A 72,089-nucleotide genomic window follows, 5' to 3' on the forward strand; every position below is an offset into this window, starting at 1 on the left:
CCGTGTGGAGACCCAGCCCAGTGGCAAGAAGGAGGGAAAAGCCAAATTGGAGCCCACCCTGGTACCTGGGTATCCACCACTGAGGACGAAGGTGAATTGTTGCAGAAGGCGTCATGGAGCAATGGTCCCAATCAGAGGCTCAGGAGACCTGAATTTCATTCCGTGCCACACCAAAGAATATATAACTTAACGTATCCCCATCTCAGTTTGACCAACTGAAAAATGGGGGTACCCTTTAACTCCACCCACTTTCCAGAAAAGTTATAAGAAACTGATCAGCTCATAAAATATGGGTTTTGAAGCCGTTGAAAAAAGGATGGTAATAGAAAAATCCAGGTTTACTTTTAGGTAATCAGCCCACATGGGCCAGTGTCTGACGGCAACATAGATTTCTTCTGAGACCCGCAAAGAGTCAGCCAGAAGCCTGTGCTGTGATGGGTACGTTCTAGGATACAAACTGTAAGCTACTCACCTCCCATGAGGAGTGACGGGGATGGGCTGAAAGGAAGGATATCTTTTCTAGTGAAAACACCCTCTTCTCTCCACATTTGTGTAAATAAATGTGTCTTGCTCTTATTGGCTTCTTTGAGGATTCTCTGAGTGTCAATTTGAGGACAGTTTGTGACTTAATCTATGTGGCGGGAACAGTTAATGTCTAGGCTCATTAGTGTATTTGTTCTCTCTTCTCCCACTGGGCAAATTTAGCTTGCCTCGCCTAACCACTCAGCATAGTGTATATTCAGGTTAATCTTTCCCAAGCCTTCCTTTCATCCTGCTGTCTCGTGGTTTTCTACCTGCAGAATAAAGTATAACCTCCTCAACTCTTCAGCATTCATAATCTCTTCCCATCCTGCCCCACTCATATCATCTCCCACTTCATTCCCATAGGAACTTTTTATTTCAGGGAATCTTGTCTTCTGAACTATTCACATAGTTGTGCATCCGTCACCACAGTCCATTTTAGAACATTCTCCGTTACCCCAAAAAGAAACCCTACAGACCTCTTATCCACCCCCAACCCCCTGCCATCACAGATCCCTCCATTCCCTCCAGTCCTCAGCAACCACTAATCTACTTTGTGTCTCTATAGATTTGCCTATTCTGGACATTCACATAGATGGAATCATACAACATGAGGTCCTTTGTGACTGGTTTCTTCCACTTAGCATGCGCTTTTCAAAGTTCTTCCATGTTGTGGCGTATATCAGTACTTCATTCATTTTCATCGTCCAATAATATTCTGTTGTATGGAGGCCACATTGGTTTATTCATTTATCAGTTGATGGGCATTTGGCCTGTTTCCACTTTGTGGGTATTATGAATAATGTGGCTTTGAACATTCATGCACAATTTTTTGTGCGGACATGTTTTCATTTCTCTTGGGTATAAACCTAGGAGTGGAATTGCTGGGTCATGTGGTAACTCTATGCTTAATCTTTAGAGGAACTGCCAGACTGTTTGCTAAAGGAGCTGCATGGTTTTACATTCCTGCCAACAGTGTATGAGGGTTCTAATTTCCTCCACATCCTTGCCAACACTAGTTATTATCTGTCCTTTTTATTATAGCCATCCTGGTGGATGTGAAGTAGTATTTCATTGTGGTTTTGATTTGCAATTCCCTGATAACTAATGAACATCTTAGTTTATTGGTCATCTGTTTATCTTCTCTGGAGAAATGTCTGTTTGGATCCTTTGCCCATTTTTAAACTGGGTTATTTGTCTTTTTATTGTTGAGTTGCAAATGTTCTTTACATATTCCAGATAGAAGTCTATTATCACATATATGATTTTCAAATATTTTCTCCCATTTTGTGAGTTTTCACCTTGATAGTTGTCCTTTGAAACACAAAAGCTTTTAATTTTGATGAAGTCCAGTCAATCTGTTTTTTCCTTTTGTTTCTTGTGCTTTTGATGTTATACCTAAGAAGCCATTGTCTAATCCAAGGTCACAAATATTTATGCTTTGTTTTCATTTAACAGTTTTTCAGTTTTAGCTCTTACATTTAGGTCTATTATCCTTCTTTTTAAAATTTATTTATTTATTTTTGGCTACATTGGGTCTTCGTTGCTGTGTGTGGGCTTTCTCTAGTTGTGGCAAGCAGGGGCTACTCTTCATTGCGGTGTGCAGGCTTCTTGTTGCGGTGGCTTCTCTTGTTGTGGAGCATGGGCTCTAGGTGCGTGGGCTTCAGTAGTTGTAGTGTGTGGGCTCAGTAGTTGTGGCTCGCGAGCTCTAGAGCGCAAGGCTCAGTAGTTGTGGCGCACAGGCTTAGTTGCTCTGCGGCATGTGGTATCTTCCCAGACCAGGGCTCGAACCCGTGTCCCCTGCATTGGCAGGCAGATTCTTAACCACTGTGCCACCAGGGAAGTCCCTATTATCCTTTTTGAGTTCCTTTTTTTTTTATAAGATGTGAGGTATGGGTCCACCTTTATCCTTTTGCATGTAGATACCCAGTTGTCCCATCACCACATCGTTTTAAAAGATTATTCTGTTAAAATGTTACTCTTCATTATCTTGGTACTCTTGTCAAGCAACTAGCCATTTCTGCCGTAGTATACCTCTTAGCTATTCTCTCCTCCGTATTGTGGTACCACCCAGACCTGATGGCCTTGCTTACCTATATAGGGCCTTGAAAGGGGCTACTGAGCTTTGGCTTCCAGGTGGAAGTGCGATTCTGATGATGTGGCAAGGAGCCCTCCTCCCCAGTCCCCCCACCCCCTGAGCCAAGGAGAGCAATGTCACTGCACAACATCATACAACTCAGAGATGGGACCAGCCCATGAGGTGAAGGCTTCTGTACTTTTGGAGAGTGGAGAATACCTCCATGGAGAAGCATGTGATTGGGGAGATCTCTGGCTAAAGATTAAACTTCCAAATCTGAGCAGAGTCGAAATTGTATATATGCTGTATAGACTGGATTACGGGTGAGCAAAGATCTCTTTTCTGTCCCACTCACTGTGTGTGAGTTATGTATCTCCACCCAGTTGACATTGGACTTGGGTCTGTGACTTGTTTGATGCATGGGTTGTTAGATATAACGTGAGCAGAGTCCTTAAATATGTTTGTGTTATTGTGTGTCTGCTGTCTGCCCTGAGAAAATGTGCCCTGGTTAGCCACTCATCCAAAGACATTGGGAAATTATTGTGATCCCCTCTCCCAGTGTTTTGTATTTTCAATTTGCTCTTAGTGTGAAGGCTCATTTGGAAGCGAGGAGAACTGGTTCTATCTTGTGTTCTCACACCAACCAGCTGTGTGATGTCACCATCACATGTCTCTGGGTCTTAGTGGGTTTGACTAAATGGTAGCAGATTTGAAACCAGACCGGAGCAAAGCTCGACAATCCCTGGCAAGTGCAGCAGAGCTGCAAAGCAGTAAATTAAGAAAATGAACACGAGGGGTAGTAAGCAGCTGAGTTTGGGGATGCTTTGTTACACAGCACATCTGCAGAAATAAATGACTGATATTCATGCAGAGGTGGAATGCAGAGGCCTCTGAATGGGATACCACAGGTTCCCATGCCTTGATACATGTTGGAGGATTTCCACCTGATAAAAGAATTTTTATCTTGGCAATGGACCATTGTAGCCACTGTAGAAAAAACAAAGGATCACCCAGTGGACATCACAGACCATAGCCCTGAAAAATCTGGGCAAATCCAGACCCCACTGTGCTCTAGAGCACTGGACAGCTAGATGGAGGGCTAGGTGTCAAGCATTAGAGCTTAGTTCCAACTCATCAAACACTTGCTGAGCACCTGCTACCTGCAAGACACTGTGTGGACATTTAAAGGTCTTTGTCTTGTCACTGCTCCTCCAAAACACCATGTGTATTCCTGCCTTAGGACCTTTGCTGTTACTACTCTCTCTGCCTGGAATGATCTTTGCTGGGATCGTCACAATGTTGCCTTGTCATCATTCAAGTCTCAGCTTGAATTTGACCTTCACAGAGAGGCTATTCTGATCACCAGCTAAAGTAGCCACCGCTTGCCCTGATTCATTTACTAGCGCATCGTCCCGGTTTATCTTCATGGCACTTACCACCACCTGGCATGTTGTATGTTTGTTTGTTTGTAGTCTTTCTTCTCCCACTAAAATGTAAGCTCCACAAGAATGGGATATTATCTGTCTTATTCACTATTGTATCCCCAGCTCCTAAAACAGTGCTTTTGTACATTGTAGGCACTCAGTAAATATTCTTTGAATAAATGAGTAAGGTGCTTACACAGGGCGAGAAGGGAAGGGTGAAGAGAAAAAAAAGGTGTGTATCCAGGCCCAAAATTACTGTAGTAAAGGTATGTAATGTCACTTCCTGGAAAGAGTTCAGGTTCTTGAGTCATACTCACTCTACCATTAACTACCCTATAAACTTGGGCAAGTTTTTGTATTAGCTAACATACCATTTTAGCTGATATAACAAAAGGCCACAATAGCAACAACTTAAACAATACAGTCATTTCTTTCTCTCACTTAAAAGTCCGAAGAGGTAATCTGGGGCTGGTGTGGTGACTCTGCAATCATCAGGGACCCAGGCTCCTTCTATCTTATTGCTCTGCCATCCTTAAATGGGGCTTCCGACTTGTGGCCCCAAAAAAGTACTTGGCTCCTCTCATGTCTACATTCAGGCCAACAGAGAGGAGGGATGAGGGGAGAGGAAGACCAGCCCCTCCCTATAAGGGCTGGGCTCAAAAGTTTCACTCATCACCCCCATTCACATCCTGTTGGGTAGAACTTAGTCATATAGCCAATTTGACAGCAAAGGAGTCTGGGAAATTAATTTTTAGCTGGAGAGTAATGTTCCCAGCTAAGAAATTCTATCATTGTAGAAGGAAAAATGCATAAATAGCAGTCTCTGCCCCATTCTTTACCACCACTCCACTCCCAGCCCTCTGCCCTATCCCGTTCCCTCATTTGTAAAACATGTGCCTCACTGTGTTACAGTGAAATGAGATGAGTTATTTGGAAGTACCTTGTAAGCTCCGAAGTTCTATCCAAACATATAAGTTACTGATTGCAAAAGAGTAAAAAACACAAAGGGCGTTGCAATCATAGAACAAGGGGCGATTCATTCTAGCTGAAATGATAGAAGAGTTTATGGAGCAGGTAGCTTTTAAGTTGGGCATTGAAATATTGATCAGTATTTTTAAGGAAGGAAACAAAGGAGGTTGGGGGTGGTATGGAAAGCATCCTAGGTGATAGGAAAAGTAAGATCAAAGGTAGTAAGGTGAGAATTTACATGCCTGTTTGAGATGCTACGTGGGGTACGGTATGGGGAGTACAGGGGCAAAGGAAGGAAGTTGGACCAGAGCAGGCAGAACCCTGTTGCCATGATCAGGAGTTGGAGAGCTTTGGATGGGAAGTGGGAAGCCCATGTCAGCCTCTGAGTAGGGGTAGGATGTGATTTTTCTCCACAGCAGCGCCTGTCCCTGGAGGAAGATGGCCTTGGAGATGGGGAGGCCACTTAGGAGGCTGTTATGAGAGTCCCGATGAGATGGGCAAGGGCCTGAACTAGAGCTGTGAGAATGGAAGGATAGGGATGGATTTGGGAACCATCTCACAGGTAGAATCACCAAACTCGGCAGCAGATCGGATGGAGTGAAGAGTAAGTACTGACCAGGGTTTTACCAGGTATCATTGACCAGGAGGGAGACCCCAGAAAGAGGCGCAAATTCAGGAGGAAGAAAGTAAATTCAGAGTGTCCATTGTGACTCAGAGCACCTCCCAGCAATGGCAAATTTAAGGTGTTTTCATAAAATTGAAGGCAAAGAACTAAAGAAATTACCAAAATGATAAAGACGCTTAATCAACAGTACTGTTGCCTCTTACAGTATGATCTAATGTCTAACAGTTCAGACAGCGCAATTAAAATTCAGTCTTGGGGAATAACTTCTTTCCCTTTCTGGAGCCCGAGCTTTTGTAATTCACTCTTTACACACAAGCAAGGCTGGGCTGTGTCCTTACTTGATACGTGAAGGGCATTTCCAGAAGCCCTGCAGGGTTAGGTGTGCATCTCACCAGAGTCTGGGGAAATATTTGGCCATTTCTTTTCTTTTCCTCCCAAACATCCTCCTTTGGTCTGAAGATATCCAGATCTTAGTCTTCAGTCCAGTTGTGAAAAAACCTTTCCAATTTTTGTGTTCATAGTGTCAGGAAGAGGTTAAAAATATCTTCATGAGCTGCATCGGAGATCAAAATGAAAACTGGACAGTAGATGGTGAGTGAGTTTTTTCCCTTTCAAAATTTTCCATCATTGCATAAAATTGGTTATGCAAAAAGCATAAACTTTTTTTTAAAATTTATTTTTGGCTGTGTTGGGTCTTCGTTTCTGTGTGTGGGCTTTCTCTAGTTGTGGCGAGCGGGGGCCACCCTTCATCGCAGTGCGTGGGCCTCTCACTGTCGCGGCCTCTCTTGTTGTGGAGCACAGGCTCCAGACGCGCAGGCTCAGTAGTTGTGGCTCACGGGCCTAGTTGCTCCGTGGCATGTGGGATCCTCCCAGACCAGTCTCCCCGCATTGGCAGGCAGACTCTCGACCACTGCACCACCGGGGAAGCCCGTAAACTGTTTTTATTTAAAGAACGCCTTGAGAGTTCTCAAGGACAGTGGAAGGTCCCAGACGGAGGTGGAGCCTGGAGATATTTTCTCAGCCATGCATGGTCATTGGCTGCACCATTTCACCCTGTAGAACTTGCAGTGACTGTCACTTGGTTCTGAGGAATTCATCTCATCATGTCATAGATTTGACCTTGAACATCCTGAGCTGGGAGGCAGAATATATCAACCACTCTTGCTATTATTATGATTATTTTCCTATACATTTGGAGACCCATGTGGTCCAGGCTAAGAACAGTGTTACATTCATAATCCAACAAACAGGAGTACATGGTACAGCCCAGTCATAATCTGTAATAATACTGGGTAAACTTCTCTCTTCATACCCCCAGTACTCCCATGTGGTTTTTCTACCTCTCTCTCCCCACCTCCTTAATATGAAATTAGCATGGCCTCTCTGAACATGTAACAATACTTCCTTTTTACGAAGGTAATGAGCAAATTCATGGTTATGAGGCAAATAAAGGAGAAGAAACTTGGGAACAATCACACTTTAATACTTTTTCCCACAGCTCAATTATATATTGTAATTCATTATTTATATTATTAATTAAATTGTATAATAATAGCCAACATTTCTGTAGTGCTTTGCCATTTCCAAAGTGCTTTTATATCCATAACTCCTCTAGTGCTCACAACAAGGAAAGCGTGATAGGTATCACCGTCGTTTCACAGATGAGGAAACGGGAGAGGCTGAACAAATTTCCCCAAGTCACAGAGCCAGGAAAGAGAATCTGGATTCCAGTCCAGGTTCTGTGGCTCCGAGGGCCTCAATAACACAGCTGAGGATCTCCTTGTCCCCACACTGGACCTGGCTTCAGGTCCTCTGCTTCTTGGGGACCTGGGAGTTCTGTCAGTGGGTCTGCAGCGAGCCTGTCACCGGGCTGCAAGGCTGGGACTACGCTTGTTCGAGTCCAGGGTCCTTACACCTTACACTGTTGGCCCCTCACTTGTCTCACCCTAGTGCGACCCCCGCTGGGCTTATCCAGGAAGAAGGAAAATAAACCCAGCCCCTGCACCCTCCTTCCACAACAAGCGCAATTTGCCTCTTACAGCAGAGGGAGAGGAGAGCAGTGCCTCATCCACCTTCACGGACAGGAGGCATCCGTTGGCCATCATGGGCTTCCGCAGCTTCAGGAAGCTGGGGAGGGGGAAGCAGGGATGGCTGACTTCACCGAACATATAATAGGTGTTTGTGGGGCCATTTAAAGTATTTAACAAGCTGTGGGAGCCCACTGGTGGCTGTGCTGCTTTGGTCTCTGTACTTTGCCGAAGGGGAATGTTTCCTGTTCCTAATCTCTCTGGTGCAAGAGACAGATGTCAGGCTTAGTGTTCAAAAAGTGAGTCAGACAGACTGGTTACCGCTAATGTTTTTAAAAGAAAATCACATTCCCCCTCTTTTTTGGCAAATGAGTGAAGGGTGACAAGATGACCCAGGCCACTGGGCCTCAACCACTCTCTCTGTTTCATGGTAGAGAAGGTAGAGAAATACCACCTTGGCCAGAGCAGGGTCCCCAGCATAGGGATGTCTTTGACCTTTAGGGTAAGAAGTGAGTTTCAAGCTTTTAATCCCAAGGGGTGAGGGCTGTGCCCCAGACCAGGTTACAGACCTACTATCTACAGATATACCTCACGTGAAGGTATGTTCGTACGAATGTGTTCAAAATAAGGTACCATATTGTACCAAATCAACCTCAGCCTGGGTTCTAGGCTGCTTCTGCCACGATTGAGTAGTCTGCAGCAAGTCTCTGGGCCTCTGTTATCTCGGTTAATAAAATGAGAGCCTTGGTTGGGAGTGGGGCTGGTCAATAGGCGTTGTCAGTAGCCTTGGAATTCTTTCAGCTGCACTGCTCCAGGCAGCCATGATTAGTCAGTTAGAGCTACGTGTGAATCGACAGCAGTGGTGTGCTGGTAAATGCCTAACAACTGGCTCTCTGTGGAAAAAAAGCCCTGGTTTGTCATGCTTGCCAATTTCTATGGTGTAAACACTCCACTGTGGCTGATTTCAAGTTTCCATGCAAAGTCACTGAACACACTGTTGGGAAGAGATGTACGTCATGATGTACATCCCCAGCACCCGCAGTTGATCTCCAAAGAGCTGTTTGTTTCCCATAGTCTATGATTCTGAATCAAACCTCTCGGAAAGTTGCATTTTGTAAAGTCACTGCTGTTTGAGTTCCCCCCAAAGCAGATAAGTGTCAGGACTTTGTTGGGAAAGTGAGAGTTCAGGGCACAGAAGTGAAGGCTTGTAGAATGGGGAGCAGGGAGGAGGAAAAGGCAAAGCAAGGATGCACCCAGCGGGAGGGCCGCCCCACCCATCGCACTGCCTGAAGAGTCATGTGAAGTACGTCTGGCTGGAGGAAGAAAAGAGGACGCCTGTATCCATTTCGCCTGCCCCCATAGGTCAAGGTTTGTGCCATGGGCATTAACTCTCTGCCTCCAGGCTGTGCTTTCAAGGGCTCCAAGTGCCAATGGAGAAGCCAGAGGGGAGGAGGTGGGAGGCACAGGCTTAATGAGAGGTTGTTAGGTGTCCCCTGTGTGAAGCTGGCTGGAGAAGAACCAGTCATCCCAGGGGTGGTGGGTATAAAAGATCAGTGAACATGAGGGATCTGAGGTAGTGTCTAAAGTGTCTGAGACACCCCCACGGGAGGAGATGCAGTGGCTCAGTTACTTCGTCTTGTCCCTGGTCCTCTGAGCCTCATGAAGATGCTTCCTCTTTATAGTGTGGATTCCAGTGCTGGCTCTGCTACTAACCACCTCTGTGACCTTGGGTGAATCACTTAATCTTGCTGCGCTTCAATTTTCTCATCTGTAAGTTTGACATAAAAATAACACCTAACTTAACAGACTGTTGGGAGGATTAAATGAGGTACCACCAGCAGAGTGCTTAACAGAGTTCCTGACATATAGTACGTACTCAATTAAAGTTAGCTCTTATTAGAGTGTTTCACAATTTTTTAGGAAATTTGCTGTAAGTACCTGTGACAGATTGTATTTCCCAAAAATGGCCACAGTAGTATGTCTGCTCCCCACCCCCATGCTTTTCACACCACGCCAGCCTGCCCACTGAGAGGTGGAGTCTATGTCCCTCCCCTTGAACCTGGGTGGGGACTTGTGACTATTCCGGTCAATGGGCTGTGGCAGGAATGATGCTGTATGATTTCTGGGCTAGGTCATAAAAATGTTACCAAACTCAGGTTCGGCTGTTTGCCCCTTGAAAGTCAGTACTCTAGAAGACAAGTGTTGGTTGGAAAGGAAAGGTTGCTTTATTCAGGAGACTGGCAACCTGGGGAGAAGGCAGACTTGTGCCCAAGAACCAACTCAGAAGATTCTGCTCCACCATGAAAGTTTTTAAAGGGAAAGAGGGGAAGTTAATCACAGTTAATCATTTGGGGAAGGGGGTCAGAGTCTTCCTTATCTTCCACTGTGTGCAGACTTTCTTCTGAGTGGTTGGAGGTGAGATAAAAAAGGGTGGTGTTCCACGATTCTTATGCTCAGCCTGAAGTTACCATCTTCCATGTGGGTGGGGGCCTTAGTTCCTGCAGAAGAACTCAAAGATAAATTGTTATATATATATTCCTTGAGGAGGAACCAGGACCCTGCCCCAAGGCTGCACTTTTGTTTCTTGACTGCTCCTCCTTTGTTTCTGCATTCCCTCCCTTTTCTGATTAGCAACTGTTTGAATCTGTTCTTTGAAACTCAGAGGGAAGGTCAGGGAGGCTGAATGAAGCCTATTTCCTACAAACAAGAAACAGGGGACACTAAAAGATTTACACCCAGGAGGGCTACAAGGGTTTACTCTATGTCAAAAAGAATACAACTTGGATCGTGCATTAATCTCTTTCTTGTTCTCTGCCTCTGTCTCTGTCTCTCTCTCCTCAGGATATTTGTCCTGGCAGGCCAGCTACCATGTTGCGAGGAAGTCCAAGCCACTTGGATAAGCCATAGGTAAGTGTTCTAGCCAATTGCCCGCGCTAAGGTCTCCACCAACAGCCAGCATCAACCTCCAGCCACGTGAGTAAACAACCCTTCAGACGATTCCTGCTACCATCTTTGGAGTTTTCCAGCTGAGGTGCCAGATATCACAAATTAGGAACAAGCTATCCCATTGTGCCCCGCCCAACTTTCAGACACCAACCCCCTCCACAAGAGATAATAAATATTATTGTTTTAAGCCATTCATTTCTGGAGTAGTTTCTCAGCAACAGATAGCTACTAACCCATCATACTTGCATATACAAGTCCGTTTTTAGCCTTTGATTTCCAAATTGAAGAGTCCTCGCTTGTGAAATCTGCCTTCAACCAGGTTAGTACCCCCTTGGAATTCTTGTATCATGTGTTTTGACTTGTGGGGCAAGACTAGTTCTAGCGTAGCCCTTGAGGACCATGGGAACACCCCCCATGTTTGTGGTAAGGCATGGAGTGGGGAGATCTTGGAAAGGAGAAAAAAAAGAAATGAAGGAGGAGGAGAAGAAAGGCATTAGAAAGAGATAAGGAGGAGGCAGGTAATGGAGGAGAGGATATACGGCTGAAGAGGCTGATGGTCCACACCAGGTGACCTCAACAAGATGGCCCAATCCTGTTGACTCACTTCCAGGGAGGCCCTGGATGACCCTTTCTCTGCAGGAATCTGATGAGTCACGCACACAACCAGATAGGGCGTGGGAGGGTGTCTGCCTTCCTACTTCATGGCAGGAGACACCAACTGGATATTGTCAAGTGTAACTTTGATTGAACCACCACTTCCTGTCAGGTTCTGTGCTAGACTCTGGGAATATGAGATACTCCAAGTCCCTGCCCTCAAAGAGTCAAAGACCACTTGAGAAACAGAATTTAAAACAGTTCAGTCACCCGGTATGTTTTCCAAGGGAGGCCTCAGCTAAAATTTGGGAAGAAGTTCTGAAATAGTTAAGTGTGTGAGTGGGGCAGTGGTTGGGTGCGGAAGCAGAGGACGAGAGGAGGAGGAAGCTGACTGCATGGATTTAATTAAAACAAAAACACCGCCATTGATTTTGAAAGCACTTGGCTGGTGTTCATTAACCATCTGGGACTGATTTGATGGTTGACTCTAGAGACTTTGGTAAATAAAATGAAAATAAATATTTCCAAATTGAGTGTACTTTGAGTCTGATGATTGGACTTCGGTTAGAATACTTTTGAAGAGGCTGAAACCAACTCAAACTGGCTTAAGTAATAAAGGGAATTTATTGGCAGATGTAACTGAGGAGTCCAGGTTTGGGTTCAGACACAGATAGATTTCAGGCTGAGACACATTCATTGCGACTCAGTTTCCTCCATCTCTAGACTCCGCCTTCCACCATATTGGTTTCACCTTCATGTTTCCCAAGAAGGTGCTAGCTTCTCCAAGCTCTCCCCTCATTGTGGCAAGGTGGCTGCATGGCTCCAGCCCCTCATCCTCTCAGAGCCACTCTCCTCTAGCCCAGCATGCCTTGCAGATGTCTCTGGTTAGGCCATGTGCCCAACTCTGAAACTTTCACTGCAGCTGTGGTAGGATATAGGCTCAGGCCTATATCATGTGCCTACCCATGGAGCTGGGGTAGTGGAAATGGGGAAACTTGACCCAACCACATGTACTAAGAGGGGAGGTTTGGATTGTCACATAAAAATTGGGGACTTTCATTAGAAAAAAAGGGGAATGAGTGCTGGGGAATAAAATTAAATGGCCCCACAATGGCCCAGAGACAATGAGACAATGGGACGTCTCAGGGGCAGTGGAAGGCAGCTCAGCACATGAGGGGAGTTAGGCCAACGTGGTTCTGAAGTCAAGGTCAAATTGGCCTCATTACTACAGCAGAGAGTCTTACTGGCCACCATATATATACGTGTGTGTGTGTGTGTGTGTGTGTGTGTGTGTGTGTGTATGTGTGTGTTTCCCCTCCCACTGCAGAGTGTGACAGCCATGGAGGTGTGCCATTCTTATCTTCTTTCAAGAAATAACTGCTCCAAACAGCGCAATTAGCTTTGGAGCTAAAACCGTGCTCTCTCAGGGGACCCCCCCCCCCCCCGCCCCTGCAGCTGATGAATGAGCATGGTGGTACTAGAGCTGGCCGTTTCTGCTCAGTGCAAGACTCCTCTAGCAGGCAATCTTTGCTCTGGATCTCCCTGTCAAGTTGGCTGACACTGATCTGCTTTGCAGTCTGAGGCTTGATCCCTGAATCACTCTGTGGAAGGCCTCCCACTGACCAGGAACACCACATTGGACTGTTCAGTCAGCCAAAAAAATGTATTTGGTGGTATCTTTCTGCACTGCAGGCATACTTTCTTATAATTCCTACTCTGGTAAATGCAGATCTTAGAAATGAAAATATTAGAAGTGTTTTTTTGTTTGTTTGATTGTTTTTTAAGAGCTTGGCTGTTGCCTTGGTTTGGACCACTCTAATAGAATACCATAGACTGGGTGAACAAAAATTTATTTCTCACAGTTCTGCAGGCTGGAAGTCCAAGATCAAGGTGCCAGCAGGTTCTATGTCTGGCTCGTTTCCTAGTTCATAGGTGGCTGTCTTCTCGCTGGGTCCTTACGTGGGAAAGGGGGCAAAGGAGGTCTCTGGGTTTTTTTTTTATAAGGGCTCAAATCCCATTCATGAGGGCTCGACACTTGTGACCTAAACCCCTCCCACAAGCCTCACCTCTGAATATCATCACACTGGGGATTGGGCTTCAACGTACGAATTTGCGAGGGGATACAAATATTCGGTCTATGGCAGCTGTCTTTAAATGTTTGTCCTTAACAAAAGCACAAAACAGCTCTTAAAACCCAGCCGTGGTTCAGTGTTTCAAATAACATCTTTATAGAAATATGACACGTTATAGAAAGGTGCACAAAACGTAAATTCCTCGAGATCAATGGATTATTACAAAGCAAGACACACTTGTACTCACCATCCAGGTCAAGGGAAAAATCATTTTCTCACCCTAGATGTCTCCGGCCTGCCCCACCACACAGCCCCTCTCAAGATTCTTACAAGTTTCACATTCTAAGTTTAACAGAGGAAGCAGATTCAACCAACCCCTTTAGTGAATGGAGTGGCAGACGGGAAAAAGTAGAGCGAAACTTCCTTTGGTTTTGTTTGTTGGCTTTAACCTTAAAAAGCAAGTTTTATCTTGATGTTTTCAAGACCCAGAACATTTTCCAGGCACTTGGATAAGGAAACAGGAAGTGGAGAGGCAGAGGTTAACTTTTACTCTATCCTTGTTCAGGAGTCTGATCTTGATAAGCAAAGAATATAATTAAAATGGATTACAGACTATTAACCACAAACAAGACCAAAATGATTGCAGTGTGTGCAAGCCAGTCATTAAAGCTTTAAAAGAGGAAAAAGTCACCATCACTTAAAATGTTTATTTGTCAAGGCTAGTGACAAATATTGACATGAGAGCTTTTTTCTTTTATTTTCTTCTTAGCCTCAGGCTCTCAGCAATTAGTGGTGCATATTCCAGAATCAATATGGCCTCAGGTCTGAAGCACTAAGATCCATACATTTTAAAATGAGTTGGTATAGTAGCAGACTGGCTCCATAAAACAGACTTGCTGGCAGCATATTTCAATTAGTGCTTATTAGAAGACAAACAAACAAGTCAGGAGCAGCATCTCCTTAAATTGGTTTTATCGCAAAGACACTTTTATGGTGACCTTCAGGGAGAGACTTTTTTCGTCCCCTTTTAATTTTTTTAATTTATTTTTTAACCATTTTTAAATTGAAGTATAGTTGATGGACAATATTATATGTTACAGGTGTACAATATAGTGATTCACAATTTTTAAAGGTTAGACTCCATTTATAGTTATTATAAAATATTGGCTGTATTCCCTGTGCTGTACAGTATATCCTTGTAGCTTATTTTATACCTAATAGTTTGTACCTCTTAATCACCTACCCCTATCTTTCCCCTCCCCACTTCCCTCTCCCCACTGGTAACCACCAGTTTGTTCTTCCTACCTGTGAGTCTCCTTCTTTTTTGTTATATTCATTAGTTGGCTGTATTTTTTAGATTCCATAATAAGTGATATCATACAGTATTTGTCTTTCTCTGTCTGACTTATTTCACTTAGCATGATGCCTTCCAAGTCCATCCATGATGGCAAAATTTTGTTCTTTTTTATGGTGGAGTAATATTCCACTGTATATATACCCCACAGCTTCTCAGTTTCCTCATCTGTAAAAAGAATAATAATCATATTTACCTTATAAGGTACTGTAAAGAGTAAATGAGATAATGTATGCAAGGTTCTGGCATGCAGTTCAAGCTCATGATGCGTGAGCTGCTGCATTAGTCAGGATAGGCTGCAAGTTAGTCCCCACATCCCGGCGGTTTTACTCAATGAACTTCATTTCTCACTCAAGCTATGTCCCTACACGGGTCAATGAGGGGAGGGGAGGGAGAGGGCTGTGCTGCACATTAGCCACTCAGGGACCCACACTCCGTAGATACACTAAGTGGAATATCCAACAGTAGCAGAAGAGAAACAGTAGAAACCGACCCCAAAGTGACACGTGTGATTTCTAACATGTCTCGTTGTTCAGAATTTGTCAATTGAGCGTCAAAGAGCCTGGGAAGTATTAAGGACAGGCAGAATGTTTAGTGAGTCTCTGCCATTAGGTTATATTATTATCATTAATGTTGTAGGTTCCATAAGAGTTTTACCGTATGAAATTGGAAGAACACATTTTGATCAGTGATATGGCTGAATCCCTGGAGAATTCAACCATTCAACAGCTGTTCGTTGAATACCTATGATGAGGAGATACCGTTTAAGGCGTGGGATAAACTTGACCAAATAAGGACCCTCGTCCCATGGACGTTAAAATACAAAAATGATGTAACCATATACCAAACCAGCCAATATCTGAGAGCATTGGGTCTTGGCGATGGGGGCCAGTGGTTGGGTGGGTGGTGGGGAGTCGTGTTTGTGCTGAAACCTGAGTGACAAGAAGGAGGCAGCCAGAGGGGGATCCAGAGGATGAACTTTCCAGACAGAGGGAAACCAGTAAGTTTCAAGAGCTGTAAACAAGGACAGTGTGGCTGGAGGACAGAGAGACAGGGAGAGGTGACAGGAGGGGAGGTGACAGAAGGCGGCAGGAGCCAGCTTATGTTCAACATCACAGACCCTGGGAAGTGGTTGTGAATTCAGCTGAGGGGATGTGGGAAGCTGTGGGAGGCCAGAATGGAAGGAGGGTACGAATGGGAGCAGGTGGACCAATCAGGAGGCTCGTGAGGCCACGCAGGGGAGAGAGGGTGGCGGCAATAGAGAGAAGCGGTCAGATTTAGGGTACGTTTTGGAGGCAGAGTCAGCTTCATAAGCACCCTCCCCCATCACCCACTGCCTGATCAGCCATGCTAAGGATCCAGTGAAACATTCCATCCTTGGATGGATCATGGAAACAGACGATACCTCTAAACCCTTTACCTCTCAGAGACCTCCCACGGGTCCCTAGATAAAAATTATAACAAGGTCTTTGCAGATCTCACCACAGTGAAAAACAAATCAGATCAATGCTTGTTGAATGAATAAAGACGCCTCTCATTCTCTCAGGTTTATAGCCGAAAATCCTCCAGTTCCCTTGATGGCACTGCCAGGAGATTTAGCAGTTAGGGCTACGTGTGGATTGGAGTCTTCTCGGGACTTGAGTGCTTCTTGAAGGTTTCCATCCTGTCCAGCCGAGTACGGGTTTTATCAGAGGCGGAGATCAGCGTCCCAGGCAGGGCCCTGACCCTGGAGGCCAGGAGACAGCGGTCTCCCCTCTTACCTGCCATGGGGCTTGGACAGTGCACCTGTCTTCCGTGGGACAGCTCAAGCCACAGATACTTACAAGCAGCAGGCACAGGGCCTATGGAGATGCATAAAACAAAAGTTCTTCACCTCAAGTAGTCTCTGAGGAATTAGTATAAGTGACCCTTCACATTCCTTCTAATTCTAACCCCTATGATTTCCCAAATATAGTGAAACCCCCTTTACCTGGCTTCATAAGAGGTGATGGGTGGAGCCTGGAATGCCTTGCCTACCTGTTTACAGATGTGGATGCTGGCTCTCACACCAGCAATTTGCCCATCCGAGCAGTAAAATACTTGTGGGACCCATGGGTCTGTGAGTTTGAACCCATGCAGGGTTATAAATAAGTTCCTCTCTCCAGGGCTGTCATGAGAATTAATGAGGTTTAATTCTACAAGGTCTTGCCAAGCAGGGGTCAGGCAATCAGGAGTTTCTATGAATGAAGGAACAGATTGTGTTGATCAGGAGTGATCTCCTTGCACCATCAGGACAGGGGGAAGCAGCCTGGTTCTGCCACGAACCAAGAATGCTGAGCTGGTGGTGGCCGAAGCCCAGAGTCACGGGATATGCAGAGGGAGTGTGCTGACCAGGGCTACCTAGGGCTGCTAGTCAGGCCAAGGCCAGGCCCAGAAGGTGGGCTCCGATCCTGGGAGAAGTGAACTGCATTCCAGACCTCTGGAGGGGGTTCTGGTGCAGACCAGCAAGGAAAGTACACTCGGGAGATGGGGGGCAGATCAGGCTCAAAGCAGGGTTTGAAGTGCATCGGAAGGAGAGATCGGTACCATGTGTAAAATGGGGACCATACAACAGTCATCCTAGGGTTCTCATGAGGATTAAACGAATGTTGGCTGCCTCTGGCTACAAACAGCAGAATTTGACTTTATTCATTCAACCAGCATTGGCCTGATTTGCTCTTCACTGTGGGGTGAGATTTGCAAAGACCTTATCACAACTTTTGTCTGAGGACCTACGGGAGGTCTCCGAGAGTAGGAAGGTAAACCCCCTAAAGAGGGATCGTCTGTTTCCATGGCCCACGCAAAGATGCAGAGTATCAATGCATCCTTAGCTTGGAAGATCCAAGCGCTGGGTGTTGAGAGGGACCTTAGTGAAACCAACTCCATTATCACCCTGCTCTGCCTCTAAAATGTACCCCACACCTGACCACTTCCCAAGACAAGTGATTAATCAAGCAGGAGCAGCTATAACCCAGCGCCAAGACGTTCCTGCCTCTGCTCTGGCTGCAGGGAATCTCTGGGAACTGCCGGAGCCACAGGGGTCGACAGCAGTTTCTGGAGAGGAAATCCGCACAGCAAAATCCCTCAGCCCAAACTGTAAGCCAGGCAGTTGGGAGAGGGATGTGACAGGAAAAAGATCCAGGTATGGAATTTTAAAAAAATTTTTTATTGGGGTAGAGTTGCTTTACAATGTTGTGTTAGTTTCAGGTGTACATATACGGAATTTTAATTTCATTCCTCCATTGATGAGTCACCTAAACTGAGGGGGATTAAAGGGGCTGAATTCTGTCTGTAGGCAGCGCTCTGTTTCAGGCACTGGTTCCCCAGTTGCTTGAATTTGAATACCATCACCAGGGCATTTGCCACAGTCCACACCAGTCCCTTACTTCATTGGTCTACCGCAGCTTAAGCTACTGGCCTGTATCCTGAAGTCACTTGGTATGTGACCCTTACCTCATTGGTGGGAGATTGGAGCCAGCTTATACTGACAGATGAGAGCTGATTGCTGTATTTTCAGAAATTTTCCAGACAGTAGACATCCTATTGGTAGCTTGAAAAGAGCCATGGAGGGAATGGTTATACCACAGAAATTGGCAAATGCTACAAATCAGGGCTTTTTCCCCCCTGGGGCAGAAGGCACCCTACCACCTTAAATACTACCCCAAAAACCCCCAACAAAAAAAAACTGAGCACAGGGTTAGGGAGGAAGAAGAAAAAGGAGAGATGCAAAAGTAGACCTGTTTCTTGCATTCAAAGAAATGTTGAATTTAAGTAATTGCAAACTACCTTTGCTTAAAACTGTCCTATAATGCTCTGTACTGAACAACGGAACTCAGCTCTGGTGGCAGCACATTGTAATCACATGCGAGCTTTGAAAAAGCCCTCATGTCTGGGATCTCCTCTCTATAGCTTCTGCTTTAATGGTACTGGCCGGTGGCCTGGCCACCAGAACTTTTGATCAAAAGTTCATCTCCCTAGATGATTCTGCAGTGCACCTGGAGTTAGGAACACATGCCTGACATCTTTATAGCATCAGTTCACAAAGTGTTCTCACAGATCTTCTGCCTTTGTATAATCAGGAAAGACACACTGCTCTAATAAACAGCCCCAATTCTTGGTGATGAACACAATAAGTGTGGCATGTGGTGAGAAAAAGCACAGATTTGGTGCCAGATAACCTTCTGAGCTTATGGTTTCCTCATCTGTAAAATGGGCGTATTATGACAGTCACCATAGGGTTTTCATGAAGATTAAAGGAAGGTAGGATGCTATAAACCATAGAATACCCGAGTAAAAACGGCTTATTATTTAACATGGCTAGACATTCAGGGGTAGGGCAGTTCCAGCATTGGTTCATCAGTTCCACAATATCATCAAAAGCTCAGGCTCTTTCCACATTTCTGCTCTGACATCCCTGGGGTCTTTTGACTTTGTGTTCAGTCTTGCTTCCTCATGCTTACAAGATGGCTGCCACAGTTCCAGGTATCACATGTAGACATGGTACTGTCTGGAGAAAGAACCACTTCCTTCCATTGTCACATTTTACTGGGGAGGGAACACTCTTCTTAGAAGCCCCCAGTAGTCTTCTCCTTGGGTATCATTGGCCAAGGTGGGAGTCACATGTTTTAGCTGCAGGAGAGCCTGAGGAAGCAGGTTTCTGGCACTGTCAGCCTTTGCAATGGCAGGTGGCTGTGCAGCCAAGAAGAAGGAGATGGGTAAGTGTTGTTGATGAGGCCACAGAGAAGTCTTTTAAGGGACCCTGCACTGTGCTTGCCACACACAGAGCTCAGTACATGTTTGTTGCTTTCGCCTTTTATCCTCTTATCCCACCCTTACCAACCATCACTTCATCCCTTTACCTTCAATAATTCTAATTTCCTTCCTAGAACTAGCCTCTCTCCCAAGACCAAAGGTATAGCATGTCTGATCAGCCACTGATCACCCACAAGTGCATGGCTCTCTTTAGACCCAGGGAGGCCATTACACTTGGCTATAAATATCACCAGGTGTTTGGCTTCCTTTCTCCCCTTGGGTGAAGCTAAGAACTAGGGAATAATGCCAGGTAGCTTCACCTCAATAAAAAATAGTCACACCTCACTGGTCTTCCAGCATTCAAGCTATAGGACATCTTAGTAATGCAGATCCCCAGGGCAAGCTTCCCATCTGGAGAATTCCCACCTGCCAAGGTGACTATGCGCTCATTATTAAAACCCCACAGAGCAGTAATGAACCATTCTCCAGGGAGGTCACACCCTCTAATTAATAACATATATGTCAAATCCCATTAGGGGCAACTCCAAGACACCTTTCAGAATCTTTTGTTTCAAGGAAATCAGTTCCCTTGGAATATAGGCGGAAACAAGCCAGCTTCAGGCTGAGAATTAAAATGTTATGCTGCGTGTACTATGACACAAAACTTTTGAAAGTTGTAAACTAATATAGTCACATTATAGAAAATGTGGGACATAAGAGAAAAGACAAATCAAAGCACCAATAATTCTACCACACAAATAAAATCAGTGTTGCCATTTTGGTATAATTCCTTCTCAACATTTTTCCTTTGCTCAAATGTTTTTACATAGTTATAATCACAGTGTGTGTGCTCTTTTTATTGTACTGTTTCAACTTATCATTAAGAAGCATTTACTGTGTGTGTACTATGACACTAGCCTCAGGGGTAGATGGCGGGAGTTCAGTGGAGTAGAAGACAGGCAATAAAAAACAGACAGTGCAATATGATAAGTGAATGGAAGTGGATGGCAGGGGTCATGGAAACGTGTTAGAGGAACTTCCAATCTGGATTTATTCAAGAATGGCTTCCTGGAGAAGGTAATCTATAATCTGAGACCCAAAGATGCATAAGAATGAGCTTAATGAAGAGGAAATGGGAGGAGTGGTCTCTGCAGAAGGAAGTATTTTTCACGGCATGGGAAAGACCCAAGCTGAGCAAGTACATGGTGTTTGGAGGACATGATATGAGAGTAATTCTGGATGGTGGGAGCTTGGACTCTGTTATGCACTGAGTTGTGTTCCCCCCAAATTCATATGTTGAAGCCCTAACCCCCAATGTGAGTATATTTGGAGACAGGGCCTTAAAAACATAATGAAGATTAAATGTGTGTGTGGGGGAGATGAATTGGGAGGTTGGGATTGACATATATACAGTACTATGTATGAAATAGATAACTAATGAGAACCTACAGTAGAGCACAGGGAACTCAGTGCTCTATGGTGACCTAAATGGGAAGGAAATCTAAAAAAGACGGGATATGTGTATACATAAAGCTGCTTCACTTTGCTGTATAGTGGAAACTAACACAACGTTGTAAAGCAACTGTACTCCAATAAAACATTTTTTAAAAAAAGATTAAATGTGGTCATAAGAGTGGTGCCCTAATCCAATAAATCTGAAAGAAAGAAAAAAGAGATAGAGATTTATTACAAGGAATTAAGTCACATGAATGTGGAGGCTGATAACTCCAAAATCAGCAGAGCTGATGTCCCAGTTAAAGTTCAAAGGCTAGAAGCTACTGTAGAACCAGGAGAAGCCAGTGCCTCATTTGGAAGGCTGCCGGGAAGGAGAAGTCTCGCTTACTCTGGAGGAGGTCAGTCTTTTGTTCTATTCAAGCCTTCAACTGGTTGGATGAAACCCACCCACATTATGGAGGGTAGTCTTCTTTACTGAGTCCACTGATCTAAAGGTTAATGTCATCCAAAAAAGTTCTCACAGAATCATCCAGAATAATGTTTGACTAACTACATGGGCAGCTCCTGGCCCAGTCAAGTTGACACACACAAGTAGCTATTATAGACTCCAAGTTGAGGAAAGACACGGGGAGAGGCTAGGGAGTTTGTCAGGGACCAGAGATAATAGGCCTGTTAGCCAAAATAAGGAGTTGGTACTTGATTCTGAGGTCAAAGGAAAGTTATTGAATGGTTTTAATCAGCAAATGTCATGTTCAGCATGTTCATTTTAAGAAAAAGCATTGAGGCTGCAGTGTGGGAAACACATTCAGGACTGCCCTCTCTGTACAGTTGGGCAGGTTGGGTAGTACACAACTCTAGTGTAGGCAGTGTTTCCATCCCGGTCTATGGGAATAGCACCTCTTGGAGTTGTGCAGGGTACAATCTGAGACATTGTATACAGTGGTTCTGAACACATTAGAAGGGGCAGAACTGGAAACAAGGAAACCAGTTAGGAGGGCATGGCAGTACCATGGGTCCAAAGAGTTTTCAAACCTTGTACATAGTCATGATTTGGTGGCTTTCTCCTTAGTGATAAGCCATGATTTGCTTAACCATTTTCCTAATGTTGTTTATGAGCAGAGTTTTGCCATAGTGATGTTAGATCTAAACAAGTTTCCTCTGTATCCTCCCACGTGACCATATAACGGTACTATCTCGCTGCAACACTTTTTTTTTTTTTTTTTTTTTTGCGGTACGGGGGCCTCTCACTGTTGCGGCCTCTCCCGTTGCTGGAGCACAGGCTCCGGACGCGCAGGCTCAGCGGCCATGGCTCATGGGCCCAGCCGCTCCGCGGCATGTGGGATCTTCCCGGACCGGGGCACGAACCCGCGTCCCCTGCATCGGCAGGCGGACTCTCAACCACTGCGCCACCAGGGAAGCCCTCACTGCGACACTTTTGAGAGCAGAGGGGTTATAAGTGATTACACTGAGAGAACAGGCATCATCTGTGGCTGTCCTAGGCGCAGCAGAATGAATGCCCACTTCCCTCTCCCTTCCCTCTCTGGATGTCAAGCCTTTTCTCCAGGGAGTTTCATTTCTGGGAGAATCAGGAGCTAAATGCACAAAATGTGCTTGCCTAGTGTCAAAAAACTTCAGTCTTTTTCTGTAGATTGAAACAGTATAATTTTTGTGTTTCAGCAAAGTAAATTGTACTGTCTACGTTTATTTATATTCCCTTCACATCTTCAGTAGCAAGAGATAGCTGAGAACATTTCATTCTCCTCCCACTAAGTTGCTATGATTTCACAAGGGTTTTTTATTTTTTGTTTTTGTTTTTATCTTGGGGAGAACAGTCTCTCCTGAAGCTTTGAAGCAAGACTTCCAGGCCTAAGAGAGCAGAGGGGAAAGAATAATGACAATTTCTCTCTTGTGTTTGGAGGAAAATAGGAGGAAGGAGGAAGAAGTCGAATTATCAAAATTATGTGACTTCCACAGTTAATTTTTTTTTAACTGGGGAGACGCAATGGTCCTCCTTCTAACATTAGGAGACTTGCTGTCTGCCTACACCGTTGCCTATGACTCCAATGGAGTTATCCAGAAAAAGATTCAGTTGTGTGGCCATTCTCATATCAATGAAAGATGCCAGGGTTCCTTTTTTAGGCTTGAATGGACCACTCAAAGAAGCTCCAACTTGGAATAGAGGGAAGCTACCCCTAAAAGAATGTGGCAGAGGCTGCTAGAACTCACCAACTTTCATGTTCTAAACTTCTTTCTGGAGAGCTGTGCTGTGTTTCCCATTCTCACTTGGACTTAGGTCTGGCCCTGTAACTGAATTCTGGCCAGCGGTATGTGAGCTGGAATGATTACCACCACTTTCATGCATGATCCGTATAAACACTGTACATGCAATCCTTGCTCTCTTTCTCCATCTTCATGATAGAGAGGACTCTGAGATCCTAGAGTTGGATGGAGCCCCAAGACGGAAGGAACCTGGTTCCCTGAATGACCGCCTGAAGCAGGGCACCCCTACCTGAGCCACACTAGAGCTATATGTTAGCGAGACATAAACTTACATTATATTATGTTGAGCAACTGAGCTATGGGGAGTTGTTTGTTACAGAGAGGGCTGCCTAGAGGGACAGATACACAGGTCCCTCCATTCTGTTAACTCTGCCAGAGAGATCTGAGAAGAACAAAGAGATTTACATGAATGAATATTTATTGAAGATGTCACCATGCACTCAATTTGCTACCTATCAGGAACGAGTGGGTTAGCAGAGAAGACTCCAACCACAATTGCTTTCAGCCCCATCTGCTTCCTTAAGGGAGTGGTGGGATCTTCCCCCCAGACTAGAAGCGTCTTTATTCAGCAAAACTCTTGGTGAGCCATTTCGTGATGAAAAGACAGCCCTCAGCATCAACCCCAAATACATGGAAGAAACAGAACTAACAAGACTCTTCATAATAAAAAACAAACTGGGGGTTTGGGGAGAGAGCTCAGGTAGAGTGGGTTGGGAGAGAAACAGAGCTGAACAAGACGGCAGGGACCGGACAAGAAAGGACCTGGGAGTGGGGACGAAGGCCTTTTAGGACAGTGTTCTAATGGACCACTTTTAAGGCATCTGCCGTGTCTGCTACAGTAGAAGCCCCTGTGCTGGTCCCCAAATGATCAGTAAAGCAGCTGTTCGCCCAGCCCAGAGTTCATGTGTCCTTGGAAGGGATAGAGGTGGGCCTTCAGCCAAGTGAGCAGAAGCCCACAGTGAGATGCCAGTGTCAGAGAGAGGTGGTGGAGACACTGACCCAGCTCAGGAGTGGACATGAGGCAAACCCCTTCCTCTGAATATACCAGAGAAAGAGTGACTCTTGAGATGGGTGGCGACCTTGAGGTTCCATAAAGAAGGTAAAATAGGTTATAAAGAAGGATCAAGTTACTTACCGCCTAGGTAGGAAGCCCCTTCTCCCTGCAGAATTATTCTAAATAGAAGCGAATGCCAGCCTACCGGCTTGGGTGGTACGGAGGGAGGGCACGTTGGTTAGTGGAAGGGACTCCCCAAGGCAGAGGTCACTGCTGGCCAGGGTTCAGGAAGCTCCGTGAGGCTGGGAACCACGTGTGCGTGCACTGTATGCTTGAGGGCAGTTAACGGCCTTCTGGGTGGGATCCTGAGATCAGGTTGTCTGCTGGTCGTGTCATGAGAAGGTGGAGGGCAGCATCTTGATTGAAATTAAATCAGGCCTTTCAGTGCCTGTCCCTCCACGCAGGCTGGTCGTGACCTGGGCCAAGGTGTTACTGCAGTTCCGGCAGCGAGCTGGTGCCCAGTCACCCAGCCCCTCTCTGACTCACCGGCTGCAGTGCCCTCCAGGTGACTCCTTAGCGCTCTCCCCAGGCGTCCGCAGCTCTCTCCCTTTGCACTTCACCAGCTCCATAGGAAAATTCCTATGACCATCAGTTGAAGGAGGTCACAACTAATAAAGACAAAGAATGACTAAATTCAGTACTTTTCCTGCCCCATTTGGGACACCCTAGGTGCCCACAACTTCCTGGATGAGCTACCAGCTCAGCAAACGCCCACAGAGGCCCCGCACAGAAACTGGCACTCAGCGTGGGCTCCACAAGCTGTACTTCCTCACCTTCTCTCTTTTCTTCTTCCTCCCGCCACTGCTGTTACAATCCCTGTTACCATTATTAATCAATATCAGAGACCCAACTCCTCCTAGGAAGAGGCCAGCCTCCTCGCAGCTATGAATGTCCTGGTTAGTTCTACTGCCCTCCTGCCCTCCTGTCGGTAGATCTTGGCCCTGAGGAAAGCCAGGTGCCCTTAGAATGGCTGTGATGCCCAAGGGAAGCCTAGTGCCGCAACAAGTCTCAGACAGGCTGGGAACAGAGCTCTGAAGGAAATGACCTTTGCAGTTCATAGTGAAATGAAGACAGCTAAAGGTCTCTGCTTAAACACAGAGCAACCCTTGTAATCAAGAATCCGTTTTGTTTGCTGGCATCTCATCGCTCGTTCCATAACTTCTCCCTCATTCATCTCGTGTCGGTGTTCCCCGCTGAGGGAGGCCACGGGGCCATCTGCCCAGGCCCAGAGAGATAGCAGCTGCTGCTTTAAAACGTGGTTTAACTTTGCTGGCTGTCCAGCAAAGCCTGAGCTTAGCCTTGGTGGAGTCTCACGGCCCAGGGTCTTCTCTTCAGGATCTCATTTTCAGAAAATTCAAGTTACTTAAACTCTCTGAGCCTCGCTTTCCTAATCTGTAAATGGGGTTAGCAGTTCCGATCTGGTAAGTTTGTCATAAGGGTTAATTGAGATTAGATATGGGCCAAGTGCGTGGCCCAGTGCCTGGTACCACCTGGGATAGGCGAATGCCTAGCTGAAGTAGAAGTCATAACGATGGTGGTGATAGTTAACCCAGAGTTTATTAAACTCAGGCAGAACTGAGTCCACGTCGCCCACAAGATGCTGGACCAACTGACAAACTGGAGGGCTGAAGATAAGGAATATGTCGACCAGATAGTCTAGAATGTTGAAATCCTGCAGCATCTTTTCCACTGCAGGGAGCCCTGAGAGTATGCACAGAAGCACGGTAGATGTGCAAATCCATGCAGAGTATCAGTTGACCTTTATGGGGAATGATGATGAGCCATTTTATACCCCAAAGTCACTATCTCCATTGCAGGGATAAAGATGTGGGTGCCGACCAGCCAGTGCTGGACAACTGACAAAGCTCCTTTCCTCAGTGTGCTCTGTTCTGGACCTTGTGGGGACCCTGCCCTTCCATGAGAGCATCCTTCAGCCTGCCCAGCTACCATCTAGCTGTTGAGTGGCAGCCTGCTCCAGTGACATGTAGGTCCTGAGCATGCTCCCAGGCCCCCCACTTGGACTGGTTGTTAACAGACTTCCTGGACAGTACATTCACAGATTGTGCCTCGAGTTGGGGAATCTTTTGCAGGTGGCTGTCATTCTGTCTTTTTTTTTTTTTTTTTTTTGCGGTACGCGGGCCTCTCACTGTTGTGGCCTCTCCTGTTGCGGAGCACAGGCTCCGGACACGCAGGCTCAGCGGCCATGGCTCCCGGGCCCAGCTGCTCCGCGGCATGTGGGATCTTCCCGGACCGAGGCACGAACCTGTGTCCCCTGCATCGGCAGGCGGACTCTCAACCACTGTGCCACCAGGGAAGCCCTGTCATTCTGTCTTTGATGTTGGCTTTTAGAACTTTCATTCTCATAGAGTAACCATTTTTTTCCCCCTATGAGCCCAAATTCTATGGGTTTCAGGCTCTAGGACTCTGTATACTGAATACAAGACCCCGTGTAATTATTCTCATTCTTTTGATATAGAGGTGGTTTTTTTGCCCCAGGAGGAAGGTGAAGAGAGGGGCTAGATGCTAAGGAGTTGCACCTTTGACCCTCTTCTCTTTTTATGCCATATACTGTCCATTTTAAGCACTTTCTGGATTTTGTCTGCCATCTTTGACTCCAAAATCTCTATCTCTACTCTCAAACTCTGGTGGTATGCTATAGCTGTCTTGAATGTACTCACAAGGATTGATCATTAAATATTTAAGTAATTTGCAAGCTTTTAAGCCATTGATAACTTGAAATCAACCATGGTAGACATATTTACACCATGGAAATTGGCAAATTCCAAAAATCAGGCTGTTTGTTTGTTTGTTTCAGAGAGCAGGTTTACTGGAAGACCACTAGGTGATCTTCCTCCTAAATTCCAGGATAGCCAGTTGCTTAGTGGACATCTGCACGTAGATGACCCATGAACACCTCAAACTCAACAGCCTCCAAACTGAACTCAATTTTTTCCCCACCAACCTTGTCATCCTCTTATATTTTCTGTTTTCATCAATGGCACCAACAGAGAACAATTCAGGGAATTCAGAATACAAAGGGGATGAATCATGAGTTTAGGCAGAGGGATGACTTCAGAGACGGGGTGAATACCTCCCTTCTCTGTATCCTGAGGTAGGAATGGCAGCAGGGATGGGTGGTGAGTCCCTAAGTAAATGCTCTGATGTTTGAGGGCAGAAGTTCCCTTTCTCAGCTGTAAAGGTAGAGGTTTCATCTCTAAGGGGAAGGGGTGAATAATGCTTTGGCGACCACTCAAATAGGGGCACAGAGTATCTGCAAAGGATTCATTCATTCTTGCAGTAGACATCTAGCTGAATCTATAATGTGATTATTTTCACTTTTTTCCTTTGTCTTAAGATCCACGTTGCTGAATATTTTAGTCCAACCTAGTCATGCCAGGAGAAGACAGGCAGAGGTTTAAGAAACAGTTTAATGTTGTTTACAAATATCCCTGAGATACAAACATTCTGAGAAGCAGAGAACATGGTGGGGGCAGCACTTAGGAGGTGCCTCTGGACCAGGTGGTGTGGCCAGTCTTCCAGTACTCTGCTTGCTTGCTTTCAAGAGCTTGCTCATCTTTCTGTCTTCCATTGTTCCACTCTCCACACTTATATGCAAAACAGACTTTGTTAATCAACTTCAGTACTTTTCTCACTGAGCCTGCAACACCCTAGAGTCCTTTCCAGCAGCCACTGAAATGATCCAAGTGGGCACACAAGACAAAAACCATTTGCCATTGCCGCCATAATTCAAAAGGAACACGTAATGAAAGGAGGGGGCTCCAGGGCTCACACATAGTATGTTTGCCACTCATTCTGAAACGTCAAAATGATTTGTCTATACTTTAAAAAATTGCCCTGTGTTTACTGTACACACAGAAGCACAGTTTTCTGGAAAAATGATAGCCGACTCCTGCGGGCTTCCTGGCTGCTCTCCCAATTCTTCAGCCTCTTGGCACCTGGATCTCCCTCTTCGTTTCCATGCCATCATCCTGAATGACACTAACCACACAATACCCTGGCGTCCCAGTTGGCCTCAACCCTAATAACCTCCACTTCCCTCCACTTAAGCCACTCTCCCCCTCCCCCAGCCCTTGGTATTCCTTGAACTGCTTTCAAAGTCTAAAACTTTAGAATCCCACACTCTGAACACAGTCTCTTGTCTTTCCCCTTGTCAGAACCCTCTCTCAAAAATGTGCACTCCTCGACCTCCAAGAGACCCCTAGTTGCTCGATGACTCCATTTCCTCACACCCATCCCTATCGCCGCCCGCTTCTCCCTCTAGCCTAGAATTTTAGCCTGTACACTATGAATCCCGCTAGACATACACTAGCATACCCCTGGGCATGGTACCTGCACACTGTACAGTCTGTTATGGGGTCTCAGTGCCGCACTGACCTAGAATTCTATTTCCAGCTGGGATTCTATGGAATTCTACTCTAGTCCTTGCTGTCAACCCCCCACATCTAGATTATGACCTGCCCTCTGTCGAAGCTGCAGTGACAGAGACAGACACCTCCACCTGGCACCATGCCAGCCAAGTGGGATGTTAGGGCGACTCCTATGTTAGTCGTCCTTCCTTCTCCCTTACTGGCTGTGGCCACGCTTTCACCACTCTCCTCACATCTCCTATCCATCCCTAGTCTCTCCTCCTAGCCAACTCAGGGAGAAAATCTGAGGCTATTAATCATGAAATACCTAAATTTCCTCCTCTCCGCCTGTCGTCCCCTCAAATCCATTTTCCAGGGCATATAGCTGCTCAGCTAGAGACTGCGTTTCCCAGCCTCTCTGCAGGTAGGTGTGGCCCTGTGTCTAAGTTCTTTTTAACAGGAGGTGAGCAAACGTGGTGTGTGCAAGTCATTTTCTTAAAGATCTCATCGTAGACTGGCTCATCCCTTTTCTTCCCGTGGGCTGGGAAAGACCTTGGAAGCTAATGTTGAGGACGGCAGCACAGCCTTGCTGGCCTGCGTCTCTGGGTGACTTCGTGGTGCGGAGTCTGCCTACTCTTCCTGGACTGTCACACGAGAGAAAAATAAAGTTCTATCTTGTTTGAGCCGCTAAATTCTGGAGTCTCTTTGTTATGGCAGCTTAGCCTTTGCCTGGATAACCTACTCACCTACACATTTTTTTTTTTTCTTGGTACACGGGCCTCTCACTGTTGTGGCCTCTCCCGTTGCGGAGCATGGCTCCGGACACGCAGGCTCAGCGGCCATGGCTCACGGGCCCAGCCGCTCCGCAGCATGTGGGATCTTCCCGGACCGGGGCACGAACCCGCGTCCCCTGCACCGGCAGGCGGACTCTCAACCACTGCGCCACCAGGGAAGCCCAACACATTTATCTTTATCGGTACCCTTTATTGCCTCATCCTCACCAGCCTCAGAGGTTGAGATGTACCTCTGTTTGCGAAGGTGAATTCCCCTGCCCCCCAGTACTCCCCTTCATTTATTCATGACTTCGCTCCAGCAAGTGTGCTCTCTCTCTTCTAAATCTCTACATGACCTCTTTCTACTGGCTGGGGTCCCTGCCCTGTAAATGCTGTCCCCTTACATCCTTCACACCCTTAAAGAGAACCTCTGTGACCCTTCTGTCCCTCCTAGCCACAGCCCTTTCTCTCTCCACTGTTTCTCTGCCAAGATTCTTACAGAAGCAGCTAATGCTCGTTGTCTCCATTTCTTCAATTCCCATTTCCTCCACAGCCCCCTGGAATCTGGCTCTCACTGTCACCATTCTGCGGGAGCTGCTTTCGCTAGAGCTGTTCACTGCCTCCGTGGTTCCAATCCCCAAAGGGGCGTTTCCCATCAGTTCCTGCTCAGCTCTAAGTTAGACCAGGAACAAGAGAGCATTGGAATGGTCCGCCTCTCTAGCTTATGTTCCGGCTCCTTCCTCAGCTCTTTTCCAGTATCCACTCCTTAAACATGGGTGTCTGCTCTCCAGGGTTCCATTCCTGTCCTTCCCCTCCACGTGTTTGACTTGGACAAGCCAGTGGCCCCCTTGTAGTCTTGACCACCAGGGTGACAGGTCAAATCATACCTTCGCTCTGATCTTTCTCCTGAATCTGACTCATGTGTCCACTGCTGGCTTCACATCTTAGATATCCTACAGGCACCTCCCACTCAGCCTGTCCACACCCGAGCTTACCTGTCGCCTTTCCCAAACTGCCTTGTCTTCCTCTGCTTCTTCTCTCTGTTGGCCAATGGCAACACCACTTCCCCAAACACCCAGACTGGAATTGGACTTAGGAACTGTCATGGACCCCCCTCATCTCCCACAGCTCCTCAAGAATCGTTATTCCTTTTGGCTTCACAGATATTTCCCAAATCCACCCGGTCCTTTCCACGCTAGCTCAGGCCTTTACTCCCTCACATTTAGCAATAGCAGCAGCTTCATGCTGCCCTCCCCGCCTCAACCCTCCCCCACCCATACTGCTGCCAAACTTGTACTTCTGAAGTGCAAATTTTCATCATACCTTTGAGTTCCCACCAGGCCATACAATGTCCCCTGTCTGCTCCTTTGTAAGACACCAGCTCGTCAATCTCCACCACAGCCTTTCCACCCTGGAAACTGAACTTCTTGTGCTCTTCCCTGTCTACGGACCCCTCCCTCCTGTATTCTTGGGGTCACTCTTACTCCTCGCTCAGACTCTGCATTGCTCCCTTCAGGAAGGCTTCTTTCAGCATCAGCTGGCCTAAGTCCCCCTTCTCCCTGCTTAGTGCTCCTAAAATTCTCTGTTCATGGCTGTATTGAGCATTTGCCATAATATTCTGAAATACATATTGTATTGGCCTGCAGGGGACGTTTGTCTTTCTTTTTGATCACCTAGCATCCGAACCTCCTTCCTACACTTGGGCCCTCCCCCACTTCTTATAAGCCTACTTCCCACTATCAAAACAGAAAACACCAGATACCCACTCTCCCAGCGTCCTTTCACTAAAACAAGGGCTCCTGACTTGTCTTCTCCAATCAGATACCCTTCCCCAGGCTTGACTCATAAGAGACAGAGCCCCTGGGGACCCCATGCTGATGAGGGTGGCTGCAGCAGTGGCAGCTGTTCCAGAGGCCACAGCTGGGGTCTCGTGTCAGTGGTACCAGTGGTACAAGCTGGGGCATGCTTTCAAGCTTTGGCCCTATTCTGTGCCCCATTCTGCAAGCCCCCCCAATAGCCTTTTAATAAATCCCTTTTCTGTTTGGCTTCTCCAGAACTGGGTTCTGTTGCCACCAAGGGTCCCAACTGTGCTCCTCCCCACTGAGACTGTGAGCCAGCCCCTCCAGGGCAGGAGTATCTTCATTGCCTTTGTATCTGCAGCCCTGACACACAGTGGGCATTCTCAGTAATTGCTGCATTTGTGCACAGACTGCCAATAATATCTAGGTGCAACTCAAGGAGACATTATGCATTCTAGCATTTTCATCCTTCTGCTTCCAAGGAGGCAGCAATCAGGCCAGATAACAATTATCTGTCTCTTGTGTGCACAGATGGTCCCCCGCTCGACGAAATGTCTACCTCCATTACCTCCATTCCCCCACCCCTGCTTCTTCTGCTGGGCTGCAGGCTTTCTCTCTGTATGACCTAGATTCATTGGAAGCCAATAGGTGAGCTTTTGCCTTGGCTATACCATTGTCCCCTTCCTCCTTTTACCTGGCGTAGGAAGATTGAAATGCCCTTCCTCGTGGGCCCTGGCTAATGTATCCCATCCAATATTTATGCTCTGCACGTACCTGAACTTCCCAAGCTGTGCCCTATTTATGCATTCATGAGCAAGTTCTCAAGATAATGTCACTTCATCAAACGGAGCTGAACCATGGCTCCACTTTATGAAGTATTACAGCCTGTTTTTTCTTTATTTGTAAATGTGCCAGCCTAAAAAATACCATGTTTTGTCAGAGACAGCTGATTAAACACCTCTGAGTATCTGTCAGTGCAAGCCGCGAGATCATTAATTTATGCCGTAGAAAGAATAGCTTGGCGCGGGGGGGAGACCTTCAAGATAGCGGAGGAGTAAGACGTGGAGATCACCTTCCTCCCCAAAAATACATCAAAAATACATCTACATGTGGAACAACTCCTACAGAACACCTACTGAACGCTGGCAGAATGGGACCTGCACCTCTGGGAGGGAGCCGTGAAGGAGGAAAAGTTTCCACACAATAGGAAGCCTCTTCACTGGCGGAGGGGGGGCGGATGCGAGGGGGAAGCTTCGGAGCCACGGAGCAGAGTGCATCAACGGGGTGCAGAGGGCAAAGCTGAGAGATTCCCGCACAGAGGATCAGGGCCGACCAGCACTCACCAGCCCAAGAGGCTTGTCTGCTCACTCCCCGGGGCAGGCGGGGGCTGGGAGCTGAGGCTCGGGCTTCGGTAGGATCCCAGGGAGAGGACTGGGGTTGGCGGCGTGAACACAGCCTGAAGGGGCTAGTGTGCCACAGCTGGCCGGGAGGGAGTCCGGGGAAAAGGTCTGGAGCTGCAGAAGAGGCAAGACACCATTGTTTCGGGGTGTGCGAGGAGAGGGGATTCAGAGCGCCGCTTAAAGGAGCTCCAGAGACGGGTGCGAGCCGCTAAGGCCGCTGCTGCCGCCACCAAGAAGCCTGTGTGCAAGAACAGGTCACGATCCACAACTCCCGTCCCGGGAGCCTGTGCAGCCCGCCACTGCCAGGGTCCCATGATCCAGCGACAACTTCCCTGGGAGAACGCATGGCAGGCCTCAGGCTGGTGCAACGTCACGCTGCCTCTGCCGCCACAGGCTCGCCCCGCATCCGGACCCCTCCCTGTCGCCGGCCTGAGTGAGCCAGAGCCCCCGAATCAGCTGCTGCTTTAACCCTGTCCTGTCTGAGCGAAGAACAGACGCCCTCAGGCGACCTACACGCAGAGGCAGGGCCAAATCCAAAGCTGAGCCCCTGGAAGGTGTGAGAACAATGAATAGCAAGGGAAATCTCTCCCAGCAGCCTCAGGAGCAGCGGATTAAAGCTCCACAATCAACTTGATGTACCCTGCATCTGTGGAATACCTGAATAGACAACGAATCATCCCAAATTGAGGAGGTGGACTTTGAGAGCAACTGTAGACTTAGAGTTTGCTTTCTGCATCTAATTTGTTTCTGGTTTTATGTTTATCTTAGTTTACTATTTACAGCTTATTAACATTGGTAGATTTGTTTATTGATTTGGTTGTTCTTTTCCTTTTATATATATATATATTTTTCCCTTTTACTCTTTTTCTGAGTGTGTATGTATATGTTTCTTTGTGTGATTTTGTCCGTATATTTTTGCTTTTACCATTTGTCCTAGAGTTGTCTGTCCATTTTTCTTTGTTTGTTTGTTTTTAGTATAGTTTTTAGTGCTTGTTACCATTGCTGGATTGGTTTTTTGGTTTGCTTGCTCTCTTCTTTCTTTTTTTTTTTTAAGTTTTTTAAATTACATATTAATTTTTTTATTTTTAATAATATTTTTTATTATTTATTTTAATAACTTTATTTTATTTATTTATTTATTTTCTCCCTTTTCTTCTGAGCCATGTGGTTGACAGGGTCTTTGTGCTCCAGCCGGGTGTCAGACCTGAGCCTCTGAGGTGGGAGAGCCAATATCAGGACATTGGTCCACAGAGAGCTCCCAGCTCCACATAATATCAAACGGCAAAAGCTCACCCAGAGATCTCCATCTCAATGCTAAGACCCAGCTCCACTCAACGACCAGCAAGCTACAGTGCTGGACACCCTATGCCAAACAACCAGCAGGACAGGAAAACAACCCCAACCATTAGCACAGAGGCTGCCTAAAATCATAAGTTCACAGACACCCCAAAACACACCTCTGGACTCGGTCCTGCCCACCAGAAAGACAAGATCCAGCCTCATCCACCAGAACACAGGCACTAGCCCCCTTCACTAGGAAGCCTACACAACCCACTGAACCAACTTTACCACTGGGGGCAGACAGCAAAAACAATGGGAACTACGAACCTGCACCTTGTGAAAAGGAGACCCCAAACACAGTAAGTTAAGCAAAATGAGAAGACAGAGAAATACACAGCAGATGAAGGAGCAAGGTAAAACCCATCAGACCAAAAAAATGAAAAGGAAATAGGCCGTCTACCTGAAAAAGATTTCAGAGTAATGATAGTAAATATGATCCAAAATCTTGGAAATAGAATGGAGAAAATACAAGAAACGTTTAACAAGGACCTAGAAGAACTAAAGAGCAAACAAACGATGATGAACAACACAATAAATGAAATGAAAAATTCTCTAGAAAGGATCAATAGCAGAATAACTGAGGCAGAAGAATGGATAAGATGGATAAGTGACCTGGAAGATAAAATAGTGGAAATAACTACTGCAGAGCAGAATAAAGAAAAAAGAATTGAAGACAGCCTCAGAGACCACTGAGACAACATTAAATGTCCAACATTCGAATTATAGCAGTCCCAGAAGAAGAAGAGAAAAAGAAAGGGACTGAGAAAATATTTGAAGAGATTATAGTTGAAAACTTCCTAATATGGGAAAGGAGATAGTCAATCAAGTCCAGGAACCACAGAGAGTCCCTTACAGGATAAATCCAAGGAGAAACACGCCAAGACACATATTAATCAAACTATCAAAAATTAAATACAAAGGAAAAATATTAAAAGCAGCAAGTGAAAAGCAAAAATTAACATACAAGGGAATCCCCATAAGGTTAACAGCAGATCTTTCAGCAGAAACTCTGCAAGCCAGAAGGGAGTGGCTTGCAGAGCCACATATTTAAAATGATGAAAGGGAAAAATCTACAACCAAGATTACTCTACCGAGCAAAGATCTCATTCAGATTTGACAGAGAAATTAAAACCTTTACAGAGAAACAAAAACTGAGAGAAGTCAGCACTATCAAACCATCTGTACAACAAATGCTAAAGGCACTTCTCTAGGCAGGAAACACAAGAGAAGGAAAAGACCTACAATAACAAACTCAAAACAATTAAGAAAATGGTAATAGGAGCATACATATCGATAACTACTTCAAATGTAAATGGATTACATGCTCCAACCAAGAGATGTAGACTGGCTGAATGGATACAAAAACAAGATCTGTATATATGCTGTCTACAAGAGACCACTTCAGACCTAGGGACACATACGGACTGAAAGTGAGGGGATGGAAAAAGATATTCCATGCAAGTGGAAATCAAAAGAAAGCTAGAGTAGCAATTCTCATATCAGACAAAGTAGACTTTAAAATAAAGACTATTACAAGAGACAAAAGAACACTACATAATGAGCAAGGGATCAATCCAACAAGAAGATATAACAATTGTAAATATTTATGCACCCAACACAGGAACACCTCAATACATAAGGCAAATGTTAACAGCCATAAAAGAGGAAGTTGAGAGTAACACAATAATAGTGGGGGGCTTTAACACCCCACTTTCACCAATGGACAGATCATTCAAAATGAAAATAAATAAGGAAACACAAGCTTTAAATGATACATTAACAAGATGGACTTAATTGATATTTATAGGATATTCCATCCAAAAACAACAGAATACACTCTCCTCTCAAGTGCTCATGGAACATTCTCCAGGATAGATCATATCTTGGGTCACAAATCAAGCCTTGGTAAATTTAAGAAAAATGAAATCATAACAAGTATCTTTTCTGACCACAACGCTATGAGAATAGATATTAATTACAGGAAAAAATATCTGTGAAAAATGCAAACACATGGAGGCTAAACAATACACTACTAAATAACCAACAGAACACTGAGGAACTCAAAGAGGAAATCAAAAATACCTAGAAACAAATGACAATGAAAACACGATGACCCAAAACCTATGGGATGCAGCAAAAGCAGTTTTAAGACGGAAGTTTATAGCAATACAATCTTACCTCAAAAAACAAGAAAAATCTCAAATAAACAACCTAACCTTACACCTAAAGCAAGTAGAGAAAGAAGAACAAAATAACCCCAAAGTTAGAAGAAGAAAAGAAATCATAAAGATCAGATCAGAAATAAGTGAAAAAGAAATGAAGGCAATGATAGCAAAGATCAATAAAACTAAAAGCAGTTTCTTTGAGAAGATAAACAAAATTGGTAAACCTTTAGCCAGACTAATCAAGAAAAAAAGGGAGAAGATTCAAATCAACAGAATTAGAAAGGAAAAAGGAGAAGTAACAACTGACATTGCAGAAATAATAAAGGATCATGAGAGATTACTACAAGCAACTATATATATGCCAATAAAATGGATAACTTGGGGACCTCCCTGGTGGTGCAGTGGTTGAGAGTCCGCCAGCCGATGCAGGGGACGCGGGTTCGTGCCCCGGTCCGGGAAGATCCCACGTGCCGCGGAGCGGCTGGGCCCGTGAGCCATGGCCGCTGAGCCTGCGCATCCGGAGCCTGTGCTCCGCAGCAGGAGAGGCCACAACAGTGAGAGGCCCACGTACCGCAAAAAAAAAAAAAAAAAAAAAAATGGATAACTTGGAAGAAATGGACAAATTCTTAGAAAAGCACAACCTTCTGAGACTGAACCAGGAAGAAATAGAAACTATAAACAGACCAATCACAAGCACTGAAATTGAAACTGTGATTAAAAATCTTCCAACAAAGAAAAGCCCAGGGTGAGATGGCTTCACAGGCGAATTCTATCAAACATTTAGAGAAGAGGTAACAGCTATCCTTCTCAAACTTTTCCAAAATATAGCAGAGGGAGGAACACTCCCAAACTTATTGTATGAGACCACCATCACCCTGATACCAAAACCAGACAAAGATGTCACAGAAAAAGAAAACTACAGGCCAATATCACTGATGAACATAGACGCAAAAATCCTCAACAAAACACTAGCAAACAGAATCTAACAGCACATTAAAAGGATCATACACCATGATCAAGTGGGGTTTATCCCAGGAATGCAAGGATTCTTCAATATACGCAAATCAATCAGTGTGATACACCATATTAATAAATTGAATAATAAAAACCATATGATAATCTCAATAGATGCAGAAAAAGCTTTCAACAAACTTCAACACCCATTTATGATAAAACCCTCCAGAAAGTACGCATAGAGGGAACTTACCTCAACATAATAAAGGCTATATATGACAAACCCACAGTCAACATCATTCTCAACGGTGAAAAACTGAAACCATTTCCACTAAGATCAGGAACAAGACAAGGTTGTCCAGTCTCGCCATTATTATTCAACATAGTTTGGGAAGTTTTAGTCACAGCAATCATAGAAGAAAGAGAAATAAAATAAATCAAAATTGGAAAAGAAGAAGTAGTGCTGTCACTGTTTTCAGATGACATGATACTATACATGCAGAATCCTAAAGATGCTACCAGATAACTATTGGAGCTAATCAATGAATTTAGTAGGGTTGCAGGATACAAAATTAATGCACAGGAATCTCTTGCATTCCTATACACTAATGATGAAAAATCTGAAAGAGAAATTAAGGAAACACTCCCATTTACCATTTCAACAAAAAGAATAAAATGCCTAGGAATAAACCTACCTAAGGAGACAAAAGACCTGTATGCAGAAAACTATGACACTGATAAAAGAAATTAAAGATGATACAAACAGATGGAGAGATATACCATGTTCTTTGATTGGAAGAATCAACATTGTGAAAATGGCTATTCTACCCAAAGCAATCTACAGATTCAATGCAATCCCTATCAAACTACCAATGTCATGTTTCACAGAACTAGAACAAAAAATTTCACAATTTGTATGGAAACTCAAAAGACCTGGAATAGCCAAATCAATCTTGAGAAAGAAAAATGGAGCTGTAGGAATCAGGCTCCCTGACTTCAGACTATACTACAAAGCTACAGTGATCAAGACAGTATGGTACTGGCACAAAAACAGAAATATAGATCAATGGAACAGGATAGAAAGTCCAGAGATAAACCCACGCACATATGGTCACCTTATCTTTGATAAAAGAGGCAAGAATATACAATGGAGAAAAGACAGCCTCTTCAATAAGTGGTGCTGGGAAAACTGGACAGCTACATGTTAAAGAATGAAATTAGAACACTCCCTAACACCATACACAAAAATAAACTCAAAATGGATTAAAGTCCTAAGCATAAGGCCAGACACTATAAAACTCTTAAGAGGAAAACCTAGGCAGAACACTCTATGACATAAATTACAGCAAGATCCTTTTTGACCCACCTCCTAGAGAAATGGAAATAAAATCAAAAATAAACAAATGGGACCTAATGAAACTTACAAGCTTTTGCACAGCAAAGGAAACCATAAACAAGACGAAAAGACAACCCTCAGAATGGGAGAAAATATTTGCAAATGAAGCAACTGACAAAGGATTAATCTCCAAAATATACAGGCAGCCCATGCAGCTCAATATCAAAAAAACAAACAACCCAATCCAAAAATGGGCAGAAAACCTAAATAAACATTTCTCCAAAGCAGATATACAGATTGCCAACAAACACATGAAAGGATGCTCAACATCACTAATCATTAGAGAAATGCAAATCAAAACTACAATGAGATATCATCTCACACCAGTTAGAATGGCCATCATCAAAAAATCTACAAAGAATAAATGCTGGAGAAGGTGTGGAGAAAAGGGAACCCTCCTACACTGTTGGTGGGAATGTAAATTGATACAGCCACTATGGAGAACAGTATGGAGGTTCCTTAAAAAACTAAAAATAGAATTACCATATGATCCAGCAATCCCATTACTGGGTATATACCCAGAGAAAACCATAATTCAAAAAGACACATGCACCTCAATGTTCACTGCAGCACTATTTACAATAGCCAGGTCATGGAAGCAACCTAAATGCCCATTGACAGATGAATGGATAAAGAAGTTGTGGTACATATATACAATGGAATATTACTCAGCCATAAAAAGAAACAAAACTGAGTTATTTGTAGTGAGGTGGATGGACCTAGAGACTGCCATACAGAGTGAAGTACGTCAGAAAGAGAAAAACAAATACCGTATGCTAACACATATATATGGATTCTAAAAAAAAAAAAAAAGGGTTCTGAAGAACATAGGGACAGGATAGGAATAAAGATGCAGACGTACAGAATGGACATGAGGACACGGGGAGGGGGAAGGGTAAGCTGGGACAAAGTGAGAGAGTGGCATGGACATATATACACTACCAAATGTAAAACAGATAGCTAGTGGGAAGCAGCCACATAGCACAGGGAGATCAGCTTGGTGCTTTGTGACCACCTAGAGGGGTGGGATAGGGAGGGTGGGAGGGAGGGAGATGCAAGAGGGAAGAGATATGGGGACATATTATATGTAAAGCTGATTTACTTTGTTATAGAGCAGAAACTAACACACCATTGTAAAGCAAGTATACTCCAATAAAGATTAAAAAAAAAAAAAGAATAGCTGGGGAAGTGTGAATGAGACCGGTGTTGTTCCTTTCCTCATTTGAAACAAATAACATTTACATCTTTGGAAAAAACGTTTAGAAAAATATCACCCTAATGGATCAATGTTTTCCAGAGTGACATCAGTTGCGTCACTTTGGCGCTCATCTATTTAAAGCCTCAAAGTGGATATTTTAGTCTTAAACAGCAGGTGTACTGATATGGAAGATCTCCTAAATTTGCTTGCGTTTGGGACGCTTTTGATCTTTTTCTTGACTCTCTCCATTTCCCTCTCTCCCTTTTTATTTCCTTATCATCTGCCATAGTCTCACCATTAATACATAGTTTTGAAATAATTTCTGCATCTTGTTAATATCTTGGCTTGAATTTGGAGATCAAGGGGTTTGCAGCACCTGGCGGAGTTTGCCTGGTGGGTTTGTTTTGAATGCTGGATTTAAGGAAGTGTCAACAAGTGCTTTTTTTTTTTTTTTTCGATACGCGGGCCTCTCACGGTTGCGGCCTCTCCCGTTGCGGAGCACAGGCTCCAGACGCGCAGGCTCAGCGGCCATGGCTCACGGGCCCAGCCGCTCCGCGGCATGTGGGATCTTCCCGGACCGGGGCATGAACCCGTGTCCCCTGCATCGGCAGGTGGACTCTCAACCACTGCGCCACCAGGGCAGCCCTCAACTAGTGATTTTTAAACAAATCAAACATTTAGGAGGAGACAACTTTCCCTCTGGAGATGTAAAGGTTGCATTTACTAAGGTGAACAAAGTGTCTCTAAAGTGGAATGTTTATACCATTTTAATTATAAAAATACCTCATGAATCCTCTTTTCTTATAGAATTCTGGTTTGTCATACAGCATTTGTATGAAATCTGTTTTTTAAATCTGTTACCATTTCCCAAAACACTTTCCTCTGGATTCTATAGTATATTCTACTCTGCATAGATTAAAACAGAGACCAGTCAATTTGCATCATTAAAACTATACAACAAACAACTTGATTATTTCATCTGACCCTCACAATAACTCTTTCAAGAAAACAGGACCCTATTTTGCACGTGAGGAAACAGTCTCAGACATTTCTGGAGGGACTGGCCCAAGATTGAATAGAATCTGTACATAGTTCAGCTCAATATGCAATCTCCTTGCATATGGTGCTCAGAGCTAAGGACACAAAGATGAATTAAATGCAACTTCTGTCTTCAAGTTCAAAGTCTAGCAATTGTGGAGCCAGGAATTTAACTCACGTCTCTGATTGCAAATCCTTGTCTCCCTTTGCTGTCTCAACTCTAAGGTTAGGGCCAGACTTAGGGAAAATCATCAGATCTGAGAAATTTGCTTCCACTAAGCAGCCTCCTCTCTTCTTTATCCTCCTTTCTCCTCAAGCACTGAACACCCTCATGCTTTCCAAGACTTTCTCTGAAATTTGCCTTCCATATTCCCCATATTATCACTCCCTCCTTTCCTCACCCAAATTCATCTTGCCTGGGTCTTACTCTGGCTCACAGCTTCTGAACCTTAGAATTGTTTCCAAACTTTTGACCATGACCTGCAGTAACAGGGCCACTAATAACCCATAGGGCTTCTATGAAAGAACGTTTAAAAGGTGCTCCTTCTTCAGGGGAGTCACATCCCTGCACTGGGTTGCACAGCTTGGCAATCAGAACCCACCCTCACCCCCTTAGGGAGACACCCCTATGCAGAGCACAACCTGCAGAGTGATACAGGACAGTCTGTGTAGTAAGAAACAATACCATATTTTGCATTGTCTTGGGGGCCTAAGTCTAAGGAGCACCACAGCCACTGTCCGTGGTCCTGAACAATCCCTCCATGCAAGGACATGTGTCTTCTATCCCTGGGTCCCCAATGATTTTTGTTGAAAGCTCTTGCCATGTTTAGGTTTTTCTTTATTTTTCATCTTAGTGAAAAGCCGGCCCTTTTTACACTGTCACAACACAAATAGGACCCATGACTCATGTGTTAACAATTTACGAAGGAGAGTGAATGACAACAGCCTGGGTTTGAATGCCCGACCCACATTTGCTACTGGGATCTTGGGGGAGATACTTAGCCTCTCTGGACTTCAGTTTCTCCATCTTTAAAGTGAAGATCAGAGTATTAAAATATCTTGTAAGATTGCTCTGAGCATTAAATGAGATAATGTATGCAAAGTATTGTGAGAGTGTGTTGTTTGTGGGAAAAATTCAGCAAATGTTTTGTAGTACTAGTAACAGTTTTGAACTTAATAATTAATGTAATTTTAGGAATTATATTATGTTTTTATTCAGACACTTCCTGATCACCAGGAAGTTGAGGAAATATGGACCCCTTCTCCACCCGTAACAGTAAGGGTCAAGTCAAAAACACACAAAAAATATTCATTATTTCAACAGAGAATATAATATAGTGAATTAAACAAATGTTGAAGGAAGGATAAAGCTAAAAGAGAACACTGAGGTAACTCTGAGACAATAATAGCAGGGAGCAGCTCCCAACCCTTAGGGCTGGACAAACAAAGAGGGGAGGTTGGGGTCTTCAGAGCCTTGAAGGTTGGAGGAAGGAGACCTCTCTGCTCAATGTTGATACATGAAAACAAATTAATGACTGACAATAGCTTGGTAAACTATCAGTTTAGTTGACTAAGAAAGAAGGGCCCTTCTTTAATCTGTGGCTTGATATATTATCTCCTCTATACTCTGCAATTTGTCTTGCAGTACCCTATTTTATATGAGAAAACTGTTAAGAAAAATTATTCAAAATTTGGAAAAAGGCAAAGAATGTTGCATATCCTTTAATATCATATTGGGGCATTGTCTAACAGATACTCCCAAGGATTACTAATTCTCTAGAAAAATATCTTTGTTTCATGTGCTATTAATCAAGGCCTAGACTGTGCAAAGTTCTATCTTAGCTTGAGAAAAGATTGATAAGCTGAAAATAATTTTGTTCAGTAGAGATGTAAGTTATTTCTGTCCTAAGAAAAAAATAACCCCAAAGATTGCAGATTTGTTGCCCGGTAGAACATTCAGTAGTTTTATATCTAATATAGCAGTTTTATTTCAGCATTCTTTCCCTGTCAGACTAAATATCTGTTTCTAAATATCTTGAATAAGTAACTGTTTTTGAACCAACTTTACCATCCTGTAGGTTCCCCTCTTAATGAATGTATTAACCAGGGTTCTCCAGAAAAACAGAGCCCATGGAATATATACACATAGAGAGAGAGAGAATGAGATTTATTATAAAAAATTGGCTCACATGACTTTAGAGGCTGAGAAGTCCAACACCCTGTCATCTTCAGGCTTGAGATTCAAGAAAGCTGATGATGTAGTTTGAAGGCCTAAGAGGTTGGAGAGTCAATGGTGTAGATTCCAGTCCTAGTCTGAAGCCCTGAGAACCAGAGTGCCAAGGGCAAGAAAAGATCACTGTCCCAACTCAACTAGTAAGGTAGAGAGAGTGACTGAATCCTCTCTTCCTCCAACTTTTGTTCTATTCAAGCCCTCAGTGGATTGCAAGAAGCCCAGCCACTTTGCGAAAGGCCATCTTCTTTATTCAATCTACCGCAGGGGTCCCCAACCCCCGGGCCGCTGACTGGTACTGGTCCACGGCCTGTTAGGAACCCAGCCGCACAACAGGAGGTGAGCGGCGGGCGGGTGAGGGAACCAAGCTTCATCTGCCGCTCCCCATCGCTCCCCATCTCCCCCCATCGCCCCCCATCGCTTCCCATATCAACCCATCGCCCCCCATCGCTCCCCATCACTCGCATTGCCGCCTGAACCATCCCCCCCAACCCCATCTGGTCCATGGAAAAATTGTCTTCTACGAAACCGGTCCCTCGTGCCAAAAAGGTTGGGGACCACTGATCAGCCAATTCAAATGCTAGTCTAGGGACTTTCCTGGTGGTCCAGTGGGTAAGACTCTGCACTCCCAATGCAGGGGGCCTGGGTTCGATCCCTGGTTGGGGAACTAGATCCCACATGCATACTGCAACTAAGAGTTCACAGCCGCAACTAAGAAGCCAGCATGCACAACTAAGAAGTCCACATGCTGCAACTAAGTCCGCATGCTGCAACTAAAAGATCCCACATGCCACAACTAAGACCCGGCACAGCCAAAATAAATAAATAAATAAACAAATCAGTCTGCTCGTCTGTTTTGGAAACACCCTCACAGACACACCCAGAAATAATATTTAACCAAATATCTGGGTATCCCATGATCCAGTCAAATTAACTGTCACAATGAGTTAAAGAAATCTTTTACATGAGTTCACTATGTACTTGCATAAGAATCATGTTTTTACATGTTACATTTTGACAAGAACCGGAATGAGAAGAGGACTGCATTTGGCCAAATCACACACTTAGGAAGTCAAGGAGTTAGGATCCCCACTCAAGTCTGGCTGCCTCCAAAGTCCACATTGTGATCTCTTGGTGCCATGACTTCAGAAAAGATCTGTTTAACAGGGAAATCGTACTAGGGGTTGCTGCCAAGCTCTTGTTAAAGTTTGACAAACCTAGGCATCAGCTGGAGTGATAAGCCAGTCTAAGACACTCAGGGTGGATTTATAGATTGAGATAGGTCAGAAAAGGTCAAGCGTTTATGTAAAGCAGGGAAGATAATGAAAATGGTAATGAGAGTCTGAGAAGCATGGCAGCAGTGTTGACACAGGCATGAATTTTAAGACAAACACTAGGCTCCAGCTGTTGGAGACCTGGACGGATAGCCAGCCACCCCTGCTAAGCCCAGGCAGACAACCTGCCTTCCCCTCCCCTCCTATCCTCAGCGCCCACCCATGGGCTCCCAGGCCCAGTTACACAGGCAGAGAATGCAAGGCAGTTCAGCCAGGCTCTCTGATAAATTCTTAAGGCATTTCCTGCAGAGCCAAGAGGAAATGTGCTGTTTGAGAATAAAAAGAAACAGCAACAGCCTTGCAGGGAGCTAAAGCAAACTCATAAATTTCATTAAAATTTTTTAATACCCAGAATTTAGCCATCATTCAACTTTACAAATATATGAAGACCTCCTGGGTGCAAAGCATTGTGGGGAGCGTGAAAAAAATAAAAAGACTTGGGCTTCCCTGGTGGCCCAGTGGTTGAGAGTCCACCCGCCGATGCAGAGGACACGGGTTCATGCCCCAGTCTGGAAGGATCCCACATGCCGCGGAGCAGCTGGGCCCGTGGGCCATGGCCGCTGAGCCTGCGCGTCCAGAGCCTGTGCTCCGCAACGGGAGAGGCCACAGCAGTGAGAGGCGCGCGTACTGCAAAAAAAATAATAAAATAAAATAAAAAGACTCTTGGAAGGAATCTTAGAGACCGCTATCTCTCAGAGGTCAATCTCCCTCTCACTTGTCAGTCAACGATTTTATTGTGTTCCTTCTGTGCACCAGGTTCTGTTCCAGCCCTGGAAATACAGCAGGGAACAAGAGCTGCGAGATCCTTGCTCTCATGAGTCTCATAAACTAGCGAGAGAGACATAAGATATTAGTATTATATCAACAGAAGATACAATTATTAACATATATGATATATTAACATAGTCTATATAATATATAGATTATATTAATATATAGCATACAATATAATATATAACATTCTATGATATTAATATGCTATTTTATATTATATATTATTATATTAATATAAGATATAATATTAATTTTATAATATTTATACTTTATAAAATAAGAGGATAGAGCTCTGGGGAATTTAAGGCCTGTATTGTCAGGCCACTTGAGATGGCTGTTCTCTTGCTCTCTGTACATCCCCTCCCGGACCAGTGCCCTCTTCACCTACACCCTACACACATGACTGACCTTCCTACATACTTGCCCCAGGCCCCAGCTAGTGAAAGCTTATCAAAGGGGTGGTGAGGGGCGTGCCCCTCTGCTGGTTTCTCTGGTAACTAATGAGCCAACCTGACTTCAGTTCCTCCTATTAGCGGCAATCAATCTCTCCTTCCCCTTGGGAGTGAAGACTGCCACCATGTCCTGCCTGCCATCCCTCCGCCACACATGGTGGGGTGTTGCTCCAGGACCTTGCTTCAGATGCGTAAGCTCCGCCATCCATTAATCCACTGATGTCTCTGTTGCTGACTCTGGGCTCTTTCTTTGGTCTTGAAGCTGAGCAAACACAGGCCTTGTAGGCCTGCAGGGTGCAGCCCAACAGAGCAATTTTAGAGCAGTCAGGAAGACCTCTCTGAAGAACTTAACTAAGTGAAGGGGCAAACTATTTGAAAATGTTAAGAGAAGGATGCACCTGGCAGAGGGAATTCTTATTTTAAAGCTTCTGAGGAGGGAATGAATTTGGTGGTTGAAGAAGAGTAAGAGACTGATGGGGCTGGAAGTAGCCAGTGAAGCCAGCGACGGGGCAGGGCCAGACCACAGACCACAGACCACACCAGCTTGCTGGTCCGAGCAGCAGTTCCAAATTTATTCCAGCCATTTCATCCCAGTGCATTTGTTCTGCCATTTAGCAAATGAAGATGCTGTGGCCCCTCGTTTATTAAGCAAATTCTACACAGCAAATCTGTATGTGATTCTGCCCTGGCTAACGCGGAAGTTCTACAAAGATGAGAAAGGAATGATACTCGCTTTGTGGGACGGAGGCGCCCCCATTAGTTGAGAGAAGCAAAGGGTCACTGGAGAGTCAGCTCCTGAGCCTCCATTAACGGAACCCCCATCCCCTGTTGCTCAGTCAGAAACCTCATTTGAAATCAGCCACCGAGCCCCTTGACTGTACACCTTAACAGGCCCCCATACATCTGGGGGCCTCTTCCCCTCCATCATCAATGCTTTGGTCAAACATTGTTACCATTTCAGGCCTAGACCTGTACAAGGGCCCCCCAACTGCTCTCCCTGACTCCAGGCTCACCCCACCTCCAGTCCGGTTTCCACACTGGGGCCTGATTAATCTTTCTAAAATGCAAGTCCAATCATGTCTCCCCTACTTGGGAAGAAAGGTTTTAGCGACTTCAGCGTTTGCTAAAGCCCAAATTTCTGTAGGTCCTTCACCCCTTGGCCTCAAACCCTCTTTCTGAGTTCATATTCGGTCTCATCTCCCCAGACTCTTACTCTGCAGCCACACTGAGTTCTTGCCGTTTTCTAACACATTGTGCTCTTGCACGTGCTGCTCCTTTTCCAGATCTCATCCATTTGGATCTTACAGTGAAGATCTTTCCTTGTAGTTTTGATCCTAAACTGTAAGCTACTTCTCCTGCTCTGGGAAGAGATCCTATCCAAGGCAGAAGAGGATGAGGCCAATGCAAAGAGAAGGAAAGAGAGCAGAATCAATGTACATAGTGATAGAGAGTTGGAACATCACTTGAATTCCTGGATCCGGCCACATCTGAAGCCTATTTCACCTAGGAGTTCACTTTTGTAAACCAACAAGGAAGCCTAAAGAGTGGCAGTGGGGAATAACCCTGCCTTGGGAAATAGGAGATCTAGCATGTCTATCAACTGGCTGGATCTTATAAGGACCCTTGTGATTACATTGGGCCCACTCAGATAATCTAGGGTAATCTCCCCATGTCAAGATCCTTAACCCCATCACATCTGTGAAGTTACTTTTTTCACGCAAGTTAATATAGTCACCGGTTCAGGAGGTTAGGACATGGATATATTTGGTGGGCAGGGCTGGCGGGAGGCATTATTTTGCCTACCACATGGAGAAAGTGACCTCTGAAATGATAAATGGAAGAAGAGGGAGTTAATTGAGTGAAGTGAGTGAAGGAAGGCAGGTGAGCATTCCTAAAGAGGAAACGGTATGAACAAGGGGCCTGAGGCAGGAGGGAGAGTGATAAGCTGAGGACCTTGGCTTTTCCTAAAAGAAGAGTGGGGATACAATTCGATGTGTCTTTTGAAGATTCCACTGGGGCTTCCCATAGAAAATAGGTTGGAGGGGCCAAGGGGGAGACACAGGGAGATCTTCAGAGGGATGAGGGGATAGAAGCCACTTTGGTCATCACTTAAGTCCCCTGGCCCTTCCAGGTAACACATATGAATCATGCACACCTTGCTCAGAAGCTTTGATGTTAATTTTAATATGGAAACTTGCAAACACATACAAAAGTAGAGTTTACTGAAGGCCCACTTATCCAACTTCTAGCTATAATAATTAGTCCATTCACTGAAAATCTTACAGCGTCTATAGTCCCCTACCCCAGGATTATTTGAAGCAAATCCCAGGTATCCTACGATTTCATCTAAATTTATTTCAGCTTGTATCTGTAGCTGTATAAGGAATCCTTCAAAAAAAAAAAAAAACCATAATTGCCTGGGAGCTAATAAATCCCTGTACGGACTCAGTACGTATCTATGGAAGGAAGGAAGGAATATTTATGCATTTTTGACCATCTTGTAGGAAGAATATTTGTTTCTCATCTTTGCCCAGGATTCCAAAGCACTTTATATGTCAAAATCCACATCCTCTCGGAGCAGAGGATTTGTCTCCTTGTGAATGCCAAGCTTAGTCTGGCCCCATCCAGCGCCTTCTCTTGCCATCCCCTAAGCATCCCTGCGGCAGGCTGTAGGGCCTGAAGGAAGCGCATCCTGTTTTTCAGATGGGACAATAAAGGTACTGCCCCAGCTCAGCTCACAAGAAGGCAGAAGCCTCAGGGTGGTGTTCCATCCAGCCTCTCTTTCAGCATCAGGGGGAAGGCCTTTTCAAAATGACAAAAGAAATTCATTCAACCCACAACCCACGTGCTGACGCTGCTCATTTCCAGGACACCTGCTGTTAGGCCTCCTCCTCTCCAAATTACTCTGCATTGCTGGCTGTGAGGGTGGGAGGTGGAGAGGCCTCTAATTACACCTTTCTTGCAGTCTTTGGTTCTGTGACTATTTCAAGGAGGAATGGAATGACGTTGACATCCTCCTCTCAAATGAAGACACTCCTCAGAGGTCCCCTCTCCGTTCCTCTCTCCACAAAATCCTTTGTTGTCTGGTGATGCTCTGTTCTGGTTGTCAAGTGCTATGTAACAAAATCCCCAAACACAGCGACTTAAAATAGCAATCACTTTATTGTGTTCATGATCTATAAGGGTACTTGGGTGGGCGATTCTGCTCCACATGGTATTGAGCAGGGGCATGGTTTGGCCTGGAGGATCCAGGAAGTCTGGGGCCTGGGCAGGCACAGGTGGATTCCTCTCTCTGACCTTGTGGTCTCAGGGCCTCTCACATGGTCGCTCCAGCAGAAGAGTCAGACTCAGGACTCCAAAAGCACATGTTCCCAGAGACAGAAAGTGGAAGATGCCATCCCTTCAGGCCTGGAAACTGGCACAGCATCCCTTATTCTGCTGCTATTGGTCAAGGCAGTCAAGAGCCTTGATCAGGTTCATGGGGAAAGGACACAGCCCCACATCTCAATGGAAGAGATGTCAAGAATATGTGTCCAGCTTTAATACCTGTCTTGGTCCATTCGAGCTTCTGTAAGAGAAGACCGTAAGAGCTTCCGTAAGAGCCTGGGTGGCTCATTAAAAAAAAGGAACTTATTTCTCATAGATCTGGAGCCTGGGAAGTCCAAGATCAAGGTGCTGGCAGATTTGGTGTCTGGTGAGAACCTGTTTCCTGGCTCACACACAGCTGTCTTATCCATGTGTCCTCTTACGGCAGAAAGGGCAAGAGAGATGTCTGGGATCTCTTTTATAAGGACACTAATCCCATTATGAGCGCTCCACCCTCCTGACCTGATGATCTCCCAGAGGCCCCACCTGCAAATGTCATCCCATTGAGGATTAGGTTTCAAAAAATGAATGTTGTGGGAGATAGAAACATTTAGTCTACAGCAATCCTCCACAAGTAAGGAGAGAAGAGCACAGATCCTTTGTAACCCCAAGAAAATGCAATGGCCCAACTAATAGGAGTTGTCTCAGGAGAACTGTGAATGGAAAAAACAGTTTTTGACATTCTGAGACACAACTGCAGTCCTGTTATAGGAAAGCCCTTTAGGTGCTTATCGGCCTACATATCTTCTGCTTGGAAGGTAAAAGCATGTTTCCATAGGCAAAGAGAGAGTTTCTACTGTGTTACAACAGTAAATTTTGGATGGTCCTGAAACTAAAAACAATGGCTTTGCTGGTTTCTAAAGAGGGCAAATCTGGTGAATCAAGTTGATTTGAATCACCAACCCCAGGCTACATCTGTTGAAAGTGTTTCCATGCTTGCAGAATTGACCGATAGTCACTTCACTCTCTATGAGCTCTGTGGCTAATAGCCCCAATGATAGGAGAAGGGCTTTGTAAGCAGGAGAACCTGGCTTGGAACGCTGGCCTTCCCACCCGGGCTTCTATGGTGTGATCTTTGGCAAGTCACGTAACATCTCCCCCTTAGTAAAATGGGAATAGAATACTCCATTTAGTTTTGTGAGAATTAAATACTGAATGTGAAATACTTATTTTAGTGACTGGAACACATACTGGGTGCTTAAATATAATTTAATTCTTTTATTTCTCTCCTGGATCTTTAACTATTTCTTTTTTCCTTCCTCATGCTTTCTTTCCTCTTTTTGTTCTCTCTTAATATTTTTCACTTGACATGAATAAACTACTCCGCTACACAAACTCTGCTCTAAGAAAACCAGAATTTGCTTCTCCCTAAATGTACTTTTGACTTTTTCCTCTCCATACACTTCCCCTTTCTCTAGAACATCCTTCACCTTCTTCCCACTAATCTAAAACTTCCTCTGTGAGGTATTTCCTGCTCATCGCAATTGGAAACTGTCTCTTCCTCCTGTGAACTCCTATAGTCTGGTCCATTTGCTAATTGGTAGAAAGAAAAGAGCTTCATGGTCCAGGAGTCAGGAGACACGAATTGTCTTCCTACCTCTGCCCTTAAATAGCTATGCGATCTTGGGCAAGTACCTTCCATAAGGTTTATATTCTCCATCTATAAAATAAAACCATGAAGCTAGATAATTCTCTAATTAGAGTTCTTTCTGCTACAAATGACAAAAATGTTATTCAAATTATCTTAAACAACAACAAAAAAGGAATTTATTGTATCATATTACTGAAAAGTTCATGGTTAGTCAAGGACAAATGGATCCAGGAGGGGTGATCATCAACGATAAATCTATCTCTTGTTCTTTTCTTTTCTTCTTTGTTACCTTTATTTACGCCAGCCCCACCAAAATGTGTTTGGCTGAGTGCAGGGGTGGTTCTCTAAAGAAAAGTCTGGGGACTAATATCAGAGGAAGGCAAGGTACTCTGAAAATGCACAAATACTAGATACCAACTACAGTCTACCCCTTGGCTGCTCAGCTCTCATATACCAATGCACTTATAAACCGAGCTTCAAATGTGCCCTGCCCAGCATGGTCTAGTTCCTCCATGTGCAGCACTAAACTCAGTCATCTCATTCTCCAAAGAGAGACAACGCAACGTCTTGTCTAGTTACTGCATCCACGGCAATTCCAGGCTTTCTTGGTGATGTATGGCTCTTCATAGCCTGCAGCCTTTGGGTAAATGACATATGTAGCCATCCGCCAACATGCCCAATAGACACCAGTGGATAAAAAAATGGGATTACCTGCTATTAAAACATTCACTTGAAAAAGGGAAGCAAAAAAAAAATGGTTATTAGTCCATGGCATTTACCATATCCTGTTGGAGGGGGATAGCAAATCTCCCTGCTCTGGCAGTGGGATGAGTTCTTTGACTAGTGGCTGCCCTGAGTTTTGTTCTCTTTGATGCCCTCCAGAAATATAGGAGAGAGGGACCTTGGGGTGAATTGCCCTTCTGGGAATGCGGTTCTTATCAGCTGGTTTCCTGTTAGTTTAATTTCAAGTGTATCAGTAAGAAATGAACTCATGTATAAGAAACAGAAGGCCTGGCTAACAGTGAGTTAAACAAGCATGAGCTTATTTTTCTCATACAACAATATATCTAGAGGTAAGCAGTCACCAGCATTAAATTAAATCAAGGGTCAATGAACCTTTCTGTTAGAATTCTATTGGCCTTTCTCAATAGATGGAATGCTGCAGCTCACGCTTGCATTCAAGGGAAGAAGGTGGAAGGGGTCTTCCGGTGTATCTGTCCCATTTTATCAAGAAACGCAAAAGCCTTCCCAGAAGCCCCCCATAAACTTCCATTTAGATCTCATTGGCCAGAATTGTGTCTCATGATCACCTCTAGCTGGAAGGGAAGATTGTAAAAGCCAATACTTTGTCCATTGTTCCCAAAACGGAACTGAGATTTATGAGCAAGGAAGGCCTGAAAACTGCCTCAGGGATTGAGAGTCGGGGTATGAGGGAGGTAAGGTTTTCCAGAAGAAAGTTAGGGATTCATTACAACAAAAGGGAGGAAGGGGCGCCAGGTGCAGAAAAACAACAGCCTGCTTTACAATCCCAAATCCTCTATTTCTGGCTCTACAAATCTTTGGTCCTGAGGGCATAAATTTTAAAAAGTTTTCTCTGAATGTAAATAAAATGATAATAATATCTCAAAGGAGTTTCGGAAAGTGAAATCAATGGCAACTTATTTTTAAAATAACACCTTCCTGAGATAACAGACAATGATAACTTCTCGTTTCATTGGCAATTTCAGAAAGGATGAAAAAGAAGACTTTAAGCATGCTGACATGTGTTTTGCCATCTCTAGCATAAGGTAATATGTCTCATAGGCATGCCAAGGAGCCAGGGCTGCCATCCATCAGCACTGTCCCTATCCCCCTCCCCACAGCATTGGAGTCTGCTTGTCTGGTTGGCTCTCTAATTTGCATAACCACTAAGGTTAAGTAGCCCAGAGCCTCTGATGCCCCTCTCCCCCACCCCCACACTTCAGTTAATATCCCTAGGTCCAGGGCTAAGAAAGATTAGCAGAGATTTTTAGGTGAGTTTCATTACTTCCAGGCCAGATTAGTTGGCTAACCCAATGTAAGCCCAGCCGGGGCTCCTGAGTGGGGCTCTTGGGGGCGCCTCTGGCACAGTGGCGTCCAGTGGAGTGGGCAGCAGCACAAAGTGGGTTATAATTCTAGGGCAGAGGAGCATTTGAAGGAGTGGAAAGGAGATGCTGCTCTTCCGGGCGTGCCCCAAGGGAGTGAAGCTAATAGAATAGACATCTTCTTGGAAACCAAGTTAATTTCTGAAGCAGAGGCTGAAATAGACGTGGCTCTTCTCTTCTCTTTACTCAGGACCTCACCCCTACCTAAACTGAAATAATAATAGAAGCGATTAGGAACAGGTCTGCTATGCACAACAGAATAAACCTGCTTCACGGGACAACGACCAATTACGACAACGACCAATTCTGTAAAAGAGCACATGGCTAAGTCTTGGTTGGTTCAGCTAAAAAAAGAATGCATGCAGCTGAAAAGCACCTCTAGGCAGTTTCTAGATCCCGTGGCCCTTTGTATGTATCACCCCATGGCGAGGGAGTAGAAACCCTTTTTAGGATTCATACTCAGGATTTTCATCTGTTTTCTGTTTTTAACCTTTAGAAGGAAAGACAAGAAAGACCTTGCAAACAAAAAGAAGCCATTATCTTGCTAAAGTAATTTCAGCTGTGAGAGAGATCGCGAGAAAGTGAGTCAGTACAATTTAGCTTTCTAGGTGGTTGTGGGTTTTTTGTTTTTGTTTCTTAATTCCTTGCAAATTAGAGCAGGTGATAGCAAGAAGAGTTGGGAAGCTGGAAAATGGATCCAGGAAAGAGGGTCAGATGTTTCAGCGGGGCTTCTTCAAATCACACATCCCTCCTTGCCCCCAATTCCTCCAGCCTGGACTATACATACCCTTGGTGACTCCCCTCTTTAATCCATCCTCGAAAATTCTGCTTAAAAACCACCCTGAACTCCACACTGTCTTCAGAAATAAATGCAAACTCTAAAGCAACACTGCACGGGACCCTCCAACTTTCTCCTGGTCCAGCCTACCTTTCCAAGTCATCTCTGTTCTCTGCAGACAGTTGCCGTAGCCTAGCACAGCACCTGCTACACACTCAGTTGTATTTGTCCACCAAGTGCTAGCTAGCCGTACAAGTCAACATCTCCTGCCCTTGACGTGCATTTACCCCTCTCCGTGCTTTACACATCCAAGCCATTCCTTTTGCCAGGAACAGCCTTTCCCATTCTATTCACTTGGGGAATGGTTACTTATTCCTAAGACTCCAATTCAAATGTCACCTCTTTTCTGTTGCTTCCCTTGACACTCCTTCTACTCACCCACACACCCCTAGGCAGAGTTATTTTTGGGTTACTATCCTCTTTTATGCATTCCTCTGCTGTAGCAGTTCCTGCATTGTATATTTAAACAGTCTGATGTGCCATAAAGAAGATAAGTGTGTTCCTAAGAAAATTTACTTTATCAAAATTGAATTATAAAACCAATTGATGGGGTAAGAGATAAAAGGTGTTGAGGTTAGGACTTCGAGGCTCACAATAACAAAGTTAGTTCTCCTGCAGGATTTTCAATAATAAGGGTGCTTTATAGCGATCAGACTGTTCAATTGCAAGCTGAAATATCGAATTGCTTGATCAAGAAAAACAAGAATGAACCCAAACATTTGCCTCGTCAAACACCCATGAGCCTTCCAAACTTCAATCATCTTGGCCTTGACCTTCCAACTTTGCTGGCATCACAATTCATAACACACAGTAAACAAAAGAACACAAGCATGAACAGGTGTACAAAGGAGGAGGCACTCACACTGCTGTGTGTCCCGGCACTTTGTTTCCAGTATCTGTCATCCTACTCATCAAGGACTAATCCCCAGTGATGGGCCTCTGGTTACCAATGGCAATCAGGGTAATGCAAATTGTGCTGCTTAATTCACTGACCTATGGTCAATATCCAATTCAATTATGAAAACTCTCTGTGGGGAAAGACCTTTATTTTCTAATCTATTACCTTCCTTCTACATGGGAGGACACAAAAAGCAGGGACGGTGTCCTACTCAACTTTGTCACCCCAATATTGATGAATTGATGACAAACGTCCTGCAATATCCAGATAATTAGTTTTAGTCTTGACTTTGACTAGAGCTTGCGTAGTACCTAGATCTTTTTAACATGAATTAGATACATTTCCATCCCTCACCCCAAATTCTTATATACTGTTTACCAGATTTTAGTGTCATGAGTAGTGATTTTAATAGACAGCTAGCTTCTATAATACAATATTAATATTTATTGAGAATATATTAAACCCTTTACATGGATTAGCTCATCTGTTCTTCCCAACAGCCCTGTAACATAGGTATTAATATTACTGACCCATTGTACAGAAGGGTAAACTGAGGCTTAGAGAGGTCAATTATATGTCCTACAGACAAATAAGTGGAAAATAATGACATAAAATAACCACTCTAAAATAACGAGTCTCATTTGGAGTAGATACCCCCCAACCTTTAGTTGTTTCGTGGCTTTCCACTCCAAATAAGAGTCAATTCATTTATTTGCACATTCATGGATTTTGCAATTCGTTTTTATAAATTTTGCAATTCATTTATCTTGTAGGATTTAACTGCTTAATATTAGATATTTAATGCGTGCTTTGTTTTTATGACTGAGATGGTACTAATTTGAACATTCTTAAGCTAAAATGACCATAGCTGTTTCCTGTAGCAAACAGATACCGAGGCAGGCCCTCAATTATTCATTTGCCCAGTGTAGTGTGGGACCAAAGATGTTTTCTAAAGAAAGTCTTGGCCATATCCAGGGTGCCCACTTATAATGAGGTGTGAAGAGGTGGAAGGTCCCCATGTTTACAAAAGGATATCAGTCCTCTCCAAGAGTTTGCGTATGGCTCAGCACTTAATCCATACCATAATATTAATACAAGTTCTCCAGTGCTTATCAGGCATACCCTTGAACTCCCTGCTGCCTGATTCATATCAAAAGCCTAGTCTGTATAAATAATATTTACGAAAGATGTCTTGAAGAAGTATTATGAAGTTAATCTTTCAGATTGCAAATAAGGTGTCTTAAATCAATTTTGGAATGAGGCATTATATGGAATTAATTATGGTCATTTCAGACAAGCCATTTAACCTCTTTGCACCTGGGCTTCCCCACTGGTACCATGAAGTAGTTGGTCCAGGTGACCTCAAAATGTTTTCCAATGCGAATATTTCATCAAGTATTCTCTACTCTAACCGTACCCGGGCTAATGAAGATCTCATCACAAATTATCTAAAGCAGTGGAAGATCCAAGCCAGCTGACCTGAGCGAGCTGGTGGGTGGCGGAACAATTTACTGAGAAGGAAGCCTGAGAAGGAACAGGTTGGTGGTGGACACAATCATTGTTCGAGATGGCTCATCTGCATCTGTGCCCATTCCCAGCCCCCAGCTAATTGATAGGCCTTAAAAGGAGTGAGCATAACCTGCTCATCTTTGAACCGACCACAGCACCTAGCACAGTGCTGACTGAATTGCCATTCTTAGGATCTCCGTGGTGTCAGAGTAGGTAAGGAATGTATGAGTGGAGACTTTTAACTGGCTTTGGCCCCAAGGGGAAGGTGTTGGCTCATGATATAAAAACCCAGGAGGGGCTTCCCTGGTGGCGCAGTGGTTGAGAGTCCGCCTGCCGATGCAGGGGACACGGGTTCGTGCCCCGGTTCGGGAAGATCCCACATGCCTCGGAGCGGCTGGGCCCATGAGCCATGGCCGCTGAGCCTGCGCGTCCGGAGCCTGTGCTCCGTAACGGGAGAGGCCACAACAGTGAGAGGCCCGCGTACCGCAAAAAAAACCCCAGGAAAAGCAGGGGTGGATCTGGGCTTATAGGACGGCTAGAGCCAGTAACTCAAGTGCCCCTAGGGTCTCCTTCCCCGCAATTTCCACTCCTCACAGGGTGTTAGCTTTATTCACTATCATTCACTGTTTGCACCCTTCCTAACACTTAACACACTCACAAATCGTCTTGTTCATTTACTTGTTTACTGCCCACCCCCCTACCCTGCCCTGAAATCATGTAAACTCCATACATGGAGTTTACATCTGTCTTGTTCATTTTCTTCCCTTGCACCCAACATAGCGCCCCTGAGTGGAGACTTCGTAAAAATTTTACGAATGGAAGAATGAATGAGTGAATGGCTCCTTCACGCAATGGGCAAGGACTATGTCTCAATTTAGCTGCCTCTGAGTCCAATCACTGTGTCCAGGGCTTTGAGCTACTACGATTGGCTCATCTTGAGTCACGCCCCAACATGACTCCTCTCAACAGTGTCTGGCTGTTGAGAGGAGTAACAGGACCAGAAGTAGGACAGAAAGAAAGCTACAGGAAAAGAGGAGAGTTTCGGCCAACATTAAGGGCAAAAGGGATGTCACAAGTAGTCTCTTAGACCCTGCTGAAGGTAAGGTACTCTCCATCCTGAGCTCTCCTTGGAAATGTGTGGGCATCGTCCCCTTCCACTTCTTGGCTTCTGAGTTATAGTGACTTGGACATATTTATAAGACACATGCTCTGAGTAATCTATTTAAACCTTGAAGACAGTGACAATATTCTCCACTTAAAAATTCAAATAATCTGATAAATATGGGGGCAACATAATCTGATAAACATAATCTGATAAATATGGAGGCAACATTTAAATTAGACCTGTTCCAAAAATGTCACGTTGGTTGCTGGTTGCCCTTGTAAATTTCCACCCCAGGTTATCTAGGAAGCCATTAGCCATTTGAGCCTTGACCGCACAAATGGCATTTACACAAGGAAGGGCTGGCAGTAACTTATCCACATCATTCCCAGTCTTGCCTGCCTCTGGTATCCAGCAGTGAGTCCAATTTCCCTTAACCATTTGGAAAAATGGCAAATTAGAGGGAGCAAATGTCCCTTCCAGCAGCAGGAGAGACACCTGCCTAATGAATCAGCATTTATGCAGATGGTGAGATGGAGAAACCAAGCAGGAAAGATCTGGAGTCGGCTTGCCCTGATAAGCAGTCAGTGCCAGAGCCTCTTCCCCCCTCTCTGATCCTGCTCGGCTGGACCACACGGCTTTCCACACAAATGTAGGTCATTAAAAATGCTGTCAGCAAGCTGCTGGTTCTTACTGTCAACACACTGGAAAACCTACAGTGACCAGGAGAACTTATTTCCAAGCTGGTGTTTTTCACTTAAAACAGAGAATCCAGAATTTCTAAGCTGCATTCTATACGCGGTGCCGTGATTATCCTTTAGTGTTGCCCAAATGGCCACCAAATGAGTATATATGTGCATTGGGGGTGGGAGTGGAGGGAGAGGGAAAAGGAGGGGAAGGAAGGCCCTATTTTTAAAGGTACTAATTATAATTTTGCAAAATTATTTTGAAGGTATTTAAAAACATACTCGGTTATAGAAAAATCAAAACGTCATTATTTATGCCAAGATCTAGAGACACATTTGGCCTTTAATTTGGCTGAGAAAGAAAAATATCTGTTCTGCTGATTGAATTAACCATTTTGCAAAAGTACCCCTGTTTAATTCATGAAATTTAATCACTGTCATGCTGGGATTTATTGCTGCTCATTAATGCTTCCTCTGAAGATGAGTGGAAAGACCTAGGGTTGAGAGGAAAGAAAAATTCTTTCCAAAATACTATAAGACTTAATTTGGGTTTTATTAAATCTCATTAGTTCACTAATACAAAATTTATGACACTTTGGACAGAGAGTCAGCTGGTATTTTTCTAGGTTTAATCTATGAAAAAGTGATTTTTCTCTGCAGGTGAATGATATCAATAAATCCTATGGGGATATTCTATATTCTTGATAGAATATTCATTAGACACTCTTTTACATACCAGTACTATGCTAATTTCAATTTTTTTTTCATATTTTCATCAAAGGAGATGGGTAGAGGCTACCACTTGGCAGTACTTTTCCACTTTGCTTACTACTACTATTGCTTATTTATTTATACTCTACCCCCTTCCAAGAAGGATTTGAACCAGCCCACAACAAAGAACACATCTATATAGGTAAAATTAAATTTTTGTCTGATCACTACATCACACAAAACTGTTAAGACAATTTTCACTAAATTAGGGTGTGATCTGTCTTTTAAAATGGGGTGAATCTGAAATTCATTTTTAAAGAGTTCTGGGAAGGACTGCAAAAAGATTGTGTAGCAATTTTATTTAAAAACCCAAAATAAGAGTGGCTTCAACAAAGTAAGTTTATTTCTGACTCACCTAAGAGAAACCTTTAGCTAGATTGGCCAGAGCTGATCGGGTGACTTTCCAGGCATCAGGGACCCAGTGCCCACCTTTTTGTTCCATCATCCCCGTGCTGGCTTTCATCCTTTGGAACCACTTCCTGGTTCAAGATGGATACTGGTATGCCAGGGAAACTATTCAGTCAACGGATAGGACGAAGAGAGGAAACACAAAATAAGCCCCTTCCAATGGGTCAGCACGTTTAAGCAGCCTTCCTGGAATTCCCACGCAAAACTTACCCTTACAACTCATTGTTGTAAATGAAACTTAGTCACATGGCCAAAACTTAGTCACATGGCCACACCTCATAGAAAGGGAACTTTTGTTAATAAAGGAAAAATAAGAGAATGGATATGGGGGGGCTGGGACCAACAAGTCCCCGCCATGAATAGATAGCCAGCCATCCTTTTGAGCAGCTAAAATTGTGGTAGAATCAGAGGGGGAGAACTAGAAAATTAGGAACAAGAAAAGTAAAAGAATTTATGCAGTTTCTATAATTAAATAACAGTTTTAACACTGAGCTTCTTGATAGCCAGGGAAAAAAAAGGGAAAGAATTATTTTTGCTAAAGAAGCAAATTAAGTTCCTCAGTAGAAGCACAGTGTAGCCCAGAATTGAATTCTGTAATGTTTCTCTCACTGTTACCACATACAAGCATAATAGCCACATGTTCTGCATTTAAAAAATTATTTTCATTATTAAATATTCTATGCCATTGTTTTCCATGCATATATTCACCCATGCAGGTCCAATGTCTGTTTTAGAAAACATGGTCACCATGGATATTGAAAATAGTGAAAGGCATAACTGAATGTTCTTGGTAAGTTTTGCAGAGAGTGTGAAAAGACGTTCTGTGGGAATCAGTAGAAGGAATGAACCAGAAATGTCAGAGTGGTGTCATTTATGTCCTGATCAAGTCCTAGAAGACTGACTCAGCCTAACTGAAATGTGTGTGAGATGGAGACAGGGACCAACAGCAAGTAAAAGAATTGTTACAAAGACTGAGAGTGCCTTTGCTGGCGCTGTCTGTGCATTCTTTCTCTAGCTAAGACACTTGGGAAGCCAAATCTTCATCCAAAGCCACACTTTGGATGTCTTGAAAAATCTTTATCACAGGGATCAGAAATCCTCAAAATCCCTACAATTAGTTCATTTTCCTCCATAGGCAGATCTACATGGAAATCCAAAGGTTGCTTGGAAAACAAAGAATTCGGGGAAGTTAAGTGAGAGACTAAACATTTAATGGCATCAAGGCCACCTATGACCATATAGATGTGATTGTTCTTCCTAGACACTGGCAACCACAGAAATCTTCTGGCTGAGATTCCTCTCCCTTAGACAGACTCTAAAGGTGCACAACCAACATTTGTCCCTTTGCTCTTCTTTTTAAGGCCCTTGTGGCTCCTCAAAGCCCCTTTAGGTCATACCATTCTTTAATGATGTTACCACCGTTAATCAGTAGCTCATGTCTTTCTTACCTGAGAAGATTTTTGTCTTTGGGGGGTGACCTTTCACTTCTTTTCTGTTCATCAAATGTTTCTTTCTCAAGTTAATTCTGAGAGGGCAATCCAGGTTCCTGTAAGGCATTGCATTAACATCCCCAAATACAGGTCTTCGAAGGACCTTCCGCAAGTTTCAGGAGCATAGCGTAAAAGTTTAGTGGCTACCGTATATTGAGGGCCTGCTGTGTCAGCCTCTGATATAGGCGGTTTTACTTGCAGTTTCTATTTAAATCCATGCAATAAATCTGGTGGGAAATATTATTATATTTCTTACAATTAAGGAAATTGAAACTTGCATAGTACATTCATTTCCTAAGGCTACAATAACAAATTACCACAAACTTGGTGGCTGAAAACGACAGAAATGTATTCTCTCATGGTTCTGGAGGCCAACATCAAGGTGTTGATTAGGCTTTAATCCCGCCAAAGGTTCTAGGGAAGAATCCATTCCTTGCCTCTTCCAGCTTCTGGGGTGGCTACATCATTTCAATCTCTGCCCCCATCTTGACATCATCTTCTCCTCTGTGTGTCTTCTTTCTTCTAAGGAAATTTGTCATTGGATTTAGAGTCTATCCAGGTAATCTAGGATGCTCTCATCTCCTGATCCTTAACTTAATTACACCTACAAAGACTCAGTTTCCAAATAACATCAGACTCATAGATTTATGACATATATCTGGACATATCTTTTGGGGAGGTCACCATTCAATCCACTACAGAGATGCTGCATTTTGATCCAGAGTACTTAAAGAATAATTTTGGGGCTAGACAGACTCCATGTGGATATGGATGTGAAGGGTAGCCCTTGCTTATTTAGAGAATGAGGCAGGATCCTATGAATCTTAAAAATAGAACATACTCAGCCTTACATGAACCCAACTGCCCAGAGACCCTGTCTCCAAATTTTTAGCATTCTCCCACTGATAAGATATAGGAGAGGGCAATAAAAAGGGAATTTGTTGTTTATCACAGCACTCTGGTGCCCAGGTAGACTCCTTACCAGCACTGCCTCCTCCTTGGAGGGACTGAGCGGGGACCAGTATTGACAATCACATCACACAGGTAAGCTAAAGAAAGATACGTAGAAAGCAACTCTTGTAATAATGGGGTTGAGGCTAGAATTTGGTTCTGCTTCATTAGCTCCCATTACTTTGATCTCTGCAGTATTGGATGATACTATCAGAGGCCATGTCATAGAGTTAGGTGGGTCGCTAACACTGTTGCCCAACAAGAGTGGCAGCTTCTGTAGAGCATTAGCTATAGGTGTGCCTCCTAACACCTCCACCGTGTGCCAGGCTCTGTGCTGTGTCTTAGGGATGCAGGTACAATTCAGCTATACTTCCTGCTGCTAAGGTGCTAGGAGAAGACAAGCTGGTGATCGAACAATCCTGCATGGTAAAATACAAAACTTGCACTAATAGAAGTTTGTATTATGGAGTATCACAGAGGAGGGAATGGTTCATTTCCAGCAGAGGCAGGACTCATGGGTTTTTTCACAGGGAGGTACTTGGTTCTTTACCCAAAATTATACAGTCAGTAGGCAAAGCAGCTGGAATGGGAGCCCCAGCTTGTCTGACTGCAAAACATTCTTAATACCCACTCCATGAAGACATTTGTGCAAGGGCAAAATTAATGACATAGAAGTATACACCCCAGACGGTCTGACCTGGTCCAAATTAGAACTTAGAATGCCTTGAGGGATGAATGTAGCATTTGTCTGGGTCTCCTTTTCTGAAATATCACCTGTCTCAGCTGGCTGCTGAAGATGGAAGAAGAAATAGCAAAATATTCTAGTTTTCTTTTTCAGAAGATGTCCTTGAGTGCTGGTTTGCTGCCTCCCTGATTGGGGGAAACAGACAAAATATGGTCATATTCTGTTAATTTCCTTTAAAAAGTATTTTAATTGCATATTTTCTCTAAAAACTTAATCTTTTAACATTTAGTAGTTTAAATGTCTCTAAATTAATTAATTAATATAATTAATAAGATAGATTTGCATACTCTTTAGGGTAAAGGCAGTGTCTTCTCCATCTCTCTGGCCCCCATCAGGTCTAGCCCAGATCCCTTCATATAGTATGTGGGCAGTACAATTCTGCTGAATCAGATTGAGTTCTCCTTGTGCAGTGTTGGTGGGAATGTAAAATGGTGCCACTGCTGTGGAAAACAGTATGGAGGTTCCCCCAAAAATTAAAAATAGAACTACCACATGACCCAGCAATTCCACTTCTGGGTATATACCCCAAATAATTGAAATCAGGGTCTCAAAAAGATATTTGTACACCTGTGTTCATAGCAGCAGTATTCACATAACCCGGAAGGAAACCAGGTGTCCATCAACACGTGACTGGTTAAGCAAAATGTGGTATACACATACAGTGGAATATTATTCAGCCTTAAAAAGGAAGGAGATTCTATGACATGCTATAACATGGATGAACCTTAAGGACATTACGCTATGTGAAATAAGCTAGTCACAAAAAAATACTGTATTTTTCCACTTATTTGAGGTACCTAGAGTAGTCAAAATCATAAAGACAGAAAGTAGAATGGGGGCTGCCAGGGGCTGGGGGAGCAGGGAGTTGGGGAGTTACTGTTTAATAGGCATAGAGTTTCAGTTTTACAATATCAAGAACTATGGAGCTGGATGGTGATGATGACTGTACAACAGTGTGGCTGTATTTAATACCACTGAGCTGTACACTTTAGAATGGTTAAGATGGTAAATTTTATGTTATTTGTATTTTAACACAATAAAAAAAAGAAAAATAAGAAAGTGGTAGAGAATTCACACAAGCTTATTTCCCTATAAGGTTTTTTGTGTTTTGGTACACATTTCAATTTTCATGATAAATAAATTGATGTTCATATTTCTGTTGCTTTGTAGTATAGTTTGAGATCATGGAACATGATACCTCCAGCTTTGTTCTTCTTTCTCAAGATTGTTTTGACTATTCCAGGGCCTTTGTGTTCCCATACAAATTTTAGAATTTTTTGTTCTAGTTCTGTGAAAAATGCCATTGTATTTTGATAGGGGTTGCTTTGAATCTGTAGATTGCCTTTGGTACTATGGCCATCTAAACAATATTACTTCTTCCAATCCGTGAGCATGGTATATCTTTCTATTTATTTGTGTCATCTTCAATTTCTTTCATCAGTGTCTACAGTTTTCCAAGTATAGGTCTTTTACCTCTTTTTAAAAATTTTTTTATTGGAGTAAAGTTGATTTACAATGTTGTGTTAGTTTCAGGTATACAGCAAAGTGAATCAGTTATACATATACATATATCCATTCTTCTTTTAGACTCTTTTCCCATAGAGGACATTACAGAGTATGGAGTAGAGTTCCCTGTGCTATACAGTAGGTTCTTATTAGTTATCTATTTTATATATAGTAGTGTGTATATGTCAATCCCTATCTCCCAATTTATCCCTTCCCCTCCCCCTATTTTACATCTTTTATTAGATTTGTTCCTAGGTATTTTATTCTTTTTGATGTGATTGCAAATGGGATTGTTTTCTTAATTTCTCTTTCTGATGGTTTGTTGTTGGTGTACAGAAATGCAAGCGATTTCTGTATATCAGTTTTGTACCCTGCAACATTACTGAATTCATTTATTAGTTCTCACAGTTTCTTGGTGATGTCTTTAGCATTTTCTATGTATATTATCATGTTATCTGCAAACAGTGACAGTTTTGCTTCTTTCTTTCCAGTTTGGACTCCTGTTATTTCTTTTTCTTGTCTGATTGCTGTGGATATACTATGTTGAATAAAAGTGGCAAGAGTGGCATCCTTGTCTTCTTCCTATCTTACAGGAAATGGCTTCAGCTTTTCACCATTAAGTATGATGTATTTGTTGGTTTATCCTATATGGCCTTTATTGTGTTGAGGTATGTTCCCTCTACACCACTTTATGGAGAGTTTTTTTTTTTATCATAAATGGATGTTGAATTTTGTCAAAAGCTTTTTCTGCATCTATTGAGATGTTTATGTGATTTTTATCCTTCAGTCTAGTAATGTGGTTCATCCCACTGACTGATTTGTGGATATTGAAATATCTATCTTTGTATCCCTGGAATAAATCCCACTTGATCATGGTGTATGATCATTTTAATGTATTGTTGAATGTGGTTTGCTAGTATTTTGTTGAGGATTTTGCTCCAGTGTTCAAAAAAGTATGGTACTGGCACAAAAACAGACACATAGATCAATGGAACAGAATAGAGAGCCCAGAAATGAACCCACACTTACATGATCAATTAATCTATGATAGAGGAGGCAAGAATATACAATGGGGGAAAAGACAGCCTCTTCAATAAATGATGTTGGGAAAACTGGACAACTACATGCAAATAATCAAACTGGACTACTTTTTCACATCATATACACAAATAAACTCAAAATAGATTAAAGGCTTAAATGTAAGACCTGAAACAACAAAACTCCTAGAAGAAAACATAGTCAATATGCTTTTTGACATTGGTCTTAGTAATATTTTTTTTAATATGTCTCCTCAGGTAAGGAAAACAAAAGCAAAAATAAACAAATGCAAATGTTATATCTGATAAGGGGTTAATATCCAACATATACAAAGAACTCCACAACTCAAAAACAAAAAACCCAACAACCCAATTAAAAAATGGGCAGAGAACCTGAATACACATTTTTTCAAAGACAAACAGGGAGCCAACAGACACATGAAAAGATGTTCAACATCACTAATCATCAGGGCAATGCAAATCAAAACCACAATGAGATCGCACCTCACATTTGTTAGAATGTTCTTTATCAAAAAGACAACAAATAACAAATGTTGGTGAGGATGTGGAGAAAAGGGAACCCTTGTGCACTATTGGTAGGAATGTAAATTGGTGCAGCCACTATGGAAAACTCCCCCCAAAATTAAAAATAGAGCTACCAGGGCTTCCCTGGTGGCGCAGTGGTTGGGAGTCCACCTGCCGATGCAGGGGACATGGGTTCGTGCCCCGGTCCAGGAGGATCCCACGTGCCACAGAGCGGCTGGGCCCGTGAGCCATGGCCGCTGAGCCTGCGCGTCCAGAGCCTGTGCTCCGTAACGGGAGAGGCCACAACAGTGAGAGGCCCGCGTACCGCAAAAAAAAAAAAAAAAAATAGAGCTACCATACCATCTGGCAATGCCACTTCTGTGTATTTTTCTAAAGAAATCAAAAACGTTAATTGAAAAAGATATGTGTATCCCTATGTTCATTGCAGCATTATTCATGATAGCCAAGATAAGGAAGCAGCCTATGTGTCCATTGATAGATGGATGGATAAAGAAGATGTTTATATATATAGAATATTTATATATACATAATAGAATATTACTTAGCCACACACACAAAAAAAACGAATGAAATCTTGCCTTTTGTGACAACATGGATGGGCCTAGGGGGTATTATGGAGAGTGAAATAAGTCAGATAGAGAAAGACAAATACCATATGATTTCACTTATATGTATAAACTAAAAAACAAAATGAATGAACAAGCATTACAAAACAGAGAAACAGAATCTGAGATACAGAGAAAAAACAAGTGGTTGCCAGAGGGGAGGAGGGAAGGGGGGATGAGTAAAAATAGATGAGGGAGATTAAGAGGTACAAACTTCCAGTTACAAAATAAATGAGTCACAGGAATGAAATGTATAGTATGGGGAAAATAGTCAATAATAATGTAATATCTTTATAGGGTGACAGATAGTAACTAGACATCATGGTGGTCATTGTGTAATGTAGAGAAATATTGAATCACCATGTTGTGCACCAGGAACTAACATAGTGTTGTAGGTCAATTATGCTTCAAAAATGAACAAACAAACTCATAGAAAAAGAGATCAAAACCAGAGGTGGAGGGCTTCCCTGGTGGCGCAGTGGTTGAGAGTCCGCCTGCCGATGCAGGGGACACGGGTTCGTGCCCCAGTCCGGGAAGATCCCACATGCCACGGAGTGGCTGGGCCCGTGAGCCATGGCCGCTGAGCCTGCGCATCCGGAGCCTGTGCTCCGCAACGGGAGAGGCCACAACAGTGAGAGGCCCGCGTACCGCAAAAAAAACAAAAACAAAACAAAACAAAAAAACAGAGGTGGAGAGTGGGGGGAGGGGGAATTCAATAAAGGTAGTCAAAATGTACAAATTTCCAGTTACAAGAAAAATAAGTACTAAGGGTGTAATGTACAACATGATTAATATAATTAACACTGCTCTATGTTGTATATGAAAGTCGTTGAGAGTAAATCTTAAGAGTTCTCATCACAAAGAAAAAAATCTTTTTTCTTTTACTTTGTATATATCTGAGATGATGGGTGTTCACGAAACTTATTGTGGTAATCTTTTCATGATATATGTAAGTCAAAATCATTATGCTGTACACCTTAAGCTTATACAGTTCTCTATGTCAATTATAACTCAATAAAACTGGAAGAAAAAAACAAAGTACACATACACACACATGATTAACTATAGCCCATGACACACTTTCTCTAACACTGAATCTTCATGTTTAAACATTTTAAATCAAATTTGATTTAAATAAAATTGGATATTTTAAAGTTTAAATAAATAAATAAGTTGGTTGATGTTCCAAAAGAATTTGAATTCTATTCACTATCCCTGTTCAATGTTGAAAACCAGTAAGAATTCCAGTCATGCTAATTTTATCACAAGCTCAAAGCAGTAAAGCCTGTAGATGATATAATTTGGTGAGTAGTTATTATCTGAATGAAAAACTGCTTTGGCTAATATTCTAAATTTATTTTAGATCACTGAAATAATAGCTTCCAAGTGATAATAGAGTTAACACTATGACCTCCCATGAAAATGCTGAATGTCCTAAAGGAGCACAGTGCATTTACAGCTTGCTGTGAGTCGAGAGATGGGGGGAGGGTAATTTTGTTTTAATAACAACTTTCTTTATCCTGATATTTTCTTTCACTGCCCTTCCCATTCAAGTAGACAGACTACCTCAGGAGGGCTGTAGCAACCACCTAGGAGCCTCCTCCTGGCTTTGGTTTCCAAAAGCCTGAGGCTCTAGCTAGGAGGTGGTTGAAGAGAACTGATATGAACTGAATGTTTGTGTCCCCCCAACACACACACCCCCAAATTCATATGTACTGAAACCCTATGCCCCAGTGACGGTATTCAGGGGTAGGGCTTTTGGGAGGTAAATAGGATTAGATGAGGTCATGAGGGTGGAGCCCTCATGATGGGATTAGTGCCCTCATAAGCATCATGAGAGAGCTTGCTTTCCCTCTCTGCTCTTTGCCATATGAAGAGACAAGGAGAAGTCTGCAGTCTGAAACTCAGAAGAGGATCCAGCTATGCTGGCACCCGACCTTGGACTTCCAGCCTCCAGAACAGTGAGAAATAAATTTCTGTTGTTTGTAAGCCACCCAGTCACCCAGTTTATGGTATTTTTGTTGTAGCAGGCAGAGATTTAAAAATCTCTTGTCTTAATGACAAGGACTCAGCCAAATTTTAGAAGAAGGAAGGCTTTCCCTGAAGACCAAAAAAGTGTTCCTTAGACTGTGGGAAGGGGAAATGAAGGGGAAGTGATGAGGGTACAGGGTTCAGTAGATTCCTAAACAGGGGCCCCTGCAGCATGCTTCCTGCCAGAGCCAGCAAGACCCCAGAGAGGAGATGACTCGTCTAGGCAGGCACCTGACTGTGGACCCCACAGTAGTGGGAGAGCCCCCAGACCTGAAGGACCCCTGTGGACAGGAATAGGGGCACCCCTGTGACATCCTGCACAGATTGATCACTATAGCTCCTCCCAATAAATCTCCACAGACTGCTTTTCCAACAAGGTGGGAGCAGCAGCTGAAGTATTGTCTGGCACTAAATATGGTTGTTTGTTTGCTTGGTTTTCTTTTTGTTGTTTGGGGAGGGTTTGCTGAGCACATAGAATTGAATTCCCCAAAGTTAAATATGTATATGATGTAACTCCCCCATGCTACCCAGAAAGGGGTGGAAAAAATGCTCATACCTACAGCCAATGGGCACTACAGGCAGGACAATTTGGCAAATCCTATCACCAGCTTTAAAGCATGCAAACTATTAGACCCTGTACCTCTACTTCTATAAATCTGTCTTAAATAATCCATCTGTGCCAAATACTAAATTAAAGATTTAGGAACAAGAATGTTCAGTGGATCATTGTTTATAATAGAAAAATATAGTAGGAAGCTCTTGAACTGTCCAGTCGCTGGGTTGGATCAATCATGCGAAGTTGTAAGCTCTCTCAACTGACCTAACTGGACTGACCCTCTTTTCCTCCATAAAATCCACTGACTGAGGCTGTGGTCCTTCCGGAGGGCCAGTGGGCTCTGCAGATGAGTGCACTCAATACTCCTGCTCCCACAGCTGAGGTGTGTGTTTACTAACAGCCTGTGGGATTGTCCAAAGTGGTTTATGGCAGTTGTACTGGTTATTTGCATTCCAGAATATACTTAAATATTATGCAGACTGATGTAATATGGGTACAGAGAGAAAGACTTCAATTCTATGAAAACTACTGAAACAGAGCAGGACCCTATGGGACCCTTCCCAGGACAGAACCCCTCCATGTCCACTGCCTGCCTTTTGTCTGTAGAAAAACTTTAGTCAAAGAATAAATTTAATCAGAGAAGTGAGAAAACGCAAAAGCCAAGGAAAACAAACAAGACCAAATAATAATAGTCATTAAATAAAGTCAAGAACTTTTAGTTCCTCCTCAAGGACTATAGATAATATTCTGAGCCGTATCCTTTGAGCTGTTTTATAGATACTGAAGCCCCCACCAGGTGGAAGAAGTTACCTACATGATGACCAGATAGTAGCCATGACATAAACTGCCACAATTCCAAGAACTGGCCTCAAAGAAATGGGAACTAACTAACCCTGGAACTAAAGACTAACTGTACTTAAGCCAGTCAAGATGATGCTGATGAGACCACTGCATGACCAATTTCAAGATGACGGTCAGAGCTGACTGTGCTGTTCTGCACGTAGCCTCCTCCCTCACCCTATACACCCCGAATCTCCCTTAAAAAGCTCTTGCTCACTGATCAGCAGTGGGGCGTTGTCCTTTGAACATGAGTCCACCCTCTCCCCTGGCTGCCAGCCACCAGAATAAAGCGCACTTTCCTTTTCACCAACCTTGCCCTTCAAGTACTGGCTTCCAAGCCATGAGCAGCTGGACCTGAGTTTTGGTAACACTACCTTGAAAGCCTTGGAAGGGCTTTGTAAATCATAGTTCTATAGCTGTGGAATGAGATGTGGATGAGAATACTATACATGAGTGAGAAAGATTATGAGAATTTTGCCCCAGGATTGCTTGGTTGTGTCTTTTAAGTTCTTACCTCACTTTAAAGACACAGAAATTAGAGGTATAGATGACATTATGGGTACGGTCTAGGTTGAACTAGCCAGCATAGTCTTAAAGAAAAGCCCTGGACTCAGTGCAAAAGACTGGTGAATGAATACACATCCTTATGTTGTTGTTTGAACTAAACTTTATAAGGTTATATGTGTAAAATTTTCTAGGATTCCACAATCTCATCAGCTTTCTCTATGGATTAAGCCACTGCTGAGGCCTTGGATGAGAGGGACACAGCCACACATTCATAGAACAGAATGTTCTTTGGTCGTTAAAAAGGAAATTGCAGAAGAATGTTTTTCATATGAAGGTGTCCTTCACAGTAAATTGTTAAGTGAAAGATTCAGCTTAAAAATACCCATAGTATACAGCCATTTGTATAAAAAATACATGCGTATTAAAATTTTAAAATACCTTTTAAAAAATGAGTGGTGGGAATATAAGTGACTTTTCTTCTTTGTATTTTTCATATGTGCTTGTATGTCTACAATAAATACTTTGTGGGAAAAAAATTACAATAAAAGCACATTTTGGTTTAGAGAAAATGCACATCTACACCCAGGTCCCAAGAGAGAGAAAGGAAAGTGTGGGAAGGATGTTGATCGAGGGGATGGTACTGCACAAGGAGCCCGGGAGATGGGGTGGGTGCCCTGCGCCAGTGGCCTTCTCTCCACCCCCTGGCACTGCAGGTGTTCAGTAAGAGCTTGCTGATTGATTCATTTTCCACTGAATTTGCTCACGGACTCAGGGTTGGCTAGGCGCAGCTAGGCAGTGATCACTTGGGTATCTCATGCAGTGACAGTCGGATGGCCATGGGGCTGGGGTCACTCAAGGGCCGCTTCACTGAGAGTCTGGCACCTGGGCTGGGAGCTGGAAGCCGGGGCTCCTTGGCAGCAGCCGCTTCTCCTCTCCTCTTCCTCCTCCTTCTCCCCGGCCCCCTCCATGTAGGGGTACCTGGACTCAGCTGGCACCTGAAGCCTCCCCGAGTGAGGGCCCCACGACAGCTGCGTAGAAGCTGTTTGGCCTTTTATAACCACCCTCTGAAATGATTGTTTCATCCTACTCATAGATGCAGTCACAAAGGCCCACCCTGGTTCAGAACAAGGGGACATAGACCCCATCCCTTGATGGGAAGGGTGTCGAAGAATTTTCGGCCATGTTTCAAACCCAGCAACTCCCGGTGTCTGCCACACCCCTGGTCTGTACAATGGGGGAAACCGGCCCAGATGTTGATCCTCTGCACTCAATTCATCTCCCTTCTCTCTCCTCCTCTCAGCACCCCCCCCCCAACTTGCAATTCTGTTTCCATCCTGACTAAACTCAGCTCCTCTTCTAGATTTAACACCTGCTGCAGGTTCCCTGGGAACCTCTGTTTCTTTTCCTTCCCCCAAATTCCCCCAACTCAGAGCCAGGTTAGATGCATCGCTCTGTGGTTCTGGACCCCTTGTACATATCTCCAGTGCAATGCCAGCCAGCAAACACCATCACCACATTTGCCCTCTTACCATCTCCCCTCATGGAGCAGCTCTACGGTATAGCCAGCCCTCGGATCCCACAGGCCCAGCTCTGTCAGACTGGCTCCCTCCAAGCTGTGGGATCTTGAACAAGTCATTTTTCCTTAGTTTTCTCATTGGAAAAAATAGGAATGATAATCTCACCTATCTCAGAGGACTCTGGTGGAGCTTCGCAGAAATGATGGATGTCAAGTCTTCTTATATGTGCTCAGTAAATGTCTATTTCCAGCTGTCATTGTTATTATGAATAATTGTCCCTGAAGGTAGGGACCATGTCTGGTGTCAGTCAGTCTTCCCTGGAGCCCTGCCCATCCCCCTGGCACACAGAAAAGACTCTGTACATCCTTGTTCTTCCTTTTCTAGTTTTTTTGTTGTTGGTGGTTCTCTTTGGAGATTTTTGGCAAACTCTTGACCTTTGCCCATACCTGGCCCGACCCGTGGTTCAGAACAGTCACGTTAGCCCTTTACAGAATTGCCTTCACAGTCCAAGTCACAGCATTGCAAATTACAAGGATGTCCTACTGGTTCCTAATATAGATTTAAAATATTTAAAATCCTGCATTTCTATTTAAGCCTAGACCTTTCTGGCCCCTGTCTGAGGTGTCTTCTCCAAATATACAATTCTAGTGGGAAAGGTACTATTTTCCCAAAGGTTCCAACTACCGTCCACACAAGGACTGAACTGTAGGCTGGGGTCCTTCAGTAGAAGGACCCTGGAAGGAAGGGGGCTGGTTGCTCAGAGTTTGTCAATATACTCACGAGGACTAGCTACATAATTTGTGGGACCCAGTGCAAAATGAAAATACATGCCCCTTCTTCAAAAACAGTTACTAATTTCAAGACGGCATCAGCAAAGCATTAAGCCAGCCCTGGGGACCTTCTGAAAACCTATGCAACTCTACAGGTCATATGCTCATGAAGTTGGCCTTGATACTCACCTGAAATCAGCAGAAGAGGGAAAAAAATGCAGTCATTGAAGATAGAATGCAATTTAATTGAAGAAGAGCCTCAGCAATTAAATTTGCTTTCACTCCAGGAGTGCCCCCTTCCTCTGA

The sequence above is a fragment of the Delphinus delphis genome, chromosome 2 (assembly GCF_949987515.2).
Source record: "Delphinus delphis chromosome 2, mDelDel1.2, whole genome shotgun sequence".
In the NCBI taxonomy this organism is placed as follows: Eukaryota; Metazoa; Chordata; class Mammalia; order Artiodactyla; family Delphinidae; genus Delphinus; species Delphinus delphis.